Raw genomic sequence first — 72,089 nt, 5'->3', positions numbered from 1 at the left:
GACAAACCCCATCCTGACTATGGGATGCTTTAGTACTTCGAGGTTATATTAAACACACCTGATCTGGTGTACTTCAGAGGGTAAAACATGAACGTTAAGGCTTGTTACCGGGTGCCTACAACTTATAGAATACTTTTATACACTTGCGAGTGTACATATATTTATAAACGGAAATCTTGTGGTCTATTAATATATTGAAATGATTGATATGATAAACCTATGAACTCACCAACCTTTTGGTTGACACTTTTAAGCATGTTTATTCTCAGGTATTAAAGAAATCTTCCGCTGTGCATTAGCTCATTTTAAGGATATTACCTGGAGTCATTCATGACATACTTTGAAAGACGTTGCATTCGAGTCGTTGAGTTCATCAAGATTAATATTAAGTCAATTATAGTTGGATGTAATATGAAATGGTATGCATGCCGTCAATTTTTGATGTAAAGAAAGTTTGTCTTTTAAAAATGAATGCAATGTTTGTAAAACGTATCATATAGACTGTAGTGACCCGAACTTTTCCATGTTTATATATATTAATTGAGATTGATGTTTACATGATTAAATGTTTCCAACATGTTAAGCAATCAAACTTGTTAAGACTTGATTAATTGAAATATGTTTCATATAGACAATTGACCACCCAAGTTGACCGGTGATTCACGAACGTTAAAACTTGTAAAAACTATATGATGACATATATATGGATATATATATAGTTAACATGATACTATGATAAGTAAACATATCATTAAGTATATTAACAATGAACTACATATGTAAAAACAAGACTACTAACTTAATGATTTTTAAACGAGACATATATGTAACGATTATCGTTGTAAAGACATTTAATGTATATATATCATATTAAGAGATATTCATACATGATAATATCATGATAATATAATAATTTAAAATCTCATTTGATATTATAAACATTGGGTTAACAACATTTAACAAGACCGTTAACCTAAAGGTTTAAAAACAACACTTACATGTAACGACTAACGATGACTTAACGACTCAGTTAAAATGTATATACATGTAGTGTTTTAATATGTATTTATACACTTTTGAAAGACTTCAATACACTTATCAAAATACTTCTACTTAACAAAAATGCTTACAATTACATCCTCGTTCAGTTTCATCAACAATTCTACTCGTATGCTGTAGTGACCCGAACTTTTCCATGTTTATATATATTAACTGAGATTGATATTTATATGATTAAATGTTTCCAACATGTTAAGCAATCAAACTTGTTAAGACTTGATTAATTGAAATAGGTTTCATATAGACAATTGACCACCCAAGTTGACCGGTGATTCACGAACGTTAAAACTTGTAAAAACTATATGATGACATATATATGGATATATATATAGTTAACATGATACTATGATAAGTAAACATATCATTAAGTATATTAACAATGAACTACATATGTAAAAACAAGACTACTAACTTAATGATTTTTAAACGAGACATATATGTAACGATTATCGTTGTAAAGACATTTAATGTATATATATCATATTAAGAGATATTCATACATGATAATATCATGATAATATAATAATTTAAAATCTCATTTGATATTATAAACATTGGGTTAACAACATTTAACAAGACCGTTAACCTAAAGGTTTAAAAACAACACTTACATGTAACGACTAACGATGACTTAACGACTCAGTTAAAATGTATATACATGTAGTGTTTTAATATGTATTTATACACTTTTGAAAGACTTCAATACACTTATCAAAATACTTCTACTTAACAAAAATGCTTACAATTACATCCTCGTTCAGTTTCATCAACAATTCTACTCGTATGCACCCGTATTCGTACTCGTACAATACACAGCTTTTAGATGTATGTACTATTGGTATATACACTCCAATGATCAGCTCTTAGCAGTCCATGTGAGTCACCTAACACATGTGGGAACCATTATTTGGCAACTAGCATGAAATATCTCATAAAATTACAAAAATATGAGTAATCATTCATGACTTATTTACATGAAAACAAAATTACATATCCTTTATATCTAATCCATACACCAACGACCAAAAACACCTACAAACACTTTCATTCTTCAATTTTCTTCATCTAATTGATCTCTCTCAAGTTCTATCTTCAAGTTCTAAGTGTTCTTCATAAATTCCAAAAGTTCTAGTTTCATAAAATCAAGAATACTTTCAAGTTTGCTAGCTCACTTCCAATCTTGTAAGGTGATCATCCAACCTCAAGAAATCTTTGTTTCTTACAGTAGGTTATCATTCTAATACAAGGTAATAATCATATTCAAACTTTGGTTCAATTTCTATAACTATAACAATCTTATTTCAAGTGATGATCTTACTTGAACTTGTTTTCGTGTCATGATTCTGCTTCAAGAACTTCGAGCCATCCAAGGATCCATTGAAGCTAGATCCATTTTTCTCTTTTCCAGTAGGTTTATCCAAGGAAATTAAGGTAGTAATGATGTTCATAACATCATTCGATTCATACATATAAAGCTATCTTATTCGAAGGTTTAAACTTGTAATCACTAGAACATAGTTTAGTTAATTCTAAACTTGTTCGCAAACAAAAGTTAATCCTTCTAACTTGACTTTTAAAATCAACTAAACACATGTTCTATATCTATATGATATGCTAACTTAATGATTTAAAACCTGGAAACACGAAAAACACCGTAAAACCGGATTTACGCCGTCGTAGTAACACCGCGGGCTGTTTTGGATTAGTTAATTAAAAACTATGATAAACTTTGATTTAAAAGTTGTTATTCTGAGAAATTGATTTTTATTATGAACATGAAACTATATCCAAAAATTATGGTTAAACTCAAAGTGGAAGTATGTTTTCTAAAATGGTCATCTAGACGTCGTTCTTTCGACTGAAATGACTACCTTTACAAAAACGACTTGTAACTTATTTTTCCGACTATTAACCTATACTTTTTCTGTTTCGATTCATAAAATAGAGTTCAATATGAAACCATAGCAATTTGATTCACTCAAAACGGATTTAAAATGAAGAAGTTATGGGTAAAACAAGATTGGATAATTTTTCTCATTTTAGCTACGTGAAAATTGGTAACAAATCTATTCCAACCATAACTTAATCAACTTGTATTGTATATTATGTAATCCTGAGATACCATAGACACGTATACAATGTTTCGACCTATCATGTCGACACATCTATATATATTTCGGAACAACCATAGACACTCTATATGTGAATGTTGGAGTTAGCTATACAGGGTTGAGGTTGATTCCAAAATATATATAGTTTGAGTTGTGATCAATACTGAGATACGTATACACTGGGGCGTGGATTGATTCAAGATAATATTTATCGATTTATTTCTGTACATCTAACTGTGGACAACTAGTTATAGGTTACTAACGAGGACAGCTGACTTAATAAACTTAAAACATCAAAATATATTAAAAGTGTTGTAAATATATTTTGAACATACTTTAATATATATGTATATATTGTTATAGGTTCGTGAATCAACAGTGGCCAAGTCTTACTTCCCGACGAAGTAAAAATCTGTGAAAGTGAGTTATAGTCCCACTTTTAAAATCTAATATTTTTGGGATGAGAATACATGCAGGTTTTATAAATGATTTACAAAATAGACACAAGTACGTGAAACTACATTCTATGGTTGAATTATCGAAATCGAATATGCCCCTTTTTATTAAGTCTGGTAATCTAGGAATTAGGGAACAGACACCCTAATTGACGCGAATCCTAAAGATAGATCTATTGGGCCTAACAAACCCCATCCAAAGTACCGGATGCTTTAGTACTTCGAAATTTATATCATATCCGAAGGGTGTCCCGGAATGATGGGGATATTCTTATATATGCATCTTGTTATTGTCGGTTACCAGGTGTTCACCATATGAATGATTTTTATCTCTATGTATGGGATGTGTATTGAAATATGAAATCTTGTGGTCTATTGTTACGATTTGATATATATAGGTTAAACCTATAACTCACCAACATTTTTGTTGACGTTTTAAGCATGTTTATTCTCAGGTGATTATTAAGAGCTTCCGCTGTCGCATACTTAAATAAGGACAAGATTTGGAGTCCATGCTTGTATGATATTATGTAAAAACTGCATTCAAGAAACTTATTTTGTTGTAACATATTTGTATTGTAAACCATTACGTAATGGTAGTATGTAAACAGGATATTTTAGATTATCATTATTTGATAATCTACGTAAAGCTTTTTAAACCTTTATTGATGAAATAAAGGTTATGGTTTGTTTTAAAATGAATGCAGTCTTTGAAAAACGTCTCATATAGAGGTCAAAACCTCGCAACGAAATCAATTAATATGGAACGTTTTTAATCAATAAGAACGGGACATTTCAGTTGGTATCCGAGCGTTGGTCTTAGAGAACCAGAAAATTTGCATTAGTGTGTCTTATCGAGTTTGTTAGGATGCATTAGTGAGTCTGGACTTCGACCGTGTTTTCTTTAAAAATGATTGCTTAACATTTTTGTTGGAAACTATATATTTTTAACATATGAATATTATGTGATATATTAATCTCTTAACGTGTTTGATATTATGTGATAGATGTCTACCTCTAGAACAAGTCCCATTGACTCACCTAATAATAATGAAGAGTCAAATGTAAATTGGAATGATTTGTGGACTGATTCACAAGTTCCCGAAGAGGAACCGGAAGAAGAGTCGGAACCGGAAGAAGAATCGGAACCGGAAGAAGAATCGGAACCGGATGAAGAAATAGAACCGGTGGGGGAAATAATAAAACGGTTAAGTAAAAGAAAATCCTCAACCAACCGACCAAAGTTAATTATGGTCAATGGTGTTTCCGCCAAGGAAGCAAAATATTGGGAGGATTACCAATTCTCCGATGAATCGGATTCCGACGAGAATTCCGATGATGTTATAGAAATTACCCCAACTGAATTTAAAAAGGCAAAAGAAAATAATAAGGGAAAGGGCATAAAAATAGAGAAATCTAATTCCAACCCCGATGAACTTTATATGTATCGTCAACCCCCGAAGTCCTTAAGTTGTAACAATGACCCGGGAACCTCTAAACCACCAGGTTTTTCTAAACCAATGTGGACAACGACGGCTCGTATTAGGGGAACATCATATATCCCTAGAAATTTGGCAAAACGAACCAAAGCCGAAGAAGAAGAAACGAGCGAGTCGGAATAAGATAGTTGTATTCGTGTGGTGTAATATATGGAATATAGTGTTCTTATGCTTTATGATATATGTAAAAATTGCTTGTATTAATAAGTATTTTTTTTATGAATCTAACTCTTGTCTATTTTACAGTTTAAAAACACAAAATGGATAGACAACCCAATATTTTAAGAGACCTACCCGGAGACATGATTGATGAAATCTTGTCTAGAGTCGGCCAGAATTCTTCGGCACAACTATTTAAGGCGAGATCAGTTTGTAAGACATTCGAAGAACGTTCCAAGAATGTCTTGGTTTATAAGAGACTTTCGTTTGAAAGATGGGGGATATCACATTGGGAAACCCATAAGTTACGATGTGTTTACTTTGACGCATATATTGCGGGGAACCCAAATGCTATTTTACGCAACGGGTTAAGAAATTATTTTGACTCAATATATCCGAATATTGGACTTCGTGATTTAGAAAAAGCGGCTAACATGCAACATAAAGAAGCATGTTATGCTTACGGATTAGTAATGTTCGCTTCTCACCAAAGTGAGAACAAGAACATCGGGCTACAACTATTAAACAAAACGTTTCCACAAGTGACGGAGTCGGTAATTGGGGTAAGAAATGAGGTTTTTAGATTATTACGGGACTGTTGGACATTACGTAACCCTCGTCCCTTTGATGACGTTACAACACGCTGTCTTATCAACGGCCATAACGGTTATGTTGCACAAGACCAAGGATGGGAAGTAGTCCTAGTAAAACCAGAATGCATGACTTGTTTCTGGACGTATGAATTACGTGTCTTTATTGCCTTTGCTGAACGACTTGTGTACTAGCTAGAATTGTCTTCACAACTATCTTGTATCAAAGTTATTGTGTGCTATATTTCATGCTTTATGTAAAATAAGCGGTATTGTAAGTTTGTAAAATATTGTATAAAAGTTTGAACGCGAAATATTATTATAATCAGTTTTTCATATAGAATTGTAGTAGTTGAATTGTATATTAGCTACTAAGTATGAACTTAACGGGTAAGTACTACCCGAATTTAAACTTATAAAACGCTAATATGAAGAAAAAGCTTTTATAAATGAGTTCATATTATGCTACGAAATACTATTAACTACTCTTAATATTCTGTATGATTAACTTGTTCCATTTAACTATTTTGAAGGAAATGGCACCAACTACTCGACACACCGTGAATATGAATGAAGAGGAATTCCGTACTTTTCTAGCTTCAAACATAGCCGCAGTACAGGCTGCGCTACATACCAACAATAACCTTGGATCTAGCAGTACAGGAAATCGTGTAGGATGCACCTACAAAGAATTCACTGCCTGCAAACCTTTGGAATTTGATGGAACCGAAGGACCGATCGGATTGAAACGGTGGACCGAGAAGGTTGAATCGGTGTTTGCCATAAGTAAGTGTACTGAAGAGGACAAAGTGAAGTACGCTACGCATACCTTCACAGGTTCTGCGTTAACATGGTGGAATACCTATCTAGAGCAAGTGGGACAAGATGATGCGTACGCACTACAGTGGTCAGCATTCAAGCACTTGATGAACGAGAAGTACCGTCCCAGAACCGAGGTCAATAAGCTCAAGACAGAACTTAGAGGGTTACGAACCCAAGGATTTGATATTACCACGTATGAAAGACGATTCACAGAATTGTGCCTATTGTGTCCGGGAGCATTCGAAGATGAGGAAGAGAAAATCGACACGTTTGTGAAGGGATTACCGGAAAGAATCCAAGAAGATATAAGTTCACACGAGCCCGCCTCCATACAACAGGCATGTAGAATGGCTCACAAACTAGTGAACCAGATTGAAGAAAGAATTAAAGAACAGACTGCTGAAGAGGCCAATGTGAAGCAAGTCAAAAGAAAGTGGGAGGAAAACGGTGATAAGAATCACCAATACAACAACAACAGCAATTACAACAATAATCGCAACAATTATCCCAACAATCGCAACATCAATCGCAACTACAACAAACGGCCCAACAACAACAACAACAACAACAGCAACTAAAACAATCATCCCAACAACAATAATAGCCGCAACAACAACAACAATCAGAAGCAACTATGCCAAAGGTGTGAAAAGAATCACTCGGGGTTCTGCACCAAATTTTGCAACAAGTGTAAAAGAAATGGTCATAGCGCCGCGAAGTGTGAGGTCTACGGACCAGGGGTTAATAGAACGAAAGGAACAAATGGTGTCGGAACGAGTAATGGCGGAGCAAGTAGTGTCGGAGCAAGTTATGCCAATGTAGTTTGTTATAAATGTGGAAAACCAGGCCACATTATTAGAAATTGCCCGAACCAGGAGAACACGAATGGACAAGGCCGTGGAAGAGTTTTCAATATTAATGCGGTAGAGGCACAGGAAGACCCGGAGCTTGTTACGGGTACGTTTCTTATTGACAATAAATCTGCTTACGTTTTATTTGATTCGGGTGCGGATAGAAGCTATATGAGTAGAGATTTTTGTGCTAAATTAAGTTGTCCATTGACGCCTTTGGATAGTAAATTTTTACTCGAATTAGCAAATGGTAAATTAATTTCAGCAGATAATATATGTCGGAATCGAGAAATTAAACTGGTTAGCGAAACATTTAAGATTGATTTGATACCAGTAGAGTTAGGGAGTTTTGATGTGATAATCGGTATGGACTGGTTGAAAGAAGTGAAAGCGGAGATCGTTTGTTACAAAAATGCAATTCGCATTATACGAGAAAAAGGAAAACCCTTAATGGTGTACGGAGAAAAGGGCAACACGAAGCTACATCTTATTAGTAATTTGAAGGCACAAAAACTAATAAGAAAAGGTTGCTATGCTGTTCTAGCACACGTCGAGAAAGTACAAACTGAAGAAAACAGCATCAATGATGTTCCCATTGCAAAAGAATTTCCCGATGTATTTCCGAAAGAATTACCGGGATTACCCCCACATCGATCCGTTGAATTTCAAATAGATCTTGTACCAGGAGCTGCACCAATAGCTCGTGCTCCTTACAGACTCGCACCCAGCGAGATGAAAGAACTGCAAAGCCAATTACAAGAACTTTTAGAGCGTGGTTTCATTCGACCAAGCACATCACCGTGGGGAGCTCCTGTTTTGTTTGTCAAGAAGAAAGATGGTACATTCAGGTTGTGTATCGACTACCGAGAGTTGAACAAACTTACCATCAAGAACCGCTACCCACTACCGAGAATCGACGACTTATTTGATCAACTACAAGGCTCGTCTGTTTATTCAAAGATTGACTTACGTTCCGGGTATCATCAAATGCGGGTGAAAGAAGATGATATTCCAAAGACTGCTTTCAGAACACGTTACGGTCATTACGAGTTTATGGTCATGCCGTTTGGTTTAACTAATGCACCAGCTGTGTTCATGGACCTTATGAACCGAGTGTGTGGACCATACCTTGACAAGTTTGTCATTGTTTTCATTGATGACATACTTATTTACTCAAAGAATGACCAAGAACACGGTGAACATTTGAGAAAGGTGTTAGAAGTATTGAGGAAGGAAGAATTGTACGCTAAGTTTTCAAAGTGTGCATTTTGGTTGGAAGAAGTTCAATTCCTCGGTCACATAGTGAACAAAGAAGGTATTAAGGTGGATCCGGCAAAGATAGAAACTGTTGAAAAATGGGAAACCCCGAAAACTCCGAAACACATACGCCAGTTTTTAGGACTAGCTGGTTACTACAGAAGGTTCATCCAAGACTTTTCCAGAATAGCAAAACCCTTGACTGCATTAACGCATAAAGGGAAGAAATTTGAATGGAATGATGAACAAGAGAAAGCGTTTCAGTTATTGAAGAAAAAGCTAACTACGGCACCTATATTGTCATTGCCTGAAGGGAATGATGATTTTGTGATTTATTGTGATGCATCAAAGCAAGGTCTCGGTTGTGTATTAATGCAACGAACGAAGGTGATTGCTTATGCGTCTAGACAATTGAAGATTCACGAACAAAATTATACGACGCATGATTTGGAATTAGGCGCGGTTGTTTTTGCATTAAAGACTTGGAGGCACTATTTATATGGGGTCAAAAGTATTATATATACCGACCACAAAAGTCTTCAACACATATTTAATCAGAAACAACTGAATATGAGGCAGCGTAGGTGGATTGAATTATTGAATGATTACGACTTTGAGATTCGTTACCACCCGGGGAAGGCAAATGTGGTAGCCGATGCCTTGAGCAGGAAGGACAGAGAACCCATTCGAGTAAAATCTATGAATATAATGATTCATAATAACATTACTACTCAAATAAAGGAGGCGCAACAAGGAGTTTTAAAAGAGGGAAATTTAAAGGATGAAATACCCAAAGGATCGGAGAAGCATCTTAATATTCGGGAAGACGGAACCCGGTATAGGGCTGAAAGGATTTGGGTACCAAAATTTGGAGATATGAGAGAAATGGTACTTAGAGAAGCTCATAAAACCAGATACTCAATACATCCTGGAACGGGGAAGATGTACAAGGATCTCAAGAAACATTTTTGGTGGCCGGGTATGAAAGCCGATGTTGCTAAATACGTAGGAGAATGTTTGACGTGTTCTAAGGTCAAAGCTGAGCATCAGAAACCATCAGGTCTACTTCAACAACCCGAAATCCCGGAATGGAAATGGGAAAACATTACCATGGATTTCATCACTAAATTGCCAAGGACTGCAAGTGGTTTTGATACTATTTGGGTAATAGTTGATCGTCTCACCAAATCAGCACACTTCCTACCAATAAGAGAAGATGACAAGATGGAGAAGTTAGCACGACTGTATTTGAAGGAAGTCATCTCCAGACATGGAATACCAATCTCTATTATCTCTGATAGGGATGGCAGATTTATTTCAAGATTCTGGCAAACATTACAGCAAGCATTAGGAACTCGTCTAGACATGAGTACTGCCTATCATCCACAAACTGATGGGCAGAGCGAAAGGACGATACAAACACTTGAAGACATGCTACGAGCATGTGTTATTGATTTCGGAAACAGTTGGGATCGACATCTACCGTTAGCAGAATTTTCCTACAACAACAGCTACCATTCAAGCATTGAGATGGCGCCGTTTGAAGCACTTTATGGTAGAAAGTGCAGGTCTCCGATTTGTTGGAGTGAAGTGGGGGATAGACAGATTACGGGTCCGGAGATTATACAAGAAACTACCGAGAAGATCATCCAAATTCAACAACGGTTGAAAACCGCCCAAAGTCGACAAAAGAGCTACGCTGACATTAAAAGAAAAGATATAGAATTTGAAATTGGAGAGATGGTCATGCTTAAAGTTGCACCTTGGAAAGGCGTTGTTCGATTTGGTAAACGAGGGAAATTAAATCCAAGGTATATTGGACCATTCAAGATTATTGATCGTGTCGGAACAGTAGCTTACCGACTAGAATTACCTCAACAACTCGCGGCTGTACATAACACTTTCCACGTCTCGAATTTGAAGAAATGTTTTGCTAAAGAAGATCTCACTATTCTGTTAGATGAAATCCAAATCAACGAAAAACTTCAATTCATCGAAGAACCCGTCGAAATACTGGATCGTGAGGTTAAAAGACTTAAGCAAAACAAGATACCAATTGTTAAGGTTCGATGGAATGCTCGTAGAGGACCCGAGTTCACCTGGGAGCGTGAAGATCAGATGAAGAAGAAATACCCGCATCTATTTCCAGAAGATTCGTCAACACCTTCAACAGCTTAAAATTTCGGGACGAAATTTATTTAACGGGTAGGTACTGTAGTGACCCGAACTTTTCCATGTTTATATATATTAAATGAGATTGATATTTATATGATTAAATGTTTCCAACATGTTAAGCAATCAAACTTGTTAAGACTTGATTAATTGAAATAGGTTTCATATAGACAATTGACCACCCAAGTTGACCGGTGATTCACGAACGTTAAAACTTGTAAAAACTATATGATGACATATATATGGATATATATATAGTTAACATGATACTATGATAAGTAAACATATCATTAAGTATATTAACAATGAACTACATATGTAAAAACAAGACTACTAACTTAATGATTTTTAAACGAGACATATATGTAACGATTATCGTTGTAAAGACATTTAATGTATATATATCATATTTAGAGATATTCATACATGATAATATCATGATAATATAATAATTTAAAATCTCATTTGATATTATAAACATTGGGTTAACAACATTTAACAAGACCGTTAACCTAAAGGTTTAAAAACAACACTTACATGTAACGACTAACGATGACTTAACGACTCAGTTAAAATGTATATACATGTAGTGTTTTAATATGTATTTATACACTTTTGAAAGACTTCAATACACTTATCAAAATACTTCTACTTAACAAAAATGCTTACAATTACATCCTCGTTCAGTTTCATCAACAATTCTACTCGTATGCACCCGTATTCGTACTCGTACAATACACAGCTTTTAGATGTATGTACTATTGGTATATACACTCCAATGATCAGCTCTTAGCAGCCCATGTGAGTCACCTAACACATGTGGGAACCATCATTTGGCAACTAGCATGAAATATCTCATAAAATTACAAAAATATGAGTAATCATTCATGACTTATTTACATGAAAACAAAATTACATATCCTTTATATCTAATCCATACACCAACGACCAAAAACACCTACAAACACTTTCATTCTTCAATTTTCTTCATCTAATTGATCTCTCTCAAGTTCTATCTTCAAGTTCTAAGTGTTCTTCATAAATTCCAAAAGTTCTAGTTTCATAAAATCAAGAATACTTTCAAGTTTGCTAGCTCACTTCCAATCTTGTAAGGTGATCATCCAACCTCAAGAAATCTTTGTTTCTTACAGTAGGTTATCATTCTAATACAAGGTAATAATCATATTCAAACTTTGGTTCAATTTCTATAACTATAACAATCTTATTTCAAGTGATGATCTTACTTGAACTTGTTTTCGTGTCATGATTCTGCTTCAAGAACTTCGAGCCATCCAAGGATCCATTGAAGCTAGATCCATTTTTCTCTTTTCCAGTAGGTTTATCCAAGGAAATTAAGGTAGTAATGATGTTCATAACATCATTCGATTCATACATATAAAGCTATCTTATTCGAAGGTTTAAACTTGTAATCACTAGAACATAGTTTAGTTAATTCTAAACTTGTTCGCAAACAAAAGTTAATCCTTCTAACTTGACTTTTAAAATCAACTAAACACATGTTCTATATCTATATGATATGCTAACTTAATGATTTAAAACCTGGAAACACGAAAAACACCGTAAAACCGGATTTACGCCGTCGTAGTAACACCGCGGGCTGTTTTGGATTAGTTAATTAAAAACTATGATAAAATTTGATTTAAAAGTTGTTATTCTGAGAAAATGATTTTTATTATGAACATGAAACTATATCCAAAAATTATGGTTAAACTCAAAGTGGAAGTATGTTTTCTAAAATGGTCATCTAGACGTCGTTCTTTCGACAGAAATGACTACCTTTACAAAAACGACTTGTAACTTATTTTTTCGACTATAAACCTATACTTTTTCTGTTTTGATTCATAAAATAGAGTTCAATATGAAACCATAGCAATTTGATTCACTCAAAACGGATTTAAAATGAAGAAGTTATGGGTAAAACAAGATTGGATAATTTTTCTCATTTTAGCTACGTGAAAATTGGTAACAAATCTATTCCAACCATAACTTAATCAACTTGTATTGTATATTATGTAATCTTGAGATACCATAGACACGTATACAATGTTTCGACCTATCATGTCGACACATCTATATATATTTCGGAACAACCATAGACACTCTATATGTGAATGTTGGAGTTAGCTATACAGGGTTGAGGTTGATTCCAAAATATATATAGTTTGAGTTGTGATCAATACTGAGATACGTATACACTGGGTCGTGGATTGATTCAAGATAATATTTATCGATTTATTTCTGTACATCTAACTGTGGACAACTAGTTATAGGTTACTAACGAGGACAGCTGACTTAATAAACTTAAAACATCAAAATATATTAAAAGTGTTGTAAATATATTTTGAACATACTTTAATATATATGTATATATTGTTATAGGTTCGTGAATCAACAGTGGCCAAGTCTTACTTCCCGACGAAGTAAAAATCTGTGAAAGTGAGTTATAGTCCCACTTTTAAAATCTAATATTTTTGGGATGAGAATACATGCAGGTTTTATAAATGATTTACAAAATAGACACAAGTACGTGAAACTACATTCTATGGTTGAATTATCGAAATCGAATATGCCCCTTTTTATTAAGTCTGGTAATCTAAGAATTAGGGAACAGACACCCTAATTGACGCGAATCCTAAAGATAGATCTATTGGGCCTAACAAACCCCATCCAAAGTACCGGATGCTTTAGTACTTCGAAATTTATATCATATCCGAAGGGTGTCCCGGAATGATGGGGATATTCTTATATATGCATCTTGTTATTGTCGGTTACCAGGTGTTCACCATATGAATGATTTTTATCTCTATGTATGGGATGTGTATTGAAATATGAAATCTTGTGGTCTATTGTTACGATTTGATATATATAGGTTAAACCTATAACTCACCAACATTTTTGTTGACGTTTTAAGCATGTTTATTCTCAGGTGATTATTAAGAGCTTCCGCTGTCGCATACTTAAATAAGGACAAGATTTGGAGTCCATGCTTGTATGATATTATGTAAAAACTGCATTCAAGAAACTTATTTTGTTGTAACATATTTGTATTGTAAACCATTATGTAATGGTAGTATGTAAACAGGATATTTTAGATTATCATTATTTGATAATCTACGTAAAGCTTTTTAAACCTTTATTGATGAAATAAAGGTTATGGTTTGTTTTAAAATGAATGCAGTCTTTGAAAAACGTCTCATATAGAGGTCAAAACCTCGCAACGAAATCAATTAATATGGAACGTTTTTAATCAATAAGAACGGGACATTTCATATGCACCCGTATTCGTACTCGTACAATACACAGCTTTTAGATGTATGTACTATTGGTATATACACTCCAATGATCAGCTCTTAGCAGCCCATGTGAGTCACCTAACACATGTGGGAACCATCATTTGGCAACTAGCATGAAATATCTCATAAAATTACAAAAATATGAGTAATCATTCATGACTTATTTACATGAAAACAAAATTACATATCCTTTATATCTAATCCATACACCAACGACCAAAAACACCTACAAACACTTTCATTCTTCAATTTTCTTCATCTAATTGATCTCTCTCAAGTTCTATCTTCAAGTTCTAAGTGTTCTTCATAAATTCCAAAAGTTCTAGTTTCATAAAATCAAGAATACTTTCAAGTTTGCTAGCTCACTTCCAATCTTGTAAGGTGATCATCCAACCTCAAGAAATCTTTGTTTCTTACAGTAGGTTATCATTCTAATACAAGGTAAAAATCATATTCAAACTTTGGTTCAATTTCTATAACTATAACAATCTTATTTCAAGTGATGATCTTACTTGAACTTGTTTTCGTGTCATGATTCTGCTTCAAGAACTTCGAGCCATCCAAGGATCCATTGAAGCTAGATCCATTTTTCTCTTTTCCAGTAGGTTTATCCAAGGAAATTAAGGTAGTAATGATGTTCATAACATCATTCGATTCATACATATAAAGCTATCTTATTCGAAGGTTTAAACTTGTAATCACTAGAACATAGTTTAGTTAATTCTAAACTTGTTCGCAAACAAAAGTTAATCCTTCTAACTTGACTTTTAAAATCAACTAAACACATGTTCTATATCTATATGATATGCTAACTTAATGATTTAAAACCTGGAAACACGAAAAACACCGTAAAACCGGATTTACGCCGTCGTAGTAACACCGCGGGCTGTTTTGGGTTAGTTAATTAAAAACTATGATAAACTTTGATTTAAAAGTTGTTATTATGAGAAAATGATTTTTATTATGAACATGAATCTATATCCAAAAATTATGGTTAAACTCAAAGTGGAAGTATGTTTTCTAAAATGGTCATCTAGACGTCGTTCTTTCGACTGAAATGACTACCTTTACAAAAACGACTTGTAACTTATTTTTCCGACTAGAAACCTATACTTTTTTTGTTTAGATTCATAAAATAGAGTTCAATATGAAACCATAGCAATTTGATTCACTCAAAACGGATTTAAAATGAAGAAGTTATGGGTAAAACAAGATTGGATAATTTTTCTCATTTTAGCTACGTGAAAATTGGTAACAAATCTATTCCAACCATAACTTAATCAACTTGTATTATATATTATGTAATCTTGAGATACCATAGACACGTATACAATGTTTCGACCTATCATGTCGACACATCTATATATGTTTCGGAACAACCATAGACACTCTATATGTGAATGTTGGAGTTAGCTATACAGGGTTGAGGTTGATTCCAAAATATATATAGTTTGAGTTGTGATCAATACTGAGATACGTATACACTGGGTCGTGGATTGATTCAAGATAATATTTATCGATTTATTTCTGTACATCTAACTGTGGACAACTAGTTGTAGGTTACTAACGAGGACAGCTGACTTAATAAACTTAAAACATCAAAATATATTAAAAGTGTTGTAAATATATTTTGAACATACTTTGATATATATGTATATATTGTTATAGGTTCGTGAATCAACCAGTGGCCAAGTCTTACTTCCCGACGAAGTAAAAATCTGTGAAAGTGAGTTATAGTCCCACTTTTAAAATCTAATATTTTTGGGATGAGAATACATGCAGGTTTTATAAATGATTTACAAAATAGACACAAGTACGTGAAACTACATTCCATGGTTGAATTATCAAAATCGAATATGCCCCTTTTTATTAAGTCTGGTAATCTAAGAATTAGGGAACAGACACCCTAATTGACGCGAATCCTAAAGATAGATCTATTGGGCCTAACAAACCCCATCCAAAGTACCGGATGCTTTAGTACTTCGAAATTTATATCATATCCGAAGGGTGTCCCGGAATGATGGGGATATTCTTATATATGCATCTTGTTAATGTCGGTTACCAGGTGTTCACCATATGAATGATTTTTATCTCTATGTATGGGATGTGTATTGAAATATGAAATCTTGTGGTCTATTATTATGATTTGATATATATAGGTTAAACCTATAACTCACCAACATTTTTGTTGATGTTTTAAGCATGTTTATTCTCAGGTGATTATTAAGAGCTTCCGCTGTCGCATACTTAAATAAGGACGAGATTTGGAGTCCATGCTTGTATGATATTGTGCAAAAACTGCATTCAAGAAACTTATTTTGTTGTAACATATTTGTATTGTAAACCATTATGTAATGGTCGTGTGTAAACAGGATATTTTAGATTATCATTATTTGATAATCTACGTAAAGCTTTTTAAAACCTTTATCTATGAAATAAAGGTTATGGTTTGTTTTAAAAATGAATGCAGTCTTTGAAAAACGTCTCATATAGAGGTCAAAACCTCGCAACGAAATCAATTAATATGGAACGTTTTTAATCAATAAGAACGGGACATTTCAGTTGGTATCCGAGCGTTGGTCTTAGAGAACCAGAAAATTTGCATTAGTGTGTCTTATCGAGTTTGTTAGGATGCATTAGTGAGTCTGGACTTCGACCGTGTTTTCTTTAAAAATGATTGCTTAACATTTTTGTTGGAAACTATATATTTTTAACATATGAATATTATGTGATATATTAATCTCTTAACGTGTTTGATATTATGTGATAGATGTCTACCTCTAGAACAAGTCCCATTGACTCACCTAATAATAATGAAGAGTCAAATGTAAATTGGAATGATTTGTGGACTGATTCACAAGTTCCCGAAGAGGAACCGGAAGAAGAGTCGGAACCGGAAGAAGAATCGGAACCGGAAGAAGAATCGGAACCGGATGAAGAAATAGAACCGGTGGGGGAAATAATAAAACGGTTAAGTAAAAGAAAATCCTCAACCAACCGACCAAAGTTAATTATGGTCAATGGTGTTTCCGCCAAGGAAGCAAAATATTGGGAGGATTACCAATTCTCCGATGAATCGGATTCCGACGAGAATTTCGATGATGTTATAGAAATTACCCCAACTGAATTTAAAAAGGCAAAAGAAAATAATAAGGGAAAGGGCATAAAAATAGAGAAATCTAATTCCAACCCCGATGAACTTTATATGTATCGTCAACCCCCGAAGTCCTTAAGTTGTAACAATGACCCGGGAACCTCTAAACCACCAGGTTTTTCTAAACCAATGTGGACAACGACGGCTCGTATTAGGGGAACATCATATATCCCTAGAAACTTGGAAAAACGAACCAAAACCGAAGAAGAAGAAACGAGCGAGTTGGAATAAGATAGTTGTATTCGTGTGGTGTAATATATGTAATATAGTGTTCTTATGCTTTATGATATATGTAAAAATTGCTTGTATTAATAAGTATTTTTTTTATGAAACTAACTCTTGTCTATTTTACAGTTTAAAAACACAAAATGGATAGACAACCCAATATTTTAAGAGACCTACCCGGAGACATGATTGATGAAATCTTGTCTAGAGTCGGCCAGAATTCTTCGGCACAACTATTTAAGGCGAGATCAGTTTGTAAGACATTCGAAGAACGTTCCAAGAATGTCTTGGTTTATAAGAGACTTTCGTTTGAAAGATGGGGGATATCACATTGGGAAACCCATAAGTTACGATGTGTTTACTTTGACGCATATATTGCGGGGAACCCAAATGCTATTTTACGCAACGGGTTAAGAAATTATTTTGACTCAATATATCCGAATATTGGACTTCGTGATTTAGAAAAAGCGGCTAACATGCAACATAAAGAAGCATGTTATGCTTACGGATTAGTAATGTTCGCTTCTCACCAAAGTGAGAACAAGAACATCGGGCTACAACTATTAAACAAAACGTTTCCACAAGTGACGGAGTCGGTAATTGGGGTAAGAAATGAGGTTTTTAGATTATTACGGGACTGTTGGACATTACGTAACCCCCGTCCCTTTGATGACGTTACAACACGCTGTCTTATCAACGGCCATAACGGTTATGTTGCACAAGACCAAGGATGGGAAGTAGTCCTAGTAAAACCAGAATGCATGACTTGTTTCTGGACGTATGAATTACGTGTCTTTATTGCCTTTGCCGAACGACTTGTGTACTAGCTAGAATTGTCTTCACAACTATCTTGTATCAAAGTTATTGTGTGCTATATTTCATGCTTTATGTAAAATAAGCGGTATTGTAAGTTTGTAAAATATTGTATAAAAGTTTGAACGCGAAATATTATTATAATCAGTTTTTCATATAGAATTGTAGTAGTTGAATTGTATATTAGCTACTAAGTATGAACTTAACGGGTAAGTACTACCCGAATTTAAACTTATAAAACGCTAATATGAAGAAAAAGCTTTTATAAATGAGTTCATATTATGCTACGAAATACTATTAACTACTCTTAATATTCTGTATGATTAACTTGTTCCATTTAACTATTTTGAAGGAAATGGCACCGACTACTCGACACACCGTGAATATGAATGAAGAGGAATTCCGTACTTTTCTAGCTTCAAACATAGCCGCAGTACAGGCTGCGCTACATACCAACAATAACCTTGGATCTAGCAGTACAGGAAATCGTGTAGGATGAACCTACAAAGAATTCACTGCCTGCAAACCTTTAGAATTTGATGGAACCGAAGGACCGATCGGATTGAAACGGTGGACCGAGAAGGTTGAATCGGTGTTTTCCATAAGTAAGTGTACTAAAGAGGACAAAGTGAAGTACGCTACGCATACCTTCACAGGTTCTGCGTTAACATGGTGGAATACCTATCTAGAGCAAGTGGGACAAGATGATGCGTACGCACTACCGTGGTCAGCATTCAAGCACTTGATGAACGAGAAGTACCGTCCCAGAACCGAGGTCAATAAGCTCAAGACAGAACTTAGAGGGTTACGAACCCAAGGATTTGATATTACCACGTATGAAAGACGATTCACAGAATTGTGCCTATTGTGTCCGGGAGCATTCGAAGATGAGGAAGAGAAGATCGACGCGTTTGTGAAAGGATTACCGGAAAGAATCCAAGAAGATATAAGTTCACACGAGCCTGCCTCCATACAACAGGCATGTAGAATGGCTCACAAACTAGTGAACCAGATTGAAGAAAGAATTAAAGAACAGACTGCTGAAGAGGCCAATGTGAAGCAAGTCAAAAGAAAGTGGGAAGAAAACGGTGATAAGAATCACCAATACAACAACAACAGCAATTACAACAATAATCGCAACAATTATCCCAACAATCGCAACATCAATCGCAACTACAACAAACGGCCCAACAACAACAACAACAACAACAATCAGAAGCAGCTATGCCAAAGGTGTGAAAAGAATCACTCGGGGTTCTGCACCAAATTTTGCAACAAGTGTAAAAGAAATGGTCATAGCGCGGCGAAGTGTGAGGTCTACGGACCAGGGGTTAATAGAACGAAAGGAACAAATGGTGTCGGAACGAGTAATGGCGGAGCAAGTAGTGTCGGAGCAAGTTATGCCAATGTAGTTTGTTATAAATGTGGAAAACCAGGCCACATTATTAGAAATTGCCCGAACCAGGAGAACACGAATGGACAAGGCCGTGGAAGAGTTTTCAATATTAATGCGGTAGAGGCACAGGAAGACCCGGAGCTTGTTACGGGTACGTTTCTTATTGACAATAAATCTGCTTACGTTTTATTTGATTCGGGTGCGGATAGAAGCTATATGAGTAGAGATTTTTGTGCTAAATTAAGTTGTCCATTGACGCCTTTGGATAGTAAATTTTTACTCGAATTAGCAAATGGTAAATTAATTTCAGCAGATAATATATGTCGGAATCGAGAAATTAAACTGGTTAGCGAAACATTTAAGATTGATTTGATACCAGTAGAGTTAGGGAGTTTTGATGTGATAATCGGTATGGACTGGTTGAAAGAAGTGAAAGCGGAAATCGTTTGTTACAAAAATGCAATTCGCATTATACGAGAAAAAGGAAAACCCTTAATGGTGTACGGAGAAAAGGGCAACACGAAGCTACATCTTATTAGTAATTTGAAGGCACAAAAACTAATAAGAAAAGGTTGCTATGCTGTTCTAGCACACGTCGAGAAAGTACAAACTGAAGAAAACAGCATCAATGATGTTCCCATTGCAAAAGAATTTCCCGATGTATTTCCGAAAGAATTACCGGGATTACCCCCACATCGATCCGTTGAATTTCAAATAGATCTTGTACCAGGAGCTGCACCAATAGCTCGTGCTCCTTACAGACTCGCACCCAGCGAGATGAAAGAACTGCAAAGCCAATTACAAGAACTTTTAGAGCGTGGTTTCATTCGACCAAGCACATCACCGTGGGGAGCTCCTGTTTTGTTTGTCAAGAAGAAAGATGGTACATTCAGGTTGTGTATCGACTACCGAGAGTTGAACAAACTTACCATCAAGAACCGCTACCCACTACCGAGAATCGACGACTTATTTGATCAACTACAAGGCTCGTTTGTTTATTCAAAGATTGACTTACGTTCCGGGTATCATCAAATGCGGGTGAAAGAAGATGATATTCCAAAGACTGCTTTCAGAACACGTTACGGTCATTACGAGTTTATGGTCATGCCGTTTGGTTTAACTAATGCACCAGCTGTGTTCATGGACCTTATGAACCGAGTGTGTGGACCATACCTTGACAAGTTTGTCATTGTTTTCATTGATGACATACTTATTTACTCAAAGAATGACCAAGAACACGGTGAACATTTGAGAAAGGTGTTAGAAGTATTGAGGAAGGAAGAATTGTACGCTAAGTTTTCAAAGTGTGCATTTTGGTTGGAAGAAGTTCAATTCCTCGGTCACGTAGTGAACAAAGAAGGTATTAAGGTGGATCCGGCAAAGATAGAAACTGTTGAAAAGTGGGAAACCCCGAAAACTCCGAAACACATACGCCAGTTTTTAGGACTAGCTGGTTACTACAGAAGGTTCATCCAAGACTTTTCCAGAATAGCAAAACCCTTGACTGCATTAACGCATAAAGGGAAGAAATTTGAATGGAATGATGAACAAGAGAAAGCGTTTCAGTTATTGAAGAAAAAGCTAACTACGACACCTATATTGTCATTGCCTGAAGGGAATGATGATTTTGTGATTTATTGTGATGCATCAAAGCAAGGTCTCGGTTGTGTATTAATGCAACGAACGAAGGTGATTGCTTATGCGTCTAGACAATTGAAGATTCACGAACAAAATTATACGACGCATGATTTGGAATTAGGCGCGGTTGTTTTTGCATTAAAGACTTGGAGGCACTACTTATATGGGGTCAAAAGTATTATATATACCGACCACAAAAGTCTTCAACACATATTTAATCAGAAACAACTGAATATGAGGCAGCGTAGGTGGATTGAATTATTGAATGATTACGACTTTGAGATTCGTTACCACCCGGGGAAGGCAAATGTGGTAGCCGATGCCTTGAGCAGGAAGGACAGAGAACCCATTCGAGTAAAATCTATGAATATAATGATTCATAATAACATTACTACTCAAATAAAGGAGGCGCAACAAGGAGTTTTAAAAGAGGGAAATTTAAAGGATGAAATACCCAAAGGATCGGAGAAGCATCTTAATATTCGGGAAGACGGAACCCGGTATAGGGCTGAAAGGATTTGGGTACCAAAATTTGGAGATATGAGAGAAATGGTACTTAGAGAAGCTCATAAAACCAGATACTCAATACATCCTGGAACGGGGAAGATGTACAAGGATCTCAAGAAACATTTTTGGTGGCCGGGTATGAAAGCCGATGTTGCTAAATACGTAGGAGAATGTTTGACGTGTTCTAAGGTCAAAGCTGAGCATCAGAAACCATCAGGTCTACTTCAACAACCCGAAATCCCGGAATGGAAATGGGAAAACATTACCATGGATTTCATCACTAAATTGCCAAGGACTGCAAGTGGTTTTGATACTATTTGGGTAATAGTTGATCGTCTCACCAAATCAGCACACTTCCTACCAATAAGAGAAGATGACAAGATGGAGAAGTTAGCACGACTGTATTTGAAGGAAGTCGTCTCCAGACATGGAATACCAATCTCTATTATCTCTGATAGGGATGGCAGATTTATTTCAAGATTCTGGCAGACATTACAGCAAGCATTAGGAACTCGTCTAGACATGAGTACTGCCTATCATCCACAAACTGATGGGCAGAGCGAAAGGACGATACAAACGCTTGAAGACATGCTACGAGCATGTGTTATTGATTTCGGAAACAGTTGGGATCGACATCTACCGTTAGCAGAATTTTCCTACAACAACAGCTACCATTCAAGCATTGAGATGGCGCCGTTTGAAGCACTTTATGGTAGAAAGTGCAGGTCTCCGATTTGTTGGAGTGAAGTGGGGGATAGACAGATTACGGGTCCGGAGATTATACAAGAAACTACCGAGAAGATCATCCAAATTCAACAACGGTTGAAAACCGCCCAAAGTCGACAAAAGAGCTACGCTGACATTAAAAGAAAAGATATAGAATTTGAAATTGGAGAGATGGTCATGCTTAAAGTTGCACCTTGGAAAGGCGTTGTTCGATTTGGTAAACGAGGGAAATTAAATCCAAGGTATATTGGACCATTCAAGATTATTGATCGTGTCGGACCAGTAGCTTACCGACTAGAGTTACCTCAACAACTCGCGGCTGTACATAACACTTTCCACGTCTCGAATTTAAAGAAATGTTTTGCTAAAGAAGATCTCACTATTCCGTTAGATGAAATCCAAATCAACGAAAAACTTCAATTCATCGAAGAACCCGTCGAAATAATGGATCGTGAGGTTAAAAGACTTAAGCAAAACAAGATACCAATTGTTAAGGTTCGATGGAATGCTCGTAGAGGACCCGAGTTCACCTGGGAGCGTGAAGATCAGATGAAGAAGAAATACCCGCATCTATTTCCAGAAGATTCGTCAACACCTTCAACAGCTTAAAATTTCGGGACGAAATTTATTTAACGGGTAGGTACTGTAGTGACCCGAACTTTTCCATGTTTATATATATTAATTGAGATTGATGTTTACATGATTAAATGTTTCCAACATGTTAAGCAATCAAACTTGTTAAGACTTGATTAATTGAAATATGTTTCATATAGACAATTGACCACCCAAGTTGACCGGTGATTCACGAACGTTAAAACTTGTAAAAACTATATGATGACATATATATGGATATATATATAGTTAACATGATACTATGATAAGTAAACATATCATTAAGTATATTAACAATGAACTACATATGTAAAAACAAGACTACTAACTTAATGATTTTTAAACGAGACATATATGTAACGATTATCGTTGTAAAGACATTTAATGTATATATATCATATTAAGAGATATTCATACATGATAATATCATGATAATATAATAATTTAAAATCTCATTTGATATTATAAACATTGGGTTAACAACATTTAACAAGACCGTTAACCTAAAGGTTTAAAAACAACACTTACATGTAACGACTAACGATGACTTAACGACTCAGTTAAAATGTATATACATGTAGTGTTTTAATATGTATTTATACACTTTTGAAAGACTTCAATACACTTATCAAAATACTTCTACTTAACAAAAATGCTTACAATTACATCCTCGTTCAGTTTCATCAACAATTCTACTCGTATTCACCCGTATTCGTACTCGTACAATACACAGCTTTTAGATGTATGTACTATTGGTATATACACTCCAATGATCAGCTCTTAGCAGCCCATGTGAGTCACCTAACACATGTGGGAACCATCATTTGGCAACTAGCATGAAATATCTCATAAAATTACAAAAATATGAGTAATCATTCATGACTTATTTACATGAAAACAAAATTACATATCCTTTATATCTAATCCATACACCAACGACCAAAAACACCTACAAACACTTTCATTCTTCAATTTTCTTCATCTAATTGATCTCTCTCAAGTTCTATCTTCAAGTTCTAAGTGTTCTTCATAAATTCCAAAAGTTCTAGTTTCATAAAATCAAGAATACTTTCAAGTTTGCTAGCTCACTTCCAATCTTGTAAGGTGATCATCCAACCTCAAGAAATCTTTGTTTCTTACAGTAGGTTATCATTCTAATACAAGGTAAAAATCATATTCAAACTTTGGTTCAATTTCTATAACTATAACAATCTTATTTCAAGTGATGATCTTACTTGAACTTGTTTTCGTGTCATGATTCTGCTTCAAGAACTTCGAGCCATCCAAGGATCCATTGAAGCTAGATCCATTTTTCTCTTTTCCAGTAGGTTTATCCAAGGAAATTAAGGTAGTAATGATGTTCATAACATCATTCGATTCATACATATAAAGCTATCTTATTCGAAGGTTTAAACTTGTAATCACTAGAACATAGTTTAGTTAATTCTAAACTTGTTCGCAAACAAAAGTTAATCCTTCTAACTTGACTTTTAAAATCAACTAAACACATGTTCTATATCTATATGATATGCTAACTTAATGATTTAAAACCTGGAAACACGAAAAACACCGTAAAACCGGATTTACGCCGTCGTAGTAACACCGCGGGCTGTTTTGGGTTAGTTAATTAAAAACTATGATAAACTTTGATTTAAAAGTTGTTATTCTGAGAAAATGATTTTTATTATGAACATGAATCTATATCCAAAAATTATGGTTAAACTCAAAGTGGAAGTATGTTTTCTAAAATGGTCATCTAGACGTCGTTCTTTCGACTGAAATGACTACCTTTACAAAAACGACTTGTAACTTATTTTTCCGACTAGAAACCTATACTTTTTTTGTTTAGATTCATAAAATAGAGTTCAATATGAAACCATAGCAATTTGATTCACTCAAAACGGATTTAAAATGAAGAAGTTATGGGTAAAACAAGATTGGATAATTTTTCTCATTTTAGCTACGTGAAAATTGATAACAAATCTATTCCAACCATAACTTAATCAACTTGTATTATATATTATGTAATCTTGAGATACCATAGACACGTATACAATGTTTCGACCTATCATGTCGACACATCTATATATGTTTCGGAACAACCATAGACACTCTATATGTGAATGTTGGAGTTAGCTATACAGGGTTGAGGTTGATTCCAAAATATATATAGTTTGAGTTGTGATCAATACTGAGATACGTATACACTGGGTCGTGGATTGATTCAAGATAATATTTATCGATTTATTTCTGTACATCTAACTGTGGACAACTAGTTGTAGGTTACTAACGAGGACAGCTGACTTAATAAACTTAAAACATCAAAATATATTAAAAGTGTTGTAAATATATTTTGAACATAGTTTGATATATATGTATATATTGTTATAGGTTAGTGAATCAACCAGTGGCCAAGTCTTACTTCCCGACGAAGTAAAAATCTGTGAAAGTGAGTTATAGTCCCACTTTTAAAATCTAATATTTTTGGGATGAGAATACATGCAGGTTTTATAAATGATTTACAAAATAGACACAAGTACGTGAAACTACATTCCATGGTTGAATTATCAAAATCGAATATGCCCCTTTTTATTAAGTCTGGTAATCTAAGAATTAGGGAACAGACACCCTAATTGACGCGAATCCTAAAGATAGATCTATTGGGCCTAACAAACCCCATCCAAAGTACCGGATGCTTTAGTACTTCGAAATTTATATCATATCCGAAGGGTGTCCCGGAATGATGGGGATATTCTTATATATGCATCTTGTTAATGTCGGTTACCAGGTGTTCACCATATGAATGATTTTTATCTCTATGTATGGGATGTGTATTGAAATATGAAATCTTGTGGTCTATTATTATGATTTGATATATATAGGTTAAACCTATAACTCACCAACATTTTTGTTGATGTTTTAAGCATGTTTATTCTCAGGTGATTATTAAGAGCTTCCGCTGTCGCATACTTAAATAAGGACGAGATTTGGAGTCCATGCTTGTATGATATTGTGTAAAAACTGCATTCAAGAAACTTATTTTGTTGTAACATATTTGTATTGTAAACCATTATGTAATGGTCGTGTGTAAACAGGATATTTTAGATTATCATTATTTGATAATCTACGTAAAGCTTTTTAAAACTTTTATCTATGAAATAAAGGTTATGGTTTGTTTTAAAAATGAATGCAGTCTTTGAAAAACGTCTCATATAGAGGTCAAAACCTCGCAACGAAATCAATTAATATGGAACGTTTTTAATCAATAAGAACGGGACATTTCAATAGAGGTCAAATACCTCGCGATGTAATCAACTATTATGAATCGTTTATAATGTATATGAACGGATCCTTTCAGCAAACCTTTGGAATTTGATGGAACCGAAGGACCAATCGGATTGAAACGGTGGACCGAGAAGGTCGAATCTGTGTTTGCCATAAGTAAATGTACTGAAGAAGATAGGGTGAAGTACGCCACGCATACCTTCACAGGTACTGTGTTAACATGGTGGAATACCTATCTAGAACAAGTGGGACAAGATGCTGCTTACGCACTACCGTGGTCAACATTCAAGAACTTGATGAACGAGCAGTACCGTCCCAGAAATGAGGTCAATAAGCTCAAGGTAGAGCTTAGAGGATTACGAACATAAGGTTTCGACATTACTATGTATGAACGAAGATTCACAGAGTTGTGCCTATTATGTCCAAGAGCGTTCGAAGATGAAGAAGAGAAGATCGACGCGTTTGTGAAAGGGTTACCAGAAAGAATTCAAGAAGATGTGAGTTCACACAAGCCTACCTCCATACAAAAGGCAAGTCGAATGGCTCATAAACTCATAATCCAAATTGAGGGACGAATTAAAGAGCAAGCGGTCGAAGAAGCCAACATGAAACAAGTCAAGAGAAAGTGGGAAGAAACCAGTGACAAGGGTCACCAGTGCAACAACAACAACAATCACAACCACAATCGCAACAACTATCCCAACAACCGCAACATCAATCGCAACAACAACAATCGAAATCCCAACAATAATTACAACAAACGTCCCAACAACAACAACTACAACAACCATCCCAACAACAATAACAACCACATCAATCCCAATAACAATCTCAATAACAACAATCAGAAAATTCCATGCTATAGGTGTGAAAGATATCATCGGGGTAAATTTTGTGAAGTAGTATGTACCAAATGTAATAGGAAGGGTTATGCTGCAACGAAGTGTGAAGCTTTCGGACCAGTGACTAAAAGAACAAATACTGCCCATATTATTTGTTTCGGATGCGGGAAGAAGGGCCACTACAAAACTACGTGCCCAAACCAGGGAAATAATAATGGGCAAATCCGTGGGAGAGTTTTTAACATTAATACGGAAGAAGCGCAGGAAGACCCGGAGCTTGTTACGGGTACGTTTCCTATCGATGAAAAACCTGCTTATGTTTTATTTGATTCGGGTGCGGATAGAAGCTATATGAGTAGAGATTTTTGTGCTAAATTAAGTGGTCCAATGACGCCTATGAATAATAAATTTTTACTCGAATTAGCAAACGGTAATTAATTTCGGCAGATAAAATATGTCGAAATCGAGAAATTAAACTGGTTAGCAAAATGTTTAAGATTGATTTGATACCAGTAGAGTTAGAGAGTTTTGATGTGATAATTGGAATGCACTGGTTGAAAAAGGAGAGGGCATAGATCGTATGTTACAAAAATGCAATTCGCATTGTATGAGAAGAAGGAAAACCCTTAATGATGTACAGAGAAAAGAGCAACGCGAAGAAATCTTATTAGTAATTTGAAGGCACAAAAGCTAATAAGAAAAGGTTGCTATGCTGTTCTAGCACACATCGAGAAAGTCAATTCCAAAGAAAAGAACATCAATAATGTTTCCGTCGCAAAGGAATTTCCCAATGTATTTCTGAAAGAATTACCGGGACAACCTCCACACCGATCCGTTGAATTTCAAATAGACCTTGTACCAGGAGCTGCACCAATAGCTCGTGCTCCATACAGACTCGGACCCTGTGAAATGAAGGAACTCCAAAGCCAACTACAAGAACTTTTAGAACGCGGTTTCATACGACAAAGTACATTACCATGGGGAGCTCCTATTTTGTTTGTCAAAAAGAAGGATGGTACATTCAGATTGTGTATCGACTACCGAGAGTTGAACAAACTTACCATCAAGAACCGTTACCCACTACCGAGAATCGACGACTTATTTGATCAACTACAAGGCTCGTCAGTTTATTCAAAGATTGATTTACGTTCTGGGTATCATCAAATGCAGGTGAAGGAGGATGATATTCCGAAGACTGCTTTCAGAACGTGTTACGGTCATTACGAGTTTATGGTTATGCCGTTTGGGTTGACTAATGCACCAGCTGTGTTCATGGACCTCATGAACCGAGTGTGTGGACCATACCTTAACAAATTTGTCATTGTTTTCATCGATGACATACTTATTTACTCAAAGAATGATCAAGAGCACGAAGAACATTTGAGAAAAGTGCTAGAGTTGCTGAGGAAAGAAAAACTGTACGCTAAGTTTTCAAAGTGTGCATTTTGATTGGAAGAAGTTCAATTCCTCAGTCACATAGTAACAAAGAGGGTATTCAGGTGGATCTGGCAAAGATTGAAACCATTGAAAAGGGGGAAACCCCCAAAACTCCGAAGCATATACGCCAATTTTTAGGACTGGCTGGTTACTACAGAAGGTTCATCCAAGATTTTTCCAAAATAGCAAAACCCTTGACTGCATTAACGCATAAAGGGAAGAAATTTGAATGAAAGGATGAACAGGAGAAAGCGTTTCAATTGTTGAAGAAAAATTTAACTACGGCACCTATATTGTCATTGCCTGAAGGGAATGATGATTTTATGATATATTGTGACGCCTCAAAGCAAGGTCTCGATTGTGTATTAATGTAATGAACGAAGGTAATTGCCTATGCGTCCAGACAATTGAAGATTCACGAGCAAAATTATACGACTCACGATTTGGAATTAGGTGTTGTTGTTTTTGCATTAAAGACTTGGAGGCACTACTTATATGGGGTCAAAAGTATTATATATACCGACCACAAAAGTCTCCAACATATATTTAATCAGAAACAACTGAACATGAGGCAGCGTAGGTGGATTGAATTGTTAAATGATTACGATTTTGAGATTCGTTATCACCCGGGGAAGGTAAATGTGGTAGCCGACGCTTTGAGTATAAAGGACAGAGAACTTATGCGGGTAAAAGCTATGAATATAATTATTCGTACTAACCTTACTACTCAAATAAAGGAGGCGCAACAAGGAGTTTTAAAAGAGGGAAATTTGAAGAATGAAATACCCAAAGGTTCGGAGAAACATCTTAATATTAGGGAAGACAGAATCCGGTATAGGGCTGAAAGAATTTGGGTACTAAAGTTTGGAGATGTGAGAGAAATGGTACTTAAGGAAGCACATAAAACTAGATACTCAATACATCCCAGAGCGGGAAAGATGTACAAAGATCTCAAGAAACACTTTTGGTGGCCGGGTATGAAAGCCGATATTGCTAGATATGTAGGAGAATGTTTGACGCGTTCTAAGGTCAAAGCTGAACATCAAAAACCATCAGGTCTACTTCAACAACCCGAAATCCCAGAATGGAAATGGGAAAACATTACCATGGATTTCATTACTAAATTGCCAAGGACTGCAAGTGGTTATGATACTATTTGGGTAGTAGTTGATCATCTCACCAAGTCAGCACACTTTCTACCAATGAGAGAAGATGATAAAATGGAGAAGTTGGCGCGATTATACTTGAAGGAAGTTGTCTCCAGACATAGAATACCAGTCTCGATTATCTCTGATAGGGATGGCAGATTTGTTTCAAGGTTTTGGCAGACATTACAAGAAGCATTGGGAACTTGACTAGACATGAGTACTGCCTATCATCCACAAACTGACTGGCAGAGTGAAAGGACGATACAGATGCTTGAAGACATGCTACGAGCATGTGTTATTGATTTTGGAAACAGTTGGGATCGACATCTACCATTAGCAGAGTTTTCCTACAACAACAGTTATCACTCGAGTATAGAGATGGCACCATTTGAAGCACTTTATAGTAGAAAGTGCAGGTCTCCAATTTTTTGGAGTGAAGTGGGGGATAGTCAAAAAAATAGGTCCGGAGATAATTCAAGAAACTACCGAAAAGATCACCCAAATTCAACAACGATTGAAAACCGCCCAAAGTCGACAAAAGAGCTACACGGACATTAAAAGAAAATATATAGAATTTGAAATTGGAGAGATGGTCATGCTTAAGGTTTCACCTTAGAAAGGCGTTGTTCGATTTGGTAAATGGGGGAAATTAAATCCAAGATACATTGGACCATTCAAGATTATTGATCGTGTCGGACCAGTAGCTTACCGACTTGATCTACCTCAACAACTCGCCGGGGTACATAACACTTTTCATGTCTCGAATCTGAAGAAATGTTTTACTAAAGAAGATCTCACCATTCCGTTAGACGAAATTCAAATCAATGAAAAACTTCAATTCATTGAAGAACCCGTCGAAATAATGGATCGTGAGGTTAAAAGACTTAAGCAAAATAAAATACCAATTGTTAAGGTTCGATGGAATGCTCGTAGAGAACCCGAGTTCACCTGGGAACGTGAAGATCAGATGAAGAAGAAATACCCACACTTATTTCCAGAAGATGCATCAACACCTTCAACTGCTTAAAATTTCGGGACGAAATTTATTTAATGGGTAGGTACTGTAGTGACCCGAACTTTTCCATGAGTATATATATTAAATGAAAACTATTTTTGCATGATTAAATGTTTCCAACATGTTAAGTAATCAAACTTGTTAAGAGTTGATTATTTGAAATGAGTTTCATGTAGACAATTGAGCACCCAAGTTGACCGGCGATTCACGAACGTTAAAACTTGTAAAAACTATATATACATATATATATATATATATATATATATATATATATATATATATATATATATATATATATATATATATATATATATATATATATATATATATATATATATATATATATATATATATATATATATATATATATATATATATATAGTTAACATGATATTATGATAGGTAAGTATCTCACAAGGTATATTAACAATGAGTTATATACATAAAAATGAGACTACTAAGTTAAGAAACTCGAAACGATATATATAACGATTATCGTTATAACAACGTCTTATTAAATACATATGTATCATATTAAGATATTGTTACACTATATTTAACATGATAAAATGATAATTATATATATCATTAAGTATGTTAACAATGAACTATATATGTAAAACAAGACTACTAACTTAAGAATTTCGAAACGAGACATATATGTAACGATTATCGTTGTAACGACATTTTAATGTATATATATCATATTAAGATATATTCATACACCATGTTATCATGATAATATGATTATTTTACATCTCATTAGATTTAATAAACAATGGGTTAACTACATTAAATGAGATCGTTAACTTAAAAGTTTCAAAACAGCATTTACATGTAACGACTAACGATGACTTAACGACTCAGTTAAAATGTATATACATGTAGTGTATTAAGATGTATTAGTACACTTTTGAAAGACTTCAAGACACATATCAAAGTATTCCTACTTAACAAAAATACTTATAATTACATTCTCATTCGTTTTCATCAACAATTCTACTCGTTTTCATCCGTATTCGTACTCGTACAATATACAGCTTCTAAATGTATTTACTATTGGTATATACACTTCAATGATTAGCTCTTAGCAGCCCTTGTGAGTCACCAAGACATGTGGGAATCATCATTTGACAACTAGCATGACTTATGAGCATGAAAACAAAAACTAGTAAACTTATATTGACTAAGCATTAGGCATTTTTTTAAAACAACACACACATCACATTTCTTTGATTTTCTAATCCAAATTCTCTCCATATTAACTCTCTCTAAGCTTAAGAACGTTTATACTTCAGTAATATTGATCATCTAGGTCAATCTAGCTTCAATTACAATCAAGAAACATCATCATTCAAGAACACATCAAGAACACTTCACAAATACTTTCAAGTTTACTAGCTTACTTCCAATCTTGCAACTCCATTTCAAATGATCATCCAATCTCAAGAAATCTTTGTTATTTATAGTAGGTTATCTTTCTAAATCAAGGTAATACTCATATTCAAACTTTGATTCAATTTCTATAACTATAACAATCTTAATTCGAGTGATAATCTTACTTGAACTTGTTTTCATGTCATGATTCTACTTCAAGAACTTTCAAGCCATCCAAGATCCTTTGAAGCTAGATCAATTTTTGTCACTTCCAGTAGGTTTAACTACTAAACTTGAGGTAGTAATGATGTTCATAACACCATTCGATTCATATATATAAAACTATCTAAACTTGTTCGCAAACAAAGTTAATCCTTCAAACTTAACTTTTAAAATTAACTAAACACATGTCCTATATCTATATGATATGCTAACTTAATGATTTAAAACCTGGAAACACGATGAACACCGTAAAACCGGACATACGCCGTCGTAGTAAAACCGCGAGCTGTTTTGGGTTAGATAATTAAAAACTATGATAAACTTTGATTTAAAAGTTGTCCTTCTGGGAAAATGATTTTTCTTATGAACATAAAACTATATCCAAAAATCATGGTTAAACTCAAAGTGGAAGTATGTTTTTCGAAATGGTCATCAAGACGTCGTTCTTTCGACTGAAATGAGTACCCCTTACAAAAATGACTTGTAACCTGTATTTCCAACTATAAACTTATACTTTTTCTATTTATTTTCATAAATTTCAGTTCATTATGAAACCATAGCAACTTGAATCACTCATAACGGATTTAAAACGAAGAAGTTATGGGTAAAACAAAATTTGATATTTTTGCTTGTTGTAGCTACGTGAAATTTGTAACAAATCTATTCTAACCATAACTTAACTAACTTATATTGTATTATACATGTACTCTAACATATTATGTAACCTTGATAGACCATAGACACGTATACAATTTTTTGACATATCATATCGACGTCATATATATATATTATTTGGAACAACCATAGACACTCTATATGTTGTAATGCTAGAGTTTGCTATACAGGGTTGAGGTTGATTTCAAAATATATATATATTTTGAGTTGTGATCTAGCCTGAGACTTGTATACACTGGGTCGTGGATTGATTCGAGATAATATATATTGATTTATTTCTGTACTATTAACTGTGGACAATTAGTTGTAGATTACTAACGATGGACTACTAACTTAACAAACTTAAATCATTAAAACGTAATAAAAAATGTTGTGAATATATTTCGATCATACTTTGATATATATGTATATATTGTTATAGGTTCGTGAATCGACCATTGGCCAAGTCTTATTACCGGCAGAGTAAAAATCTGTTAAAGTGAGTTATATTCCCACTTTTAAAATCTATTATTTTTGGGATGAGAATACATGCAGTTTTATAAATATTTTATGAAATAGACACAAGTGATCAAAAAAATTACATTCTATGTTGAATTATCGAACCGAATATGCCCCTTTTAGCTTGGTAGCCTAAGAATTGGTGTTTATTATGATTGCCACCAATTGACGTGAATCCTAAAGATAGATCTATTTGGCCCAACAAGCGTCATCCGAGTTACGGATGCTTTAGTACTTCGATTTATCATGTCCGATGAGAGTCCCGGAATGATGGGGATATTCTATATGCATCCTGTTAAGGTCGGTTACCAGGTGTTCATCATATGAATGATTTTTATGCAGTTTGCATGTTATTGAGAAATGGAAATTGAAAATCTTGTGGTCTATTATTACGAATTGATAAATATATAGGTTAAACCTATAACTCACCAACATTTTTGTTGACGTTTAAAGCATGTTTATTTTCAGGTGATTATTAAGAGCTTTCACTGTTGCATACTAAATAAAGACAAGATTGGAGTCTGCATGCTTGTATAATATTGTTTAAAAACTGCATTCGAAGACTTATATTGTTGTGTAATATTATTGTAAACCATTATGTAATGGTCATGTGAAAACGCTATATTTTAGATTATCATTGTTTGATAAACGTCATGATATTTTAAACCTTTTGTGACACCGCTATTTTTTATATATATATAAATACGTGGCGGAAGCATTTATTTATTAATTACAAAATAAACATTAACTATTGCTAAGACAACCAGTGTCACGTGTCATTACAAAATACATGTTTACACGGAGAAGATGTAGTTACAATCTGTTTTCAAAAGAACACGGTTTAAACTATAAAAGATCACATCAGAGTTAATCCTGTCAAACATAACATCACCATGCTCGTCTTCTCCCAAAAAGCACTATCTACAAAAGCTATCAACCTGCAGGGAGGAGATGGAGGGGAATTAGCACGAAGTTAAGTGAGTACGACTAACTACAGGCCATAGCATACATAACAGTTATACTAATCATGTCACAATAGTCTAACACACAAACATCACCCAAGTGCCGTCTAAAGAGACTCTGGCGGCTCGGCCAAACCATTAACCACCAGTTGATCGGACTGGGGCTTACCAGAAGTTCCTCCACCACCGTGTGTATATATATAATCCACACGCGACGAACGCGTCATTCACATATATATACACCTCGATTGTCTAGGCTACCACACGAGGAACCCAACCCGCAGGTTGATCTCTCCTACCGAGGCTACCACACAATAGGGACGCACTGGGCTCCAGCAGACAAGCATCAACTAACATGCAGTCATCACAACGTACTAACTAACCACAATAATAAGTATATTTAACAAGCATGACAATCATAATATAACATGCTTCTATATACTATATTCTCCAGTTAGTCCCACTCACCGATTACCAGCAAACGAGAAGGTATTCAGCTATCTAATCACTGAACCTTCTCTTTCTCCTTTTCTCCTGAGAAAAACATATCCACAAGTTAGTTTCTGTTCGTTAACATCAAATAACACAATATATAAATTTTTGTATCAAAAACTGTCCGGTAAATTTTTTTTTTTGCTTAACACTTATGCACTTTCAAAATTTATATCCTGAACATCAAAATATAAACGGGCAGCATAACGGCTAAAAATCAACACTTAAGTAAATTATTCTGCCCTGGACACTCAGTCGGTCGACTGACTCTTACAGCCGGTCGACTGTCGACACAACCGGTTGATTGACTTTCCCAATCGGTCGATTCATTTGGTATTACATCAATCGGCCGAACGTAAATCTCAGTTGGTCGGTTGTCGTCGTCAATCGGCCGGTTCAACCCTCAGTCGGTCGACTGTCGACCGACAGTCGGCCGAGTGTGTTCATCTTCATCAGAAACTGAACAAAGGCTACGGACTTCACGATGAAATTCTCAAATCTCGATCTAGAGCTCGTTTTAAACACCAAAATCGACCACAGCTTGTTCACTACTTGTTATAGACTCAAAACCCACAACAATTTAACCATAACAACACTTAAATCACTTGTTTTGACACAAATTCAATCTTTTTACAAAACTATGAATTTAACAACGAATTGAACACAAAAACACATGTTACTTACCTTGATAGACTCAGTAAATGATAACAAACACGATTCTAACACCAATTTGAGCTCAAAATCAATGTTTAAGGATTAGGGTTTGATTTTAGGTGAGGAAGATGAAGAACGAGTGTAGTTTGGGAAGAGTCTGGAAAATGCAAGAAAGTGGACAGCACTAGTCACTTAATTGGGTTTAATTCCCACACTGTGCGATACACGAGTATTTATCAGTTATCTGATATCTTTCGTACAACATTTGGCAACCCAAACGAAGTCCAAATTAAATAAACAAACATGTTCTGTGACCCTTGTCACAAACTGGTCCTAACCACATCATTAAATAATAATAAATATTAAATAAATATAAAAGCATATAGTAACACATTACTAACTTAAGGGCAAAAATAGTAATCATACAGCTAGGCCCGATTGAGGATGTTACAAATCTACCCCCCTTAAGAAGATTCCGTCCTCGGAATCTGGTCAAGGTCAAACAACTGGGGATAGCACGCTCTCATTAACTCCTCGGTTTCCCACGTCAAGTTAGAACCTAAACTGTGCTGCCATTCCACTAACACCATTGGAATCTGTTTCTTTCTTAACTTTGTGACTTTCTTGTCCACTATTCTAACCGGTTCTTCCACTAATTTCTTAGTCAAATTAACTTTCAAATCCTTCAACGGAAGAATCTAACTTTCATCATCCACTTTTCACTTTCTCAGATAGCACACGTTGAACGTGTTGTGTATTCCTGCTAACTCTGATGGAAGATCTAAAACAACAGTCTGATCATTCAAAATTTCTTTGATCGGAAATGGCCCAATAAACCTGGTTGCTAGTTTACCACGTTTACCAAATCTGATCACCCCTTTCCATGGCGAAACTTTCAGATAAACACGATCACCTACATTAAATGTCACAGGACGTCTGCGCGGATCAGCATACATTTTTTGTCGGTCTCTGGCTGCTTTTAACTTCTCACGTGCAATTTCAACCTTTTCTACAGTTATCTGAACAATTTCGGGACCTGCAAATTGTTTCTCACCTACTTCTAACCAACACGTAGGAGTTCTGCATTTTCGACCATACAACATTTCATACGGTGGCATTTCGATACTCGAATGATATGAATTGTTGTAAGCAAACTCTATCAATGGAAGATGTGAATCCCAAGAACCACCATATTCTAAGACACACACTCTCAACATGTCTTCTAATGTCTGAATCATCCGTTCACTCTGACCGTCTGTCTGTGGATGATATGCTGTACTTAGATTCACACGTGTACCCAAATTATGTTGTAAAATGTTCCAGAAGTTCGATACAAACCTAGTATCTCTATCGGAAACTATTGACAACGGTATACCATGTCGACTAACGATCTCTTTCAAGTACAATTCTGCCAAATGTCATAACCCGTCCTTAACCGTAAGAACGTGTTAGATAACGTATGATTTCATTGCGAGGTATTGACCTCTATATGCGACATTTTTAAAAGAAAAACTGCATATATTATACATTACAAACCATGATTCTTATTTTTGATACAAGCTTTGGACGAAATAAGGATGATTATCGTTTAGCGATAATCTTCGACTTACAAACTTTACAAATGATGATAACAACACGATTTCTAGCATATTTTACAACACAAGTTCTTGGATATGCAGTCTTATTTTTGACACAAATATGCGTACGCAAGATCCTGCTCAAATTCAACATAATGCAGCGAAAGCTTTTAGAAATCACCTGAGAATAGACATGTTTTAAAAGGTCAACATAAAGTTGGTGAGATATAGGTTTAGTGCCGGCAGCAATATATATATAGACCACAAGATTTCGTATATAAACAATTTAATAAAAATATTCTAAGTGGTTGAGCACTTGGTAACCATACTTAACAATTAATCACGTCGCATATTCCCTTTAATATGAAATCTTACTACACTGTACCAAGTGTAGTCACGAAACGAAGTACTGTGCAACCGTTGAATACTGGTCGTCCAGTCCGGTTGGGGTTGTCAGGACCGATAGATCTATCAACAGGATTCGCGTTTACAATACCGCTGTAAATATTAGTTACCAAGCTACAGGGAAGTATGCCAGTGGTACAACTCAACGTAGAATATATTTTTCAGTTACTTGTGTCCATATTGTAAAACATAAAATACATGTATTCTCATCCCGAAATATTTAGAGTTTAAAAGTGGGACTATATACTCACTTTCGTCTTGAAGATATATATATATAATTTGACTTGGTCTCCGGTTGATATCACGAACCTATCCATATATAATATATCAATACCTTTTCTTTTTAAACAAACGTCACATATATATACTTGTTATACTTTTAATACTTTGAATAATTCCTTAGTCCGTAGTTAGCAGTTCGTTGTTAGTAATTCAATTTTAATGGTTCATTTTTAGATGTTTAATATACCCACAATGAAATAAATAAAACCCCCAATGAAATAAATAAAACCCCATCGTATATGTATTGGTCGAGATTAATCTTGACCCACGGTACCGGTGTTGTCAAATGACGTGTTGCGTACATAAAGTACCGGTGTTGTCAAATGACGTGTTGCGTACAATCATGGGATCTTATGATTAATCTTCTCGTGTTGTTTACGGGTGATCCTGAACCATATAAAATTGAATTATATAAAATATCATGTTATCTTAGAAAGATGTGATTTTATTTAATTTTTCCCAATTAATCCCGAAGTTAAACAAGTCTTGGATAACCAATTTTGTTTCGGTCATAGTTTCTTCGTTGCAAATCCGTTTTCGTTGATTCAACTTGCCATCTCCTTGGATCGAGTCCCTCTTTAAGACTATGAACTGAAAATACCTTGGTTTGTATTCAAAATCACACGGCATAGGTGAAACTTTAGTGAAACTTATGAAGTTAAACATTTTCCTTTATGTAAACAACCTTAAATGATTATTTTTCTAAAAATACTTATACTTTGAATTAAATCATGGAATTTTTATGTGTTATCATATCCATAGTAAAAATCATTTTTCCAGAACATAAACCTCCAATTCAAAGTTTAAGATAGTTTTTAATTATCCAACCCAAAACAGTCCCCGGTGGCACTCCGACGTCGTAAAAACAGTTTTTAAGATAATCTTTGAAAAACCAAGTTATACCTTGTTAAATTAGCATATATTTAAGTTATATTACAGGTCTTGGAGTATTTTAAAAGTTAAGTTAGAAGGATCTATTTAGTTTGCAAACAAGTTTGAAAACATTCAAACTATGTTCTTGTTGTTAAAATTTTATACCACAAAATAAGATAGCTATATATATATGAATCGAATAAGGTTATGAACATAGATTCTACCTCAAGTTCCTTGGACAAGGTTGCTGTAAAAGAGGAGTAAGAACCTAGAACCAAAAGGGTGATGGAAGTGGATGAAAGATTGGAAGTAAGTTGGTGTTCTTGGAAGGTTTTCTTGAAGTATTTTTGTAAAGGTTTTCTTATGATGATTAAGTGATGTTTTGAAGCTAAAAACTTATGAGGACCTTGAAGAACACTTGAAGGTTGAAGATAAGAGAGTTTAGAAGATCATTTAACTTGAAAGAAAATTGTTATGAAAGTGTGCATATGTGTATATAGGCGTATATATGTATATGTATATATATAGACTTTATTTTTTTGATTTTTAGCTCAAAAGTCCTCATATATGATCCCACATGTATTGACTAATCAAAGGCTGCTAAGATCATATAATTGAAGTCTAATAATTGGTATTTTTCAATAGTAAAACTTCTAGAAACTGCGTATTTATACGGGTACATATACCCTAAGTATACGTATAGAAATCTTGTGAAAACGGAACGAGGATTCAAATATAGTTATCTTTTGTGAATATACTTATATGGTTTTATGTATTTAAGTCCTTAAAAATGATTAAATACATTACTTATACGATATATGTATAAACATTATATGTCATAAGTATTTAAGTCAAATAACGTTACGTATGGTTATCGTTTTGAAAACTTAAGTTAGTAGTTTCAAAATATACTTATAACTTATTGTTATTAATACAAAATGAGGTATTAAAACATCCTTAAATCATGTTAAACATGTATATATACATATATATATATACAAACGTATAATTATCATATATTGTATAGTTCGTGATATCATCGGTCAAACTAGACGGTCAAACGTTGTGTAAATCTCTTTTCGAAAAACATAAGTCTCGACAATTTGGATTGCTTATCATGTTGGTAAGGTTTAATTTATGTAAATATTAATCTTATAAGTATAGAATGATCGAAAAAGTGCGGGTCGTTACATTACCTCCCCGTTAAATAAATTTCGTCCCGAAATTTTAAAATTGTACCTATTTTGCGTCATCGAGAAACAAGTGTGGATACTTTTGTTTCATCTGATCCTCTCGTTCCCAAGTAAACTCGGGACCTCTTCTAGCATTCCAACGAACCTTAACAATCGGTATGTTGCTCTGTTTGAGCTGTTTAACTTCACGGTCCATGATTTCGATTGGTTCTTCGACGAATTGTAGTTTCTCGTCGATATGGATTTCTTCAAGAGGAATGGTGAGGTCTTCCTTTGCAAGACACTTCTTAAGGTTTGAGACGTGAAAGGTATTATGTACTCCGGCGAGTTTTTGCGGTAACTCGAGTCGATAAGCTACCGGTCCAATGCGTTCGATGATCTTGAACGGGCCTACATATCTTGGGTTTAGTTTACCCCTTTTTCCAAAACGTATTACACCTTTCCATGGTGACACCTTTAACATAACCATGTCACCGATTTGAAACTCTAATGGTTTCCTTCGAACATCGGCGTAGCTCTTTTGGTGACTACGGGCTGTTTTCAATCTCTCCTTAATTTGTACTATCTTCTCAGTCGTTTCGTGTATGATCTCGGGACCAGTTAATTGTCGATCTCCTACTTCATTCCAACAAATAGGAGATCTACACTTCCTTCCGTACAATGCTTCGAATGGCGCAGCTTTAATGCTCGCATGATAACTATTATTATACGAGAATTCTGCTAATGGTAGATACTTATCCCATCCGTTTCCAAAATCGATCACACATGCCCTGAGCATATCTTCAAGAGTCTGAATTGTTCTTTCACTCTGCCCGTCCGTTTGCGGATGATATGCGGTACTCATATCCAAACGAGTTCCCAGGGCCTCCTGTAGTGATTGCCAGAACTTTGATGTAAATCTACTATCACGATCGGATATAATGGAAATAGGTATTCCATGCCTTGAAACAACTTCCTTTATATACAATCGTAATAGTTTCTCCATTCTATCCATTTCCTTTATAGGCAAGAAATGTGCAGACTTGGTGAGACGATCAACAATCACCCAAATGGTGTCGTATCCCCAGGCAGTCTTTGGTAACTTCGTGATGAAATCCATGGTAATACCATCCCATTTCCATTCTGGGATTTCTGGTTGTTGAAGTAACCCTGACGGCTTCTGGTGTTCAGCTTTGACTTTGGAACAAGTTAAAAATTCCCCAACATATGTTGCAACGTCTGTCTTTAAATTAGGCCACCAATAATGTGTCTTAAGATCTTGGTACATCTTTCCAACTCCAGGATGTATTGAGTATCTTGTCTTATGTGCCTCGTTCAATATCAACTTCCTTAATCCACCCAGCTTCGGTACCCAAATACGATTTGCAAAATATCGAGTTCCATCTTCCCGCATAACGAGTTGCTTCTCATACTTCTTCATTATTTCATTTCCTATATTTTCTTTAGTAAGTGCTTCTCGTTGAGCCTCTTTGATTTGTGAGTTGAGATTCATGCGAATTTTTATGTTCATCGCTCGAACTCGAATTGGTTCTCGTTCCTTTCTGCTTAAAGCATCGGCCACTACGTTCGCCTTCCCGGGATGATAACGAATTTCACAATCATAGTCGTTTATCAGCTCGACCCACCTACGTTGCCTCATGTTCAGCTGTTTCTGATCAAAAATATGTTGAAGACTTTTATGATCAGTAAACACCGTGCATTTAACTCCATACAAGTAGTGTCTCCACATCTTCAATGCAAACACGACTGCTCCCAGTTCTAGATCATGCGTCGTATAATTCCGCTCGTGAATCTTTAATTGTCGGGATGCGTATGCAATAACTTTCTTCCGTTGCATAAGAACGCAACCAAAACCTTGTCGCGAAGCGTCACAATATATTTCAAAATCATCGTTCCCTTCTGGTAACGATAAAATAGGCGCCGTAGTCAACTTCTTTTTCAGTAATTGAAATGCACTCTCCTGCTCAGTAGTCCATTCATATTTCTTCCCTTTTTGCGTTAACGCTGTCAACGGCTTAGCTATTCGGGAAAAATCTTGAATAAACCTTCTATAATAACCGGCTAAACCCAAAAATTGGCGTATCTGCATTGGTGTCTTAGGAGTCTCCCATTTTTCAATGGCTTCAATTTTTGCTGGATCAACCTGAATTCCTTTGCTACTAACAACGTGGCCAAGAAATTGCACTTCTTTCAACCAGAAAGCACATTTAGAAAATTTAGCATATAGCTGTTCTTTTCTTAACAACTCTAATATCAACCTTAAATGCTGCTCATGCTCTTGCTCACTCTTGGAATAGATAAGAATATCATCAATGAAAACGATAACAAACTTATCTAAATATGGACTACAAACTTAATTCATGAGGTCCATGAATACAGCTGGCGCATTCGTCAATCCAAACGGCATGACCAAAAATTCGTAATGACCATAACGTGTCCGAAAAGCAGTTTTCGGAATGTCCTCTTCTTTGACACGTAATTGATGATAACCCGATCTTAGGTCGATTTTCGAATAAACACATGATCCTTGCAGTTGATCAAGTAAGTCATCAATTCTCGGTAGTGGATACCGATTCTTGATAGTTAACTTATTTAATTCACGATAATCTATACACATCCTAAAAGATCCATCTTTCTTCTTAACAAACAAAATTGGAGCTCCCCACGGTGAAGTGCTTGGTCGTATGAATCCACGGTCTAGTAATTCTTTTAACTGACTTTGAAGTTCTTTTAATTCGGACGGTGCAAGTCTATATGGAGCACGAGCCACTGGTGCAGCTCCTGGTACTAAATCTATTTGAAATTCTACAGATCTAAATGGAGGTAATCCCGGCAACTCTTCCGGAAAAACTTCAGGAAAATCTCTTGCCACAGGCACATCGTTGATGCACTTCTCTTTTTCTTTCTTTTCGACTTTATTAACATGTGCTAGAATAGCATAACATCCCTTTTCTAAACACTTCTTGGCTTTCAAACAGCTAATGAGTTTTAGCTTTGAATTACCCTTCTCTCCATAAATCATCACCGGCATTTTATCCTTACTAGGAATGCGAATTGCCTTCTTGGCACACACAACTTCAGCTCCTACTTTGGACATCCAGTCCATGCCGACTATTACATCAAAACTTCCTAATTCTACGGGTATTAAGTCAATTTTAAACGTTTCTCCGGCTAAATTTATTTCACAATCACGACAAATTTTATCGGCTTTAATTAGTTTACCATTAGCTAACTCAATCATGTACTTAGCATCTAGAGGTAATGATGAACAATTCAATTTAGTGTAAAAATTTCTACACACGTAACTTCTATCGGCACCAGTATCAAATATAATAGACGCTGATAAGTTATTAATGGTAAACGTACCCGTAACAAGCTCCGGGTCTTCACGTGCCTCTCTAGCATTAATAATAAATGCTCTCCCACGTGCAGGTCCGACATTCTTCTCTGGATTCGGGCACTGGCTCTTATAGTGACCTTGTTTTCCACACCCAAAACAAGTAACGGTAGCCAAAGCAGTTCTATTTGCATTGGTGGCAGGAGTCTTGGTACCATTTGTATTTGTAACGAGAGCCCTACAATCTTCAGCAAGATGACCCTGTCGATTACACTTGTTGCATACCACACTACAGTAACCAAAATGATGTTTGTGGCATCGGTTGCATAAAGGACTTTGTCCTTTGTAACCAAAACCTGAACCACTACCCGCACCTTTCGTGGTTTCTTGTTTCTTAAAAGATTGTTGTTGGTTACCTCGATCATAATTTCCATTCCACTTTCTTTTGTTACCCAATACCTTCACATCAGTATTGGATGATTTCTTATCCAAGATGACCTGATCCATTAGCTCGTTTGCCATGGTTATAGCTTCATGAATTGTCTTAGGTCTCGATGCTGTAACGTTTGCCTTGACCTTTGTGGGCAAACCATCTTTGTACATTTCAATCTTCCGTTCTTCGGTTGGAACCAATTCAGGACATAGCAAAACTAATTCCATGAATCGCTGATTGTAGTTGGTGATTTCAGTACCAACAACCTTCAGGCTTCGTAATTCATCTTCCAACTTTCTAACCTCGTTCCTTGGACAATACTTGTTGATTAACATTATTTTGAATTCTTCCCATGGAGTATCATAAGCTACATCTCCTCCTACAGCCTTCACATAATGTAACGACCCGGAAATTTCCAACCAAATTTAAACTATTAACTATATATATTTCCGACACGATAAGCAAAATCTGTAATTTTGAGTCTCGAAAACCTTGAAATCTATTTTCATGAAATCTGTCACCCTTTGATCATGCCTGATGATTCACGAACCTTTAATTGCAAACCTAAATGTAGATATAAATAGTTATAGATAATAAATTTGAAATGTTAATGAACTATTATGAGATTTAGAAAGATAACTTAAAATAACTAAAACCTGTTATTTTGAAATATATAGAGTATATTAAGTGAAATTGATTTTTTTTTTAACATAAATTGTCAACGGTAGAAAAGTATTAGATATATAATATTATACTTTGAGTTTATGTGTTGCAATATTTATAATTAATATATGAGATATCTATGCATAAATAATACCATATGTATATTGTTAAAAGGGGATAGCTATTAAATATATGTGGTATATATTTTATAAATATTAAATATTATATAATTAATAAAGTGTGATTTTAATATGTAAATTACGAGGTAAAATATAATATTAAATTTTTGATTGTTATTAAAATAAATATTAATATTAATATCAGTAGTATAAATATTATATGAGATAAAAATTTGGCACATTTAAATTGTTATAATATTATAAACAAATATTACCATCACGAATTATAATGTTAAGAACCAATATTATTATTAAAATTATTAATTATCTTTATACAGTATTTCTATTTATTAGTGTTATTAGTATGTGTTGTATAACATTAACAATATTATTATTATTAATATTTATTAATAGGAATTAAATATAAAAATATAAACACTGATTAAGATACATAAAAATCAGATAAACTCAGATATATGTCGATATATACAGACAGATACATCAACGAATTCATATCAATCTCTTTCAAACTTTATTTTTTTTCTTCTTTCTTGTACGAAGGATTCCTTCTTCACTATGAGACAACCGTGATATATGGTGTTTGTCTCTTCAATCATTCGGATATCATCAGCTTTATTACCTGCACGACATAGGCCATTTCATTGTTCGTTCATAAAATAAAAACAGAACTCAGAAACTTGTGAACAAACTCGATAAACCCTCTGTTCTTAATTTTTTTGGCAAAAACCACCTTATTCATCATCATAACCTGTTACTCGTTTACACACATGTTGCTGTACGATCCCACCACCACTAAACCACCTATACACGCCACTTACAACCACCCCTATTACCCAAGAAAGACACAACAACTACCATGAAATCACCAAACCGTCGAATCCGTATAACCTGCTACTGTAACATCTAGGTTCCTGCTTCTATCCTCTATTCACCAAAACCAAATACCACGAGCCACCTCTTGTTTTCTGTGTTTCCTTCTATTTATTCGAAACCCATTTTCAGTTACTGAGTTTAAACGAATAAGGATGATCTAGATGAAGTAATAATTAACGATAAGACATAGATCGATGATATAGGGTTGCATAAAATAACGGATGGGGTAGGAATATAATTAAGATCGAACTGACCTATAGTTTTCTGTGATAATCGAAACTTTCACCTGCAACTCGTCTGGTATTGTTGCTGCACCTTTCTTTTATCAATTACAGATATGAAATTAATGAAGATGTGTTGCTGATGAAACCCTGACGAAACCCTAATGAAAATGATAACGGAATTTAGAGAAGATGATAACGACCGTGATATTAAGCGATGATGATCCGATTTTATTGATGATGATGGTAAATAATAAACTAATTTTGATGATAATGATGTAAAAGTCGATGTTTGATATTCAATGGAATCCAGCTGGATAATCTCTGATCGGTTTATATTTTTTTTTTTTGTGTTTAATTGGGTTGAAAACGGGTTCCAAATTATTGAGTAGTTGGGCCGTAAGAGTGTGCTGTTGGGCTGCCATTTTCTGTTTGTTGTTGGGTCGAGTATCCCATGTTGGACCGGGTTATAGATATTTATGGGTCGTATAATAACAGAAATACATGGTAGCTTGGTTGGTTTGAGTGTTGGGACGGTTTTCTAGAGGTCGGGGGTTCGAGCCTTGCATGAGGCGCAATATATTTTTGAACCCTTTCCTAAGGTAGTTTCTAATTTATTATTATCATTATTATTATTATTATTATTATTATTATTATTATTGTTATAAATATGCTAATTAAAGTATTACTACCATTAATATTGCGATTAATGTTATCATTAATAAGGTTAGATATGGTTATCATTATTATTAGTATTTTACAAGTACTATTATTATTAATATTATCAATACTTAATATTATTGTTATTATTATTATTACCAATATTAATATATGTATTATTACTATTATGATTATGCTCATTATTATTATTATTATTATTATTATTATTATTATTATTATTATTATTATTATTAAAATTTTCATTATTATTTAAATTATCATTTTTATTATTATTAGTATTATTAACAATATTTCTAACTACATATAAAAATATTTGATATATATAATTATATTAAAATTTCATAAAATAGTAAATAAACATTAACATTTATTATATAAGTATTATATAATTAATAGGTGAAATTATTTGACTTCAATTATGTGTTAATATATATACGTGATATAGGTTCGTGAATCCGAGGCCAACCTTATATGTGATCAATGATGTTATATGTATTTTTACTACAAAATACATTAGGTGAGTATATAGTCCCACTTTTAAACTCTAAATATTTCGGGATGAGAATACATGTATTTTATGTTTTACGATATGGACACAAGTAACTGAAAAATATATTCTACGTTGAGTTGTACCACTGGCATACTTCCCTGTAGCTTGGTAACTAATATTTACAGCGGTATTGTAAACGCGAATCCTGTTGATAGATCTATCGGGCCTGACAACCCCAACCGGACTGGACGACCAGTATTCAACGGTTGCACAGTACTTCGTTTCGTGACTATACTTGGTACAGTGTAGTAAGATTTCATAATAAAGGGAATATGCGACGTGATTAATTGTTAAGTATGGTTACCAAGTGCTCAACCACTTAGAATATTTTTATGTTTACATATGAAATCTTGTGGTCCATAGTTATAACGCTGCTAGCATCAAACATATATATCTCACCAACTTTATGTTGACGTTTTAAAGCATGTTTATTCTCAGGTACGAATTAAGTCTTCCGCTGTACATTATCTCATATTAAGGACATTACTTGGAGTCGATCATCGCAATGGGACCAGATATTGATGATTTCGTCCAGGGGGACTTGGACGGGGTTTGACATAATGGTATCAGAGCGTTGGTCTTAGCGAACCAGGTCTTACATTAGTGTGTCTAACTGATAGTTGTTAGGATGCATTAATGAGTCTGGACTTTGACCGTGTCTACATGTCAAAAAGTTTTGCTTATCATTCTAGTTGGAAACCATCTGTTTATCATTCTTAGGAAATTACCTGCTTATCATTCTTAAGTCTAGACACGTCTTACTGCATTTAGTGCATCGATAGTGTATAGACAAAATTCTTATCTTAACGTATCTGATAATTCATATCTTAGCACATTTGTAGACTTGCCTGACATATGCCGTAGGTTCCTCGGTAGTCTACGAAATCTTTAGTATTATATGTATAGATATTCTATATATCTAGAATATCATCCGATATCCGAAGATCATTTCACATCGAAGATCCCTTTCATCCACCAAATTGCCCTCTTGGCGATGAACCTAAAACACTTACCGGCAAACCTGTTCGAGAAACCATTTTCTCTTTTCCTTTTCCGAGTATCTCATCACAATTACATACTATCCCATATTTCGAATCTTACTCACCCGCTCGTTTCAATCGTCAATCATCCCGACATAATATAAGAAGTTAACGAACTACGTGCTCGAGTAATGGTTTTGGAGAATTTGGTGCGAAGGTTACAAACACCAGCGGCAGCACCGGCAGCATAACCAGTACCTCCAGTAACATCAACATCGCAATCTTCAGTACCAGCACCATCAACAGCATCACCATCATCAACGTCACAAATTACACCTCGAGTATAATCACCGTTCTACGTGTCGCTCTATCCACTTTATTTTCGTTCTACATATCGTTCTACGTCGATTATCTTCGCTTTACGTATCGTTCTACTTCATTTATCTTCGTTCGACATGGCGATTATGTAATCTCTAATGTTTTAGAAATTATGTAATCCAGTATTAACGATAAACCAAATGAGTTTAATATTTTATTGACTCATTAAATCTACGATTACATCTGAAGAAAATATATATGCAAGTATATTTTCAGAAAGATTGTAATTAAAAAAAAAAAAAAAAAATTCCCTTTGTACAAACTGTTAATGAAGAAAATATTTCAACGGGTGGGTAGTACCCGAGGAATATTTAGAATTCACATTAATAAGTTACACTGTACATTTTTCGAATCTGATTCAACGATTTTCTATTATCCTACTTACAACCACCAATATTCGTATCCGCTCACCCCAGAATAACCATTTTCATTCAAATTTCATATTTGGATTTTGACCTATCAGAATCCAACAAGTGGCATAATGAAGAAAACATTGGACAAAATAAAAATTTGTTAGAAACAAACATATTAACTAATTGAAATATTGTTAACATTTCACGCTAACTGTTCCTAGCTAACTGTTCCCAGCTAACTGATTAACATTTAATTTATTGCAATTTATATTATCGCAATTTGCATTCTCGCAATTTTATTTATCGTCATTTAATTTCTGTTATTTATTTTTACGCATTTTAAATAACGGGACACGTATACAAGGTTTCGATTTATCATATTGACCCATCTATATATATTTCGGAACAACCGTGGACACTCTATATGTGAAGGTGAGAGTTGGCTATACAGGGTCGGAGTTGATTCCAAAATATATATACTTTGAGTTGTGATCGACACTGAGACCGGTACACGGGTCACGATACGTATTAATTATTAATTATGTATATTAAATTATATATGAATATATTGAACTATTGAACTATTGGACCATTGGACAATCGGACTAATAGACTGCTAACTATGGATAAGTAAAATGAATTAAAATATTGATTATAACATATGAAACTAAACTAATCTTCAAGTTTGCCACTTGATTCTATATTAAACCTCATTCGAATCTTGATAATTACAATTCGCATTCACAATTTTTCATGATTCTTAAAAACACCTCGATCGGAAAGATGAACCAACCGCACTTCATCTACGGAAGAAAAGATTTATGCACCTGAAAAACTTTCGAATCCAAATTCATAGTTTAACACATACCGTGTTGAATTCTTTGTCATTTATTAGCAAAAACAACCCTACAATTTCTTTTCAGGAAGCTAATTTTGTCACAGCTCCACTTCGACTTCTCAGTGAGACTACTCCTATTATAATTTCGATATTTATACCTTGTCCTTTCGTCGTTATTACCGGAGAACCTTTTATATTTCACAACATCATCAGCAGACGTACCAGCAACTAGATATCTCTTTGGCGAAATCCGCAATCAGTATTTTGAAAATCTCGTAGAAATCCTCCCAGTTATACCAAACACGTTTATCCCTAAGAATCTCATACTTCGAATATGAAGTTTTTGAAAAACATCCTGAACTGTGAAGTAGTTCTTGGAATGCTAATGAAGCAGCAAAAATCATAAATGACTTTAACAGTCAAAAGTTTAATGACAAAGAATAGTAAGGTGGTAAAGCTGAGAAAAAGAGAAGGTTTGGAACTGGAAAATGGATTGAGCAAAGTATGAAGGAGACCGTGAACAAATCATGAAAACAGAACTTGTCTTCAAAGGATCCAAGTGATCCAGTGCCTGCTGAAGCCGTTAGTAAGAACTCTACTCCTTATTCTCAACTATTCAAGATGATATTCTTCATCATCATTTTATCTTAGATATTATAAGATATCTTCATATTTTCATTATACATATTCTCCATAATTCTGAAAATATTTCCACAACTATTCCTATCTGCGATCATGTACCTCTCCGTAATATCTGTATCATAAAATAAAAGAAACTGTGTTAGTTTCTAAATTTTGAAACCTTCGAGTTTAAAATAGGAATGTTCTGAAGCAGTGTTGGAAACTGATGCATGAATTAGTATAATATAATGAAACTTGATCAACTTCATTATATTACAGTAAGTCATGTTAAGTTTCTAATGGAATGTGATGATTCACAGTACCGTCATCATGTGCCATGTTACACGGGTCTTACATTCTATCCAATTCCTAAACATATTAGGAACATATTATCTTTTCCAGGATAATCTGATAATTTAACAAATCAAAATCGTTTCATTACCATTTCCTTCTTAGAGCATTAGCTACGTTCATTTCGAATTTTATACCTACGAATTTCGGATCATTGCTCGCTTGACTCGAGGACGGGAGAAGAAACGAATAGGTGGATTGATAGTGAAATATCCGACAAAGAAATCGAAACCAATTGCCGCAATAAATCAAAGAAAATCCTGATCGCCGAAAAATCAAATCTTATTACGTAAGATTTTCTTTAAATCCCTTAAATCCCGGAAGTCAATAATAACCACGTCATTGGTTGAAACGAATATATTTACTTACTCATTTCACTCTTTTGTGATAGATTCACTCGTGCGCTTAATTTAATCGAATTGTTTTATCTATATTTCTTAATACTAATAAAACTCCATTATTACCTCATATTCGTCATGAAAACATTTCTATTGTTATTCATGACAACCTCTACCAAATTTCGGGGACGAAATTTCTTTAACGGGTGGGTACTGTAACGACCCGGAAATTTCCAACCAAATTTAAACTATTAACTATATATATTTCCGACACGATAAGCAAAATCTGTAATTTTGAGTCTCGAAAACCTTGAAATCTATTTTCATGAAATCTGTCACCCTTTGATCATGCCTGATGATTCACGAACCTTTAATTGCAAACCTAAATGTAGATATAAATAGTTATAGATAATAAATTTGAAATGTTAATGAACTATTATGAGATTTAGAAAGATAACTTAAAATAACTAAAACCTGTTATTTTGAAATATATAGAGTATATTAAGTGAAATTGATTTTTTTTTAACATAAATTGTCAACGGTAGAAAAGTATTAGATATATAATATTATACTTTGAGTTTATGTGTTGCAATATTTATAATTAATATATGAGATATCTATGCATAAATAATACCATATGTATATTGTTAAAAGGGGATAGCTATTAAATATATGTGGTATATATTTTATAAATATTAAATATTATATAATTAATAAAGTGTGATTTTAATATGTAAATTACGAGGTAAAATATAATATTAAATTTTTGATTGTTATTAAAATAAATATTAATATTAATATCAGTAGTATAAATATTATATGAGATAAAAATTTGGCACATTTAAATTGTTATAATATTATAAACAAATATTACCATCACGAATTATAATGTTAAGAACCAATATTATTATTAAAATTATTAATTATCTTTATACAGTATTTCTATTTATTAGTGTTATTAGTATGTGTTGTATAACATTAACAATATTATTATTATTAATATTTATTAATAGGAATTAAATATAAAAATATAAACACTGATTAAGATACATAAAAATCAGATAAACTCAGATATATGTCGATATATACAGACAGATACATCAACGAATTCATATCAATCTCTTTCAAACTTTATTTTTTTTCTTCTTTCTTGTACGAAGGATTCCTTCTTCACTATGAGACAACCGTGATATATGGTGTTTGTCTCTTCAATCATTCGGATATCATCAGCTTTATTACCTGCACGACATAGGCCATTTCATTGTTCGTTCATAAAATAAAAACAGAACTCAGAAACTTGTGAACAAACTCGATAAACCCTCTGTTCTTAATTTTTTTTGGCAAAAACCACCTTATTCATCATCATAACCTGTTACTCGTTTACACACATGTTGCTGTACGATCCCACCACCACTAAACCACCTATACACGCCACTTACAACCACCCCTATTACCCAAGAAAGACACAACAACTACCATGAAATCACCAAACCGTCGAATCCGTATAACCTGCTACTGTAACATCTAGGTTCCTGCTTCTATCCTCTATTCACCAAAACCAAATACCACGAGCCACCTCTTGTTTTCTGTGTTTCCTTCTATTTATTCGAAACCCATTTTCAGTTACTGAGTTTAAACGAATAAGGATGATCTAGATGAAGTAATAATTAACGATAAGACATAGATCGATGATATAGGGTTACATAAAATAACGGATGGGGTAGGAATATAATTAAGATCGAACTGACCTATAGTTTTCTGTGATAATCGAAACTTTCACCTGCAACTCGTCTGGTATTGTTGCTGCACCTTTCTTTTATCAATTACATATATGAAATTGATGAAGATGTGTTGCTGATGAAACCCTGACGAAACCCTAATGAAAATGATAACGGAATTTAGAGAAGATGATAACGACCGTGATATTAAGCGATGATGATCCGATTTTATTGATGATGATGGTAAATAATAAACTAATTTTGATGATAATGATGTAAAAGTCGATGTTTGATATTCAATGGAATCCAGCTGGATAATCTCTGATCGGTTTATATTTTTTTTTTTGTGTTTAATTGGGTTGAAAACGGGTTCCAAATTATTGAGTAGTTGGGCCGTAAGAGTGTGCTGTTGGGCTGCCATTTTCTGTTTGTTGTTGGGTCGAGTATCCCATGTTGGACCGGGTTATAGATATTTATGGGACGTATAATAACAGAAATACATGGTAGCTTGGTTGGTTTGAGTGTTGGGACGGTTTTCTAGAGGTCGGGGGTTCGAGCCTTGCATGAGGCGCAATATATTTTTGAACCCTTTCCTAAGGTAGTTTCTAATTTATTATTATCATTATTATTATTATTATTATTATTATTATTATTATTGTTATAAATATGCTAATTAAAGTATTACTACCATTAATATTGCGATTAATGTTATCATTAATAAGGTTAGATATGGTTATCATTATTATTAGTATTTTACAAGTACTATTATTATTAATATTATCAATACTTAATATTATTGTTATTATTATTATTACCAATATTAATATATGTATTATTACTATTATGATTATGCTCATTATTATTATTATTATTATTATTATTATTATTATTATTATTATTATTATTATTATTATTATTATTATTATTATTATTATTATTATTAAAATTTTCATTATTATTTAAATTATCATTTTTATTATTATTAGTATTATTAACAATATTTCTAACTACATATAAAAATATTTGATATATATAATTATATTAAAATTTCATAAAATAGTAAATAAACATTAACATTTATTATATAAGTATTATATAATTAATAGGTGAAATTATTTGACTTCAATTATGTGTTAATATATATACGTGATATAGGTTCGTGAATCCGAGGCCAACCTTATACGTGATCAATGATGTTATATGTATTTTTACTACAAAATACATTAGGTGAGTATATAGTCCCACTTTTAAACTCTAAATATTTCGGGATGAGAATACATGTATTTTATGTTTTACGATATGGACACAAGTAACTGAAAAATATATTCTACGTTGAGTTGTACCACTGGCATACTTCCCTGTAGCTTGGTAACTAATATTTACAGCGGTATTGTAAACGCGAATCCTGTTGATAGATCTATCGGGCCTGACAACCCCAACCGGACTGGACGACCAGTATTCAACGGTTGCACAGTACTTCGTTTCGTGACTATACTTGGTACAGTGTAGTAAGATTTCATAATAAAGGGAATATGCGACGTGATTAATTGTTAAGTATGGTTACCAAGTGCTCAACCACTTAGAATATTTTTATGTTTACATATGAAATCTTGTGGTCCATAGTTATAACGCTGCTAGCATCAAACATATATATCTCACCAACTTTATGTTGACGTTTTAAAGCATGTTTATTCTCAGGTACGAATTAAGTATTCCGCTGTACATTATCTCATATTAAGGACATTACTTGGAGTCGATCATCGCAATGGGACCAGATATTGATGATTTCGTCCAGGGGGACTTGGACGGGGTTTGACACATAATTTTTCCACCACGTGAGTGCACTATCTTGTAAAGTGTACGATGCATACTTGGTCATGTCCTTCTCAACACAACCACTGATTTTAAACACAGTCTCCATCTTTTCTATCCACCGGGTTAAACCGATCGGTCCTTCTGTTCCACTGAATGATGAGGGCTTGCAAGCTTGAAAAGTTTTGTAAGTGCACCCCACACGAGGATTTGGGTTAACTGCAGCACCTCTTGCAGCCTCGACCCATAACATTCTGTCGTTCACTCGCTGATTGATGAGTTCCTGGATTTCTTGTTCAGTAATTCGGTTCAATCGCGCCATATTCTTCTATAAGAATGAAAAGAAAATAATTATTCACATGGAATATTATAGATGTAGTGTATATTTACAGTACATTATAGCTTATTAATAATATGAACCAGGTATTATTATAAAAGCCTTTTCTTCTTATTAGCGTTTTATAATTATATCTAGGGTAGTACCTACCCGTTAATGTCCAAACTTAATAGCTTAGTACAGAATCAATTACTACCATCTAAATAATACTTAACCATGGAAAATTATTGCATTTAACACTTCACTATTTTACATATGCTTATCTTACATCGAACATTAAACAAACCACACTAATAATATTATACAAAACATTATATGATCCCATGGTTTAATACGGCATCGCATCGTTTGGTCTATTTTCTAGGACGTTTAGGTTCAAAGAATCGCTTAACGCTTATCCTGGCTGTCTGCCTATATTTTGGCTGTGGGACTGAAGAACTGGATGCCGGGATAGAACGAATAGGAATAGCAGGAATAGGGGTGGTAGTGTCTAGTGGAGTTGGTGCCACATCATCCTTACTAAACTCAGGATTTAAATTTTCTAATTCATTAGCCTTTCGTTTCTTTCCTAGTTCGAACTCGTCTTTTGTAATTTCCTGTATTTCTTCCTCGGGTTCACTTTCCTCCTCGGGTTCACTTTCCTCCTCGGGTTCACTTTCCTCCTCGGGTTCACTTTCCTCCTCGGGTTCACTTTCCGGGTTCTCTATAGTCGGTTCATCCGGAATTTGTGAGTCTTCCCCAAAGATATTATTTTCGTCATCGGATAGGTTAATGACTGGAACACCATCTGATGATTCTGGTTCGGAGTCGCTGAATGTGATAACAAGTTTTGAGCCCGACATCTATCACACAACAACTAACCTATTAGTACTACATAATATTTACATATAAATTTTAACCAACAATGATAAGCAATGGTTTTTAAATCAGACCCGGTCAAAGTCCAGACTTACTAATGTATCCTAACGACTTATCAGTTAGACACACTAATGCAAACCTGGTTCGCTAAGACCACCGCTCTGATACCACATGTCATAACCCGTCCTTAACCGTAAGAACGTGTTAGATAACGTATGATTTCATTGCGAGGTATTGACCTCTATATGCGACATTTTTAAAAGAAAAACTGCATATATTATACATTACAAACCATGATTCTTATTTTTGATACAAGCTTTGGACGAAATAAGGATGATTATCGTTTAGCGATAATCTTCGACTTACAAACTTTACAAATGATGATAACAACACGATTTCTAGCATATTTTACAACACAAGTTCTTGGATATGCAGTCTTATTTTTGACACAAATATGCGTACGCAAGATCCTGCTCAAATTCAACATAATGCAGCGGAAGCTTTTAGAAATCACCTGAGAATAGACATGTTTTAAAAGGTCAACATAAAGTTGGTGAGATATAGGTTTAGTGCCGGCAGCAATATATATATAGACCACAAGATTTCGTATATAAACAGTTTAATAAAAATATTCTAAGTGGTTGAGCACTTGGTAACCATACTTAACAATTAATCACGTCGCATATTCCCTTTAATATGAAATCTTACTACACTGTACCAAGTGTAGTCACGAAACGAAGTACTGTGCAACCGTTGAATACTGGTCGTCCAGTCCGGTTGGGGTTGTCAGGCCCGATAGATCTATCAACAGGATTCGCGTTTACAATACCGCTGTAAATATTAGTTACCAAGCTACAGGGAAGTATGCCAGTGGTACAACTCAACGTAGAATATATTTTTCAGTTACTTGTGTCCATATTGTAAAACATAAAATACATGTATTCTCATCCCGAAATATTTAGAGTTTAAAAGTGGGACTATATACTCACTTTCGCCTTGAAGATATATATATATATAATTTGACTTGGTCTCCGGTTGATATCACGAACCTATCCATATATAATATATCAATACATTTTCTTTTTAAACAAACGTCACATATATATACTTGTTATACTTTTAATACTTTGAATAATTCCTTAGTCCGTAGTTAGCAGTTCGTTGTTAGTAATTCAATTTTAATGGTTCATTTTTAGATGTTTAATATACCCACAATGAAATAAATAAAACCCCCAATGAAATAAATAAAACCCCATCGTATATGTATTGGTCGAGATTAATCTTGACCCACGGTACCGGTGTTGTCAAATGACGTGTTGCGTACATAAAGTACCGGTGTTGTCAAATGACGTGTTGCGTACAATCATGTGATCTTATGATTAATCTTCTCGTGTTGTTTACGGGTGATCCTGAACCATATAAAATTGAATTATATAAAATATCATGTTATCTTAGAAAGATGTGATTTTATTTAATTTTTCCCAATTAATCCCGAAGTTAAACAAGTCTTGGATAACCAATTTTGTTTCGGTCATAGTTTCTTCGTTACAAATCCGTTTTCGTTGATTCAACTTGCCATCTCCTTGGATCGAGTCCCTCTTTAAGACTATGAACTGAAAATACCTTGGTTTGTATTCAAAATCACACAACATAGGTGAAACTTTAGTGAAACTTATGAAGTTAAACATTTTCCTTTATGTAAACAACCTTAAATGATTATTTTTCTAAAAATACTTATACTTTGAATTAAATCATGGAATTTTTATGTGTTATCATATCCATAGTAAAAATCATTTTTCCAGAACATAAACCTCCAATTCAAAGTTTAAGATAGTTTTTAATTATCCAACCCAAAACAGTCCCCGGTGGCACTCCGACGTCGTAAAAACAGTTTTTAAGATAATCTTTGAAAAACCAAGTTATACCTTGTTAAATTAGCATATATTTAAGTTATATTACAGGTCTTGGAGTATTTTAAAAGTTAAGTTAGAAGGATCTATTTAGTTTGCAAACAAGTTTGAAAACATTCAAACTATGTTCTTGTTGTTAAAATTTTATACCACAAAATAAGATAGCTATATATATATGAATCGAATAAGGTTATGAACATATATTCTACCTCAAGTTCCTTGGACAAGGTTGCTGTAAAAGAGGAGTAAGAACCTAGAACCAAAAGGGTGATGGAAGTGGATGAAAGATTGGAAGTAAGTTGGTGTTCTTGGAAGGTTTTCTTGAAGTATTTTTGTAAGGGTTTTCTTATGATGATTAAGTGATGTTTTGAAGCTAAAAACTTATGAGGACCTTGAAGAACACTTGAAGGTTGAAGATAAGAGAGTTTAGAAGATCATTTAACTTGAAAGAAAATTGTTATGAAAGTGTGCATATGTGTATATAGGCGTATATATGTATATGTATATATATAGACTTTATTTTTTTGATTTTTAGCTCAAAAGTCCTCATATATGATCCCACATGTATTGACTAATCAAAGGCTGCTAAGATCATATAATTGAAGTCTAATAATTGGTATTTTTCAATAGTAAAACTTCTAGAAACTGCGTATTTATACGGGTACATATACCCTAAGTATACGTATAGAAATCTTGTGAAAACGGAACGAGGATTCAAATATAGCTATCTTTTGTGAATATACTTATATGGTTTTATGTATTTAAGTCCTTAAAAATGATTAAATACATTACTTATACGATATATGTATAAACATTATATGTCATAAGTATTTAAGTCAAATAACGTTACGTATGGTTATCGTTTTGAAAACTTAAGTTAGTAGTTTCAAAATATACTTATAACTTATTGTTATTAATACAAAATGAGGTATTAAAACATCCTTAAATCATGTTAAACATGTATATATACATATATATATATATATACAAACGTATAATTATCATATATTGTATAGTTCGTGATATCATCGGTCAAACTTGACGGTCAAACGTTGTGTAAATCTCTTTTCGAAAAACATAAGTCTCGACAATTTGGATTGCTTATCATGTTGGTAAGGTTTAATTTATGTAAATATTAATCTTATAAGTATAGAATGATCGAAAAAGTGCGGGTCGTTACACCAAATCACTTAACGAAGCTGTTTCACGAGTAGCTAAAAAGTGAGCACTCTTTGTTAAATGATCCACAATCACCCAGATCATGTCGTGTCCTTTCTGGGTTCGGGGTAACTTGGTTACAAAATCCATCGTTATATGATCCCATTTCCACTGAGGAATTTCTAACTGTCTTAGAGATCCATATGGTTTCTGATGTTCTGCCTTAACTTGCGCACAAATATGACATTTTTTGACAAAATTTGCAACATCTGTCTTCATTATCGGCCACCAATACAATGTTTTCAAGTCTCTATACATCTTTGTACTACCTAGATGCACTGATAATCTCAATTTATGCACTTCAGTAAGGATTAAATCCCTCAAATCTCCAAGCATAGGCACCCAAATTCGGTCTTTATAGGTCTTTAATCCTCTAGAATCATTGCATAGGTTAAATTTTCTTTTAGTCATTTGTCCAGTCTTTAGGTTTTCGTCATTCAAAACTACTAACTGAACAATTTTTAATCGATCAATCAAGTCTGAAACTATTTCAATTCTTATAAATCTAACATTTTCAATGGTTTTCTTGCGACTCAGAGCATCTGCGACCACATTTGCTTTACCCGGATGGTACTTAATCTCACAATCGTAGTCTTTAATCAATTCTAAACATCGACGTTGACGCATATTTAATTCTTTCTGCGAAAAGATATATTGAAGACTCTTATGATCTGTATAGATTTCACAATGTGTACCATACAAATAATGTCTCCAAAGCTTCAAAGCAAACACAACTGCAGTTAACTCTAAATCGTGAGTAGGGTAGTTTCGTTCATGATTCTTTAACTGTCGTGAAGCATACGCCATAACTTTATTTCTCTGCATCAAAACACAACCCAGACCTGCACGTGACGCATCGCAGTAGACCACAAAATCTTTTGTTCCCTCTGGTAAAGCTAAAACCGGCGCTTGACATAACAACTGTTTGAGAGTCTGAAAAGCCTTTTCTTGTTCATCAGTCCATCGAAAGTCTACATCTTTTCTAGTTAACTTATTCAACGGACCTGCTATTTTAGAGAAGTCTTTGATAAATCGGCGGTAATAACCTGCTAAACCCATAAAACTATTAATTTCTGTCGGCATTTTCAGTGAGTTCCAATTCATTACGGCCTCTATCTTAGATTGATCTACTTTAATACCCTGTTCACAAATCACATGACCCAGAAACTGTACTTCCCGCAGCCAAAATTCACACTTGGAGAACTTAGCGTACAAATGTTCCTGTTTCAGAAGTTCTAATACCAATCTCAAATGTGTAGCATGATCTTTCTCGGTTTTTGAATATATCAAGATATCATCTATGAAGACAATCACAAACTTGTCAAGATACTGACGACACACCCTGTTCATTAAATCCATAAATACTGCTGGCGCGTTTGTTAACCCAAATGGCATGACTAAAAATTCATAATGACCATATCTAGTTCTAAACGCTATTTTCGGTATATCGTTCTCTGCAACACGTACTTGATGATACCCTGAACGTAAATCAATCTTTGAAAAGTAAGAAGCACCCTGTATCTGATCGAATAAATCATCTATTCTCGGTAAGGGATACTTATTCTTTATTGTTCTCTTATTCAAATCACGGTAATCTATACACATACGAAGCGACCCATCTTTCTTTTTCACAAACAACACAGGAGCACCCCATGGTGAAGAACTTGGTCGAATAAACCCCTTATCTAACAATTCCTGAATCTGAGACATCATTTCTCGGATTTCTGATGGAGCTAATCTGTAAGGAGCTTTTGCAACTGGCGTAGCACTGGGAACCAAATCAATTTTATACTCTACTTCATGTACTGGAGGTAACCCTGGTAAATCATCTGGAAATACTTCGGGAAATTCTGACACAACGGGAATATCGGTCACCTGCTTCTTCTCTTTCTTAACATCAATCACGTAGGCTAAGAATGAATCACACCCTTTCGTTATTGCCTTCTAAGCTTTCATTAGGGAAACCATAGGGAAGTTAAATCCACTGCGCTCTCCCCTAGCTATCACTCGAGATCCGTCAGCCAAACGGAAAGAAATAATATTCTTATCACACTTAATATTAGCCCTATTAGCTCTTAACCAATTCATACCTATGACTACATCAAAGCTAGGTATAGGCATCAGCAAACAGGTTAAAGGGAAGGAATGGCCGTCAATTTCGATGGTAATTCCAGACACAGATAATGTACATGGGTCCATTTTACCATCAGCTACTTCTATTCCCAAAGGCTCATCTAACATCCTAACAGGCAACTTCAACTTATCACAAAAGCCAAAGGACATAAAAGAACGATTCGCTCCTGAATCAAATAACACACGAGCTGGCAAGGAATTAACCAAGAACATACCGGTATTGATGTCATCGATAGCGGTTGCAGCGTCTACCGTCATCTGAAATGCCCTTGCCTCTGCTATTGGAGGATTCTTTCTCTTCTGCCCGGCAGTAGAAGCAGAAGATCCCCCAGAAGTTAAAGACCTCGCCCCTGACCCTGCCCCAGAACCGGATCTTGACGCAGATGGACAATTAGCAGATCTATGCCCCTCTTGATGGCAACTCCAACAAACATTAGACTTAAATGAACAAGCTGTTGATTTATGACCTAACACTCCACATTTAAAACACCTTCTGGTCATTGAAGAACACTGACCAACATGGGTTGACTTACAAACATTACACCACCCAGACTGAGTTGAACCCGACCCACTCATACCAGACTTACTTTTCTGTTTAAACCCACCTGACTTCTTACCACGAAATCCTGATTGCTTACTTGATTGCTGAACAGACTGACCACCCAATTGACTTTCTGATTTTCCTCCAAAAGATCCACTTTTCGAACTTTCTCTTTTTGCTGCCATGATATCACCTTCAGTAATCTTCGCCATCTCATGAGCCTGTGCCAATGTGGTTGCAAATCTCGCAACTGTTCTATATTCTGGCTTAATCACCCGCATAAAATGCTGAATCTTATCTTTCTCAGTTGGTACCCACTGTTGAACGAACCTTAGCTTAGATGTGAAATCTCTGAAAACTTCATCAATCATCATACTTTCTGTCATCTTCATACTCAGAAACTCGGTTTTCAATCTTTCCATCTCATACTCAGAACAATACTGCTCACGAACCTTAACAGCGAACTGTTCCCAAGTTATCTGACTGATCTGTTCTTTGGGTAAATATGCAGTAATAGAATCCCACCACTCCATTGCTTCACCTTTGATGAGCCTACTAGCAAACAGTACCATAGATTCAGGCTCACAAAAACATGCTTCTAACGCCCTCTCCACTTCTCTTAGCCAATTGAGGGTCATCGTACTGTTTATGTGTCCGCTGTACTTAGGAGGTTTGCAGTCCATAAACTGTTTATGGGTACACTTCCTTCTTGTCTCAGGGACTTGAAATGGGTACATCATTTGATTAGGAAAATTCTGGTTAAACGGAAATGGCATTTGATAGTTTTGATAGGTATTTTGTGGAAACTATGATTGGGAACTGCCACCGGCTTGATTATAAGGGGTTGAAGGAAAAGTTGTGTTCAATGCAGTGGTATTAGGGTTCCATTGCGCCCGCTCTTGTTCCAATTCCTTAATTTTCTCCTGAGCTTCTAGTAACCGACTTTGAAGTTCTATTACTTCTTGAGAGGTTTCTTCTTCTGAAGACACGTGTCCATCTTCGTCAGGGGCTGTAAAAGTACCAGTTCCAGGGACAGTAGGGCCAGTAGCGTTTGCTTCGTTATCTGCCATTACTGCACTACCACAACACTCACACCAAAGCTTAGTATAAACTCTGTTAGTACTAACAACTAACACATATCCTGTCCTAATACTCACTTAACCCATCCCCAACATGTTATGCTTGACATGACTCTTCTAAGTTTGGGAACATGACATGTAGATCACAATGCACATGCTGCCAAACTCAGCTCTGATACCAACTTGTGACACCGCTATTTTTTTATATATATATAAATACGTGGCGGAAGCATTATTTATTAATTACAAAATAAACATTAACTATTGCTAAGACAAACAGTGTCACGTGTCATTACAAAATACATGTTTATACGGAGAAGATGTAGTTACAATCTGTTTTCAAAAGAACACGGTTTAAACTATAAAAGATCACATCAGAGTTAATCCTGTCAAACATAACATCACCATGCTCGTCTTCTCCCAAAAAGCACTATCTACAAAAGCTATCAACCTGCAGGGAGGAGATGGAGGGGAATTAGCACGAAGCTAAGTGAGTACGACTAACTACAGGCCATAGCATACATAATAGTTATACTAATCATGTCACAATAGTCTAACACACAAACATCACCCAAGTGCCATCTAAAGAGACTCTGGCGGCTCGGCCAAACCATTAACCACCAGCTGATCGGACTGGGGCTTACCAGAAGTTCCTCCACCACCGTGTGTATATATATAATCCACATGCGACGAACGCATCATTCACATATATATACACCTCGATTGTCTAGGCTACCACACGAGGAACCCAACCCGCATGTTGATCTTTCCTACCGAGGCTACACACAATAGGGACGCACTGGGCTTCAGCAGACAAGCATCAACTAACATGCAGTCATCACAACGTACTAACTAACCACAACAATAAGTATATCTAACAAGCATGGCAATCATAATATAACATGCTTCTATATACTATATTCTCCAGTTAGTCCCACTCACCGATTACCAGCAAACGAGAAGGTATTCAACTGAAATGTCCCGTTCTTATTGATTAAAAACGTTCCATATTAATTGATTTCGTTGCGAGGTTTTGACCTCTATATGAGACGTTTTTCAAAGACTGCATTCATTTTAAAACAAACCATAACCTTTATTTCATAAATAAAGGTTTAAAAAGCTTTACGTAGATTATCAAATAATGATAATCTAAAATATCCTGTTTACACACGACCATTACATAATGGTTTACAATACAAATATGTTACATCGAAATCAGTTTCTTGAATGCAGTTTTTACACAATATCATACAAACATGGACTCCAAATCTTGTCCTTATTTTAGTATGCAACAGCGGAAGCTCTTAATATTCACCTGAGAATAAACATGCTTTAAACGTCAACAAAAATGTTGGTGAGTTATAGGTTTAACCTATATATATCAAATCATAACAATAGACCACAAGATTTCATATTTCAATACACATCCCATACACAGAGATAAAAAATCATTCATATGGTGAACACCTGGTAACCGACATTAACAAGATGCATATATAAGAATATCCCCATCATTCCGGGACACCCTTCGGATATGATATAAATTTCGAAGTACTAAAGCATCCGGTACTTTGGATGGGGTTTGTGAGGCCCAATAGATCTATCTTTAGGATTCGCGTCAATTAGGGTGTCTGTTCCCTAATTCTTAGATTACCAGACTTAATAAAAAGGGGCATATTCGATTTCGATAATTCAACCATAGAATGTAGTTTCACGTACTTGTGTCTATTTTGTAAATCATTTATAAAACCTGCATGTATTCTCATCCCAAAAATATTAGATTTTAAAAGTGGGACTATAACTCACTTTCACAGATTTTTACTTCGTCGGGAAGTAAGACTTGGCCACTGGTTGATTCACGAACCTATAACAATATATACATATATATCAAAGTATGTTCAAAATATATTTACAACACTTTTAATATATTTTGATGTTTTAAGTTTATTAAGTCAGCTGTCCTCGTTAGTAACCTACAACTAGTTGTCTACAGTTAGATGTACAGAAATAAATCGATAAATATTATCTTGAATCAATCCACGACCCAGTGTATACGTATCTCAGTATTGATCACAACTCAAACTATATATATTTTGGAATCAACCTCAACCCTGTATAGCTAACTCCAACATTCACATATAGAGTGTCTATGGTTGTTCCGAAATATATATAGATGTGTCGACATGATAGGTCGAAACATTGTATACGTGTCTATGGTATCTCAAGATTACATAATATACAATACAAGTTGATTAAGTTATGGTTGGAATAGATTTGTTACCAATTTTCACGTAGCTAAAATGAGAAAAATTATCCAATCTTGTTTTACCCATAACTTCTTCATTTTAAATCCGTTTTGAGTGAATCAAATTGCTATAGTTTCATATTGAACTCTATTTTATGAATCTAAACAGAAAAAGTATAGGTTTATAGTCGGAAAAATAAGTTACAAGTCGTTTTTGTAAAGGTAGTCATTTCAGTCGAAAGAACGACGTCTAGATGACCATTTTAGAAAACATACTTCCACTTTGAGTTTAACCATAATTTTTGGATATAGTTTCATGTTCATAATAAAAATCATTTTCTCAGAATAACAACTTTTAAATCAAAGTTTATCATAGTTTTTAATTAACTAACCCAAAACAGCCCGCGGTGTTACTACGACGGCGTAAATCCGGTTTTACGGTGTTTTTCGTGTTTCCAGGTTTTAAATCATTAAGTTAGCATATCATATAGATATAGAACATGTGTTTAGTTGATTTTAAAAGTCAAGTTAGAAGGATTAACTTTTGTTTGCGAACAAGTTTAGAATTAACTAAACTATGTTCTAGTGATTACAAGTTTAAACCTTCGAATAAGATAGCTTTATATGTATGAATCGAATGATGTTATGAACATCATTACTACCTTAAGTTCCTTGGATAAACCTACTGGAAAAGAGAAAAATGGATCTAGCTTCAATGGATCCTTGGATGGCTCGAATTCTTGAAGCAGAATCATGACACGAAAACAAGTTCAAGTAAGATCATCACTTGAAATAAGATTGTTATAGTTATAAAAATTGAACCAAAGTTTGAATATGATTATTACCTTGTATTAGAATGATAACCTACTGTAAGAAACAAAGATTTCTTGAGGTTGGATGATCACCTTACAAGATTGGAAGTGAGCTAGCAAACTTGAAAGTATTCTTGATTTTATGTAACTAGAACTTGTAAAATATATGAAGAACACTTAGAACTTGAAGATAGAACTTGAGAGAGATCAATTAGATGAAGAAAATTGAAGAATGAAAGTGTTTGTAGGTGTTTTTGGTCGTTGGTGTATGGATTAAATATAAAGGATATGTAATTTTGTTTTCATGTAAATAAGTCATGAATGATTACTCATATTTTTGTAATTTTATGAGATATTTCATGCTAGTTGCCAAATGATGGTTCCCACATGTGTTTGGTGACTCACATGGGCTGCTAAGAGCTGATCATTGGAGTGTATATACCAATAGTACATACATCTAAAAGCTGTGTATTGTACGAGTACGAATACGGGTGCATACGAGTAGAATTGTTGATGAAACTGAACGAGGATGTAATTGTAAGCATTTTTGTTAAGTAGAAGTATTTTGATAAGTGTCTTGAAGTCTTTCAAAAGTGTATGAATACATATTAAAACACTACATATATATACATTTTAACTGAGTCGTTAAGTCATCGTTAGTCGTTACATGTAAATGTTGTTTTGAAACCTTTAGGTTAACGATCTTGTTAAATGTTGTTAACCCAATGTTTATAATATCAAAAGAGATTTTAAATTATTATATTATCATGATATTATGATGTACGAATATCTCTTAATATGATATATATACATTAAATGTAGTTACAACGATAATCGTTACATATATGTCTCGTTTCAAAATCATTAAGTTAGTAGTCTTGTTTTTACATATGTAGTTCATTGTTAATATACTTAATGATATGTTTACTTATCATAATATCATGTTAACTATATATATAACCATATATATGTCATCATATAGTTTTTACAAGTTTTAACGTTCGTGAATCACCGGTCAACTTGGGTGGTCAATTGTCTATATGAAACCTATTTCAATTAATCAAGTCTTAACAAGTTTGATTGCTTAACATGTTGGAAACATTTAATCATGTAAATATCAATCTCAATTAATATATATAAACATGGAAAAGTTCGGGTCACTACAGTACCTACCCGTTAAATAAATTTCGTCCCGAAATTTTAAGCTGTTGAAGGTGTTGACGAATCTTCTGGAAATAGATGCGGGTATTTCTTCTTCATCTGATCTTCACGCTCCCAGGTGAACTCGGGCCCTCTACGAGCATTCCATCGAACCTTAACAATTGGTATCTTGTTTTGCTTAAGTCTTTTAACCTCACGATCCATTATTTCGACGGGTTCTTCGATGAATTGAAGTTTTTCGTTGATTTGGATTTCATCTAACGGAATAGTGAGATCTTCTTTAGCAAAACATTTCTTCAAATTCGAGACGTGGAAAGTGTTATGTACAGCCGCGAGTTGTTGAGGTAACTCTAGTCGGTAAGCTACTGGTCCGACACGATCAATAATCTTGAATGGTCCAATATACCTTGGATTTAATTTCCCTCGTTTACCAAATCGAACAACGCCTTTCCAAGGTGCAACTTTAAGCATGACCATCTCTCCAATTTCAAATTCTATATCTTTTCTTTTAATGTCAGCGAAGCTCTTTTGTCGACTTTGGGCGGTTTTCAACCGTTGTTGAATTTGGATGATCTTCTCGGTAGTTTCTTGTATAATCTCCGGACCCGTAATCTGTCTATCCCCCACTTCACTCCAACAAATCGGAGACCTGCACTTTCTACCATAAAGTGCTTCAAACGGCGCCATCTCAATGCTTGAATGGTAGCTGTTGTTGTAGGAAAATTCTGCTAACGGTAGATGTCGATCCCAACTATTTCCGAAATCAATAACACATGCTCGTAGCATGTCTTCAAGCGTTTGTATCGTCCTTTCGCTCTGCCCATCAGTTTGTGGATGATAGGCAGTACTCATGTCTAGACGAGTTCCTAATGCTTGCTGTAATGTCTGCCAGAATCTTGAAATAAATCTGCCATCCCTATCCGAGATAATAGAGATTGGTATTCCATGTCTGGAGACGACTTCCTTCAAATACAGTCGTGCTAACTTCTCCATCTTGTCATCTTCTCTTATTGGCAGGAAGTGTGCTGATTTGGTGAGACGATCAACTATTACCCAAATAGTATCAAAACCACTTGCAGTCCTTGGCAATTTAGTGATGAAATCCATGGTAATGTTTTCCCATTTCCATTCTGGGATTTCGGGTTGTTGAAGTAGACCTGATGGTTTCTGATGCTCAGCTTTGACCTTAGAACACGTCAAACATTCTCCTACGTATTTAGCAACATCGGCTTTCATACCCGGCCACCAAAAATGTTTCTTGAGATCCTTGTACATCTTCCCCGTTCCAGGATGTATTGAGTATCTGGTTTTATGAGCTTCTTTAAGTACCATTTCTCTCATATCTCCAAATTTTGGTACCCAAATCCTTTCAGCCCTATACCGGGTTCCGTCTTCCCGAATATTAAGATGCTTCTCCGATCCTTTGGGTATTTCATCCTTTAAATTTCCCTCTTTTAAAACTCCTTGTTGCGCCTCCTTTATTTGAGTAGTAAGGTTATTATGAATCATTATATTCATAGATTTTACTCGAATGGGTTCTCTGTCCTTCCTGCTCAAGGCATCGGCTACCACATTTGCCTTCCCCGGGTGGTAACGAATCTCAAAGTCGTAATCATTCAATAATTCAATCCACCTACGCTGCCTCATATTCAGTTGTTTCTGATTAAATATGTGTTGAAGACTTTTGTGGTCGGTATATATAATACTTTTGACCCCATATAAGTAGTGCCTCCAAGTCTTTAATGCAAAAACAACCGCGCCTAATTCCAAATCATGCGTCGTATAATTTTGTTCGTGAATCTTCAATTGTCTAGACGTATAAGCAATCACCTTCGTTCGTTGCATTAATACACAACCGAGACCTTGCTTTGATGCGTCACAATAAATCACAAAATCATCATTCCCTTCAGGCAATGACAATATAGGTGCCGTAGTTAGCTTTTTCTTCAATAACTGAAACGCTTTCTCTTGTTCATCATTCCATTCAAATTTCTTCCCTTTATGCGTTAATGCAGTCAAGGGTTTTGCTATTCTTGAAAAGTCTTGGATGAACCTTCTGTAGTAACCAGCTAGTCCTAAAAACTGGCGTATGTGTTTCGGAATTTTCGGGGTTTCCCACTTTTCAACAGTTTCTATCTTTGCCGGATCCACCTTAATACCTTCTTTGTTCACTATGTGACCGAGGAATTGAACTTCTTCCAACCAAAATGCACACTTTGAAAACTTAGCGTACAATTCTTCCTTCCTCAATACTTCTAACACCTTTCTCAAATGTTCACCGTGTTCTTGGTCATTCTTTGAGTAAATAAGTATGTCATCAATGAAAACAATGACAAACTTGTCAAGGTATGGTCCACACACTCGGTTCATAAGGTCCATGAACACAGCTGGTGCATTAGTTAAACCAAACGGCATGACCATAAACTCGTAATGACCGTAACGTGTTCTGAAAGCAGTCTTTGGAATATCATCTTCTTTCACCCGCATTTGATGATACCCGGAACGTAAGTCAATCTTTGAATAAACAGACGAGCCTTGTAGTTGATCAAATAAGTCGTCGATTCTCGGTAGTGGGTAGCGGTTCTTGATGGTAAGTTTGTTCAACTCTCGGTAGTCGATACACAACCTGAATGTACCATCTTTCTTCTTGACAAACAAAACAGGAGCTCCCCACGGTGATGTGCTTGGTCGAATGAAACCACGCTCTAAAAGTTCTTGTAATTGGCTTTACAGTTCTTTCATCTCACTGGGTGCGAGTCTGTAAGGAGCACGAGCTATTGGTGCAGCTCCTGGTACAAGATCTATTTGAAATTCAACGGATCGATGTGGGGGTAATCCCGGTAATTCTTTCGGAAATACATCGGGAAATTCTTTTGCAATGGGAACATCATTGATGCTCTTTTCTTCAGTTTGTACTTTCTCGACGTGTGCTAGAACAGCATAGCAACCTTTTCTTATTAGTTTTTGTGCCTTCAAATTACTAATAAGATGTAACTTCGCGTTGCCCTTTTCTCCGTACACCATTAAGGGTTTTCCTTTTTCTCGTATAATGCGAATTGTATTTTTGTAACAGACGATCTCTGCTTTCACTTCTTTCAACCAGTCCATACCGATTATCACATCAAAACTCCCTAACTCTACTGGTATCAAATCAATCTTAAATGTTTCGCTAACCAGTTTAATTTCTCGATTCCGACATATATTATCTGCTGAAATTAATTTACCATTTGCTAATTCGAGTAAAAATTTACTATCCAAAGGCGTCAATGGACAACTTAATTTAGCACAAAAATCTCTACTCATATAGCTTCTATCCGCACCCGAATCAAATAAAACGTAAGCAGATTTATTGTCAATAAGAAACGTACCCGTAACAAGCTCCGGGTCTTCATGTGCCTCTGCCGCATTAATATTGAAAACTCTTCCGCGGCCTTGTCCATTCGTGTTCTCCTGGTTCGGGCAATTCCTAATAATGTGGCCCGGTTTTCCACATTTATAACAAACTACATTGGCATAACTTGCTCCGACACTACTTGCTCCGCCATTACTCGTTCCGACACCATTTGTTCCTTTCGTTCTATTAACCCCTGGTCCATAGACCTCACACTTCGCCGCGCTATGACCATTTCTTTTACACTTGTTGCAAAATTTGGTGCAGAACCCCGAGTGATTCTTTTCACACCTTTGGCAGAGCTGCTTCTGATTGTTGTTGTTGTTGCGGTTATTATTGTTGTTGGGATGATTGTTGTAGTTGCTGCTGCTGTTGTTGTTGTTGTTGTTGTTGTTGTTGTTGGGCCGTTTGTTGTAGTTGCGATTGATGTTGCGATTGCTGGGATAATTGTTGCGATTATTGTTGTAATTGCTGTTGTTGTTGTATTGGTGATTCTTATCACCGTTTTCCTCCCACTTTCTTTTGACTTGCTTCACATTGGTCTCTTCAGCAGTCTGTTCTTTAATTCTTTCTTCAATCTGGTTCACTAGTTTGTGAGCCATTCTACATGCCTGTTGTATGGAGGCGGGCTCGTGTGAACTTATATCTTCTTGGATTCTTTCCGGTAATCCTTTCACAAACGCGTCGATCTTCTCTTCCTCATCTTCGAACGCTCCCGGACACAATAGGCACAATTCTGTGAATCGTCTTTCGTACGTGGTAATATCAAATTCTTGGGTTCGTAACCCTCTGAGTTCTGTCTTGAGCTTATTAACCTCGGTTCTGGGACGGTATTTCTCGTTCATCAAGTGCTTGAATGCTGACCACGGTAGTGCGTAAGCATCATCTTGTCCCACTTGCTCTAGATAGGTATTCCACCATGTTAACGCAGAACCTGTGAAGGTATGCGTAGCGTACTTCACTTTGTCCTCTTCAGTACACTTACTTATGGCAAACACCGATTCGACCTTCTCGGTCCACCGTTTCAATCCGATCGGTCCTTCGGTTCCATCAAATTCCAAAGGTTTGCAGACAGTGAATTCTTTGTAGGTGCATCCTACACGATTTCCTGTACTGCTAGATCCAAGGTTATTGTTGGTATGTAGCGCAGCCTGTACTGCGGCTATGTTTGAAGCTAGAAAAGTACGGAATTCCTCTTCATTCATATTCACGGTGTGTCGAGTAGTCGGTGCCATTTCCTTCAAAATAGTCAAATGGAACAAGTTAATCATACAGAATATTAAGAGTAGTTAATAGTATTTCGTAGCATAATATGAACTCATTTATAAAAGCTTTTTCTTCATATTAGCGTTTTATAAGTTTAAATTCGGGTAGTACCTACCCGTTAAGTTCATACTTAGTAGCTAATATACAATTCAACTACTACAATTCTATATGAAAAACTGATTATAATAATATTTCGCGTTCAAACTTTTATACAATATTTTACAAACTTACAATACCGCTTATTTTACATAAAGCATGAAATATAGCACACAATAACTTTGATACAAGATAGTTGTGAAGATAATTCTAGCTAGTACACAAGTCGTTCAGCAAAGGCAATAAAGACACGTAATTCATACGTCCAGAAACAAGTCATGCATTCTGGTTTTACTAGGACTACTTCCCATCCTTGGTCTTGTGCAACATAACCGTTATGGCCGTTGATAAGACAGCGTGTTGTAACGTCGTCAAAGGGACGAGGGTTACGTAATGTCCAACAGTCCCGTAACAATCTAAAAACCTCATTTCTTACTCCAATTACCGACTCCGTCACT

This window comes from Rutidosis leptorrhynchoides, chromosome 8, assembly GCF_046630445.1.
Source record: "Rutidosis leptorrhynchoides isolate AG116_Rl617_1_P2 chromosome 8, CSIRO_AGI_Rlap_v1, whole genome shotgun sequence".
In the NCBI taxonomy this organism is placed as follows: domain Eukaryota; kingdom Viridiplantae; phylum Streptophyta; class Magnoliopsida; order Asterales; family Asteraceae; genus Rutidosis; species Rutidosis leptorrhynchoides.
Note: the sequence above shows the minus strand (reverse complement) of the source record.